The sequence below is a fragment of the Anarhichas minor genome, unplaced genomic scaffold (genome assembly GCF_050575085.1).
Source record: "Anarhichas minor isolate MPS153535 unplaced genomic scaffold, ASM5057508v1 ptg000054l, whole genome shotgun sequence".
Classification (NCBI taxonomy): Eukaryota; Metazoa; Chordata; class Actinopteri; order Perciformes; family Anarhichadidae; genus Anarhichas; species Anarhichas minor.
This window is the reverse complement of record NW_027466500.1, coordinates 3,013,863-3,085,474: the sequence shown is the minus strand read 5'-3', so window position 1 is coordinate 3,085,474 and position 71,612 is coordinate 3,013,863. Positions and strand designations below refer to the sequence as shown.

The following is a 71,612-nucleotide window of genomic DNA, read 5'->3' as shown; positions in this document are numbered from 1 at the left end:
GAGGAACGAGAGAGAGTATAGAGAGAGGGAGCAGTTGTAAATAGAGGTATTCAACAACAGGAAATGAGGATATTTCTATGGCCTTCGATGGAAATGAAGTGTATGTTTGTGTTTTTTTTGCAGCTCCACTGCTCCTCCTCAATGGGTTTGGGCGAGCCTGGAAGCAGCCAGACTCCTTCCCACATGGTTTCTGTCCTTAACCACAGCAGGCTTTTTTTAAGGGGGTAAACGTTGGTAAACAACGCCTCGGCACGGCGGTTCAGACAGACCCACGTGTTATGATGAAATTATACATTGGTGTCAGTTCTCGCAGGCACTTAAGGGAACAAGCTGTACTCTAAAAGCAATAGGAGAGAGGATTGTAACGTGTTTACTTTGTCCTTATCTTTTCACAGAGATTCACAGCAGGACATTGTGTTGCATGATGGCATCAATTGATTGCATATTTTTCCTGAAGCAAATCATTTGTTCCGTCTTTAAAGAAAAATAATTTCTAGTTTGCGAGAGGAATCTTTTGAGCTTTCATGCCAGTTTTACAGTTTCACACGAATACAAGCTCCATCAGGCGCACTCTGTCTTTCTTATCCTTGTGTTGTTTTGCCCCTGCTTGTTTAACACTGTCAGCATTAACCTTCAGCCTGGATATATTTGCTGTCTTTGCATTTGGGAAAAACTTTGTGAATAATGTGAGATGCTATGATTCATGGCACAGTTTGAAAACAGCTCTGTTTACACACCTATACATTCACACAAACAAGAGTGCTTAGCTCTGTAATTTTCAGTGAATCAATCATCCAGCCATCACTAAATGGATCACGCAACTTTAGAGCATACTTCCATTCTGCTTTTTGGGTAAACATAAAAATAAAAGTAGCCCATCATCTTCAAATTTGGCCAATGTGACGCCAGCTGCTACACTGAAAGAGTCCTTGTAGTTGTGGAATTTATTTATTGCTCCACAAATATGGACCGCTGCTTCAGGAAGTGACTTCTCTGCTGTGATATTCCAACTCAGAAATTCACACAAAAATGAGAATCTAAGACACAGATAGAGCCAGTTGAAATACAAGGATAGAATACAACACATATAAAAGGAAATAATGTGTAATGTATTACATATATATGCATAATGAGAAGTAGAAAATATATGAGGTGTAAACAGTTTGTAAAACAATATCCTAAGTACAAGTATATAAAGGTAAAGTGACATTTAGTGGGCCTATAACAGCTCAAATTTGAAATATACAATACAAATAATAATAAAAGTTATTTGTTTTCACACTGCAGCTTTGGTGTCCCCCGTCATCAGTGGGGGAGATTATTCAGTAAAGAGATTATTCATCACCAAATATGGCTCAGAAGTAGTCAAAGAGTTGGCAGACGGTTACACATCGCATGGGTAGCAGTCAGATGACATTTTAGCGTCACCCCCCCCCCCCCCAGTTCACCACATCAAACTACTAGTCGAAATTTCTCTCCGCCTCCTCTAGTGACGAGTAGCTGGTGGCTTCAAGGGTAATCGGGAATTCTGCAATTATGAGATCCCGACGTTTGAATCACCTAAAAAAAAGGATTACTGCATAGGTAGTTTATGTATGGATTTAATGTCAGTACCAGGGAACTCAAGTGATGTTGCTTGTTGCGTTTTGGATGATAATATTATTTAGTTGGTTACTGGTTTTACTTTAGATAACTCTAAGGAAATGTAATGGTTGTCTGCTAAATTAAACTGATTATTCAGTACAATTTGTTTTTAAACATATCTTAATTTTGTTAAACCATCCGTCTTTTAATTTAATGGTAATTTGTTCAAACAAATTTTCCGTGTTAGATTCTGCGGCTGGAATATGACTTTTACGAGGAACACAGGAACGCAACGCCATTTGAGAGGCGCTCGAGCGGTGTGAGGACACAGACGGCATCAGAACAACAAGCCTCCACAGCCTGTGATGGTATAAGGTAGGACACCTCCGCGTGCTCAATTAAAGACTGTGTTAAATAACTAAATGGTACCGACTTGCTAAATGAATTCGGTCCCGTGGCTCGTTTAGACGTATTGTTCCCGAGAGACTAAAACGAAGACAATGGTCCCGGTGCTTTGGTTCAGGATCGAAGTCATCATGCGTCCTTTGTTGACTGCCGCTGGGAATTGAATTTAGCGCCAACTTCGAGCGTGGCGCGTCCGAAAAAAAACCTTTAAAGAAAGAATACTAGAAGTGCTGTTTTTCAAACTGTATTTTCACTGGCAAACGTGTTTAAAATGACCTCATTTTATTCCTCATATTTGTCCTCATTTTGATTAATAGTCTGTCCTCAGAAAACATCAAATACAATCTTCCGATTGTCAGCTATAACGTGTCACACAGAGCACTCAGTGGAAACCATTCAAATTGTGAATTGTAAAATTGTAAAAAGTAACATTGGAGTCTAAGCGTAAAAAAAAGGTAGCGCTTTCTGCCTCCAGAAAGCGTCAATCTCAATACATCATGGTGATGACTCATGTGTGACACAAAGCACGTGTGTGACTGCCGTCTTTATTGAAATCTGAAGTGGTAGCGCGTGTGAAGGATACTGAGGGGAAAGTTTAGAAGAGTCCGCTGAGCTTTATGAGCATGTCGGTGGTTTTGACAGCAGCAGCATTCTGCTGCAGTGTGGGTACAAAATAACCACAGAATCAATGTAAAATGTGTGAATGTAGGTCACTCATACACGTCACTGTGATAGTATTTTAGTTGCTCTGTGGAACTCAATAGTGAGTTTTTTAGGTTTGCTATTTTAATAATTTTGGGGAATAGTTTAGTCCTCTTAAATGTATTACCTAAGTATTATAACTCAACACAATTTGTCTTTGCGACTCCGTTGACCCTGAAGCGAGAGGAAGAGCACACCATAATGGTGGCTTTGTTTTACTCAGAACAGCTGATGGGACAGCAGCACCGACCCACAGCTGGGTGCGGCATCTGTTTTTATAGGAGTGGGAGTTAAGTTTTCCCATTTTGTTTCTTGAAAATGTCCAACAAAGCAAGAAACAAATGCCATTTATTGTTGCCCATGCTGGCAGTATAACGTCTATGGCGTTTATCACTTGTGGGCTGGTGACAACTCTGCGTGATGAGGCTCAACTGACTCATCAGTAAATCCTGCTCCACCCGAGTCTTACTCATTTAAACCCAGCAGCAATCACTGTGGTTCAGTCATGGAGTGGAGTAACTGTAGCACCCCGTTACCACAGAAATCCGTTTCAAAACACCGTAAAGGCACACACGTACACGTACACACAGGAAGCAGTGTTATAAAAATATAAATATTTTATTAGTACAAATCTAACTGTGTGAAGCAACCAGTGACAGCTGGTTTAGCGGGCAGGAGGAGTTCACAGACCGTGCACTAAGATCGGCCTCAAACAATTTAAAGCAAAAGAAACAAAACAACAGACCAAGGCAGCGTCCCACTAACTAGAAAAGAAATGAAAACGAAAACATAAGTAATCACAAACAGCTGCCACTAAACAGAAAACAAACCCAAAAAGATTGTAATTCAACCCACCGAATGTTCAGCAACCCAGCTGAAGCTGCTCAGGAAGCTCTAAAAAACACACATACAACATTACATCTTTCTTAATTATACCCAATTTCCCCAGCATACGACATACATAAAGAAAAACCTTTCCACTCTAAATATATTTACCCGAGTCAGCCATCCCCCAAACACACGCTGTGCCCTCCGTAATGGATGCCCCTCTCTCTCTCTCTCTCTCTCTCTCTCTCTCTCTCTCTCTCTCTCTCTCTCTCTCTCTCTCTCTCTCTCTCTCTCTCTTTGTCTCTCTGTCTGTCTGTCTGTCTCTCTGAGTGGCGGGAAATTATTTGGGTCATAAAGGGGCGGGTCTGTGTGAAGACAATGAATTTGGAGACCTTTTATGATCCCTCCTCATTTTTGTTTTGTTTGCAGAGTCTTCCCCCCCCAGGGTTGTTATGCAGCTATCGTTAGTGTCTCACGAAAGTCTCTTTTCCTGCCTCAGAGTCATTGTTTCCTGCTTTTATTTGTATTGCCCCAGTTACACAAAGCATGACAATCGCTCAGGTTCACTCCCCTGACCGGATCTGTTTTGGTTTGAAGATGTGGATCATAAAATACACTCTGCACTGAGCAGCAAGCAGAACACAAACAACCCTGTTTCCATTGGGATGTTTGTGCTTCCTCAGAAAGACGAGATGTTTAGAGCGGTGTGCTCTGTTCAAAATGGACAATACAGAAGAAAATAATTCGTTATTTCATTCTCGATGAGACGTAATTGTTAAAACTGCTTAAAACTAGTTAAAACTAATTGTTTTGATTATTTAAAGCAATAACACGTACATAAAGGTTTAAAACGGGTGAAATATCAAAACAGTGTCGTCATAATCTGGTAGAGACCCGATTTGAGAACAGCGACGTGTGCCAAGCTGAGTAGTATGTGGTGATTGGATTTGTGACACCAGGTCCAGTCGGTGTTGGTAGAGGTTTGTTAATTTGATTTGTCAATCATTAGGGTCCCCACAGTGTAACCGAGGCCGGCTGCGTGACTCAAATGCCTCTCTTGTGTGTGGAACATTGCCTCACAGTGACACTGACGATGCATTTAAAACCCGTGTTTGTAGGTGTAGATGTGCGATTGCTGCTGTTGATTGAAGAAATGAATTTACACTGCAAACTACAGTACGGACTCAAGGTACAAGTTGTTCTGGGACAATAAATGGTTAAATCCTTTGCTGAACTATAGATTGATTTCTTCACCAGAGGCTTCTACACTGGGATTACCACAACAGAGAGCCATAAATGATATTTTCCCGTCGCTCATTTTTCACTCTTGATCCAAAACAGACATCCGGGGAGTTTCTCAAGCTTATCTCAACGATGTGATGTCTTCTTTTTCTTCTTTTGGGGCTGCACGGTGGTGTAGTGGCTAGCACTGTCACCTCACAGCAAGAGGGACCCGGGTTCGATCCCCGATCCCGGGTGGTCCTTCTGTGTGGAGTTTGCATGTTCTCCCCGTTGCAGCGTGGGTTCCCTCCGGGTTCTCCGGCTTCCTCCCACAGTCCAAAGACATGCAGCTTAGGTTATTTGGAGACTCGAAATTGCCTGTAGGTGTGAATGTGGGCATGAATGTTTGTCTGTCTCTGTATGTTCCCTGCGATGAACTGGCGACCTGTCCAGGGTGTACCCTGCCTTCGCCCAATGTCAGCTGGGATCGGCTCCAGCGCCCCGTGACCCTGAACAGGATAAGCGGTTTGGATAATGGATGGATGGATTTTCCCGTCGCTCATTTTTCACTCTTGATCCAAAACAGACATCCGGGGAGTTTCTCAAGCTTATCTCAACGATGTGATGTCTTCTTTTTAGGAGATTTTTAATATTGGGTCTGTTGTTAGACTCGCGTTGTTCTGAATATTTAACTTGTTGTCTTCAGACTGCCAGAGGACAGAGTCGGTAGCACTGTCCTTGAAAGAAGAGCAGGAGGAAACGCAGTGTGAAATGGGAATCAAGGCTGTAAAAGGCAATGTGCTGCAACGCAGTGATGGGTTCTTGGATGTTTTCAGGCTGTTGAGCAAGCTGCATTTTATGTACAAGTATGTGTGTTTGTTTGTGTGTGTGTGTGTGTGTGTGTGGGTTGGTCATTCTAGGAACGGTGTGAATTTGGAAACTCTTGTCAGTGTGGTTGAAATGAATCTTATTAATTTCCCCGTGAGAAATAAACATGATGAGAAACTCTCAAATGTCTTTTATTGAACAGACACTTACAATAAATCAGCTGAGTGGTCAGAGCTCTTTCCCCCACGGGTGGTTTGGAGGTCTAACAATGAGTCAAGATTTTAACAGAGTATATATGCTTCTCACAAACAGAACTGCTTCTTCTAGCTGCACATTATCTCTCGTCCCCCCCCCAGCAGGCGTATTCCCTTTTCGGTTGAAGCTAAGATGTCACCGCTCTCTCGTGTCTGGCGAGCGGGAGGCCGAACCGTCCACAAACAGTCCTAAATCAGCTTTTGGCAGGGGGGGGGGGGGGTCCGTAAGGTCGGATCTGGGTGGGTATGCTGTGCAGTGTAGTGATTCAGCCTGCATGTGACATTATGCATGTGGTGAATGTTGTGAGGCAAAATCCGTTGGATATAATGCTGTCGTACCGCTACCATATGGTACTAAAGACCACTGCTGTTTCTGCTTCAGGGAGAAAGGCGTAGGTGAAGATAACAGCGAGTCGGCCAGAGGCTACCTTTGTTTACTCTCGAGTTCTGCTTTTTAACGTCTGCATGCGCACAATATTCAGAGTTAAGCGATGCAAGTTACATCTAAAAGAACATACTGATACATTACAACAGTCGGGTACTGATGTTAGTGGCATGTCAATCATCAGTGAACCATTTTACGAGTGAGTTGTGCATAAGAAGCTATAGTTGAGTCAGGCTAATTCTGATCCAGGACCTGATGGCTTGTTACCACTGGGACCCGTTACCCAAAGACTAAATACTTCCCATGCACGGAAGTAATCATTCTCCTGTTTGTTGTTGTTTGCATTGTAGCAGTGTGTCCTTCCTCTGTTTATTCTAGGCCTTCTAATTAGATTGCTAGACTGTAAACCAGCAGATCTTTACATGCTGAACACCACGGTTGAGTAACTTGGTGGTATTTAATCTATACTGCATTCTATTTAGCCAGATGACATCCTATATAATTTGGATTTAACCCTTCCCCCCCGAGGTCCTTTCCCAGCGCTTATAGACGGGGAACACTCGCACAACGTCTCCTCTACCCAGCATTACACTGGAATGCCATTGTAGGATGCAACCAGGGTGAATGGCATTTATTTTTACATGAATGGTGAAAATTAGCAAAAGGCATGGCAACCTCATGCCAACGGATGCCGTTGTTAGTATGGAGAAGGTGTCACAATCAGGCTTTTGCCTTATGTGTTCTGCGTGTGTTTTTCGGTAGCTCCTCACTCTTCAACTCAGTCACTCCCTCAGCACCAGTCCAAACTCCCTTCACCTGTCCCTTATCTGTAATCAAGCACTCCCTCATCAGCACCACTCTCCTCACCTGTTCTAGTCACTATTTAAACCCCTGTCTTTCACTCACTCACTGCCAGGTCATTGTTTTTCCCCTATCTACCCGCCCGTGTTGTTCCCGGTTTCCCAGTCTGCCTGTTCCGTCTTGTCCTTGGATTCCCTGTTTGTTTTTTGGTTTGTGCATTAAACCTTTTTTCCACTTCACCTGACTGTCTGCTCCTGAGTCCTCATTATGTCCCGTGACAGAAGGTCCTTAATTCTTGCTTCGCCTCATCATATGACCACCATCAAACTATTCTTTGTGTCAGCCTGGGAATAAAGGCGACCCAGTTAGAGAGGTATGCTGGTGAGACGAGAAAAATGCACTCTTGTCCTTTTCTGTTAAGATATAGGTCACACCTGAAACTGCTAAATTCTGTTTTACTTACATTTTTTATTTTCCTGTTTTGTCGCACTTGGTTATGTCCACTTCCATGTGCACTCCAATCACTGAAGTCTGCTGGATTTATAACACAAAACAAAAAGAGAGCATCATTGCGAAACAGAATATGGCGGTTTTCCATATTCGTATGAAGCCAAAATCCCTAGAAATGCGTTACCATACATGGGTTACCAGACGCTTCTCTTCACCTGATGGCAATGGGCTCCACTGGGAGGGCGTGATGTGCAGGAGGTCCACAGTGTGCAGATTCCCTGCTTATGGAGAGATCAAACATCTGATGTCCAAGTCGTTAGAAGCGGCCCAAATAATCGTCCTGTATAAGAGAAACTGGAGATGTTCTTGTTCCTGTACGAGAGAGCCCCTTCCATATTCTGGAGGTTTTTGGTGTCACGAAAAAGAAAATGAAAATCATTCATTTTTAACACAGAATGGAAAGCCAACCTGATGATAATAAAATGTGTTTTAATACTGATACTTGGAGTATTGTGTCATGTCTCCAGGGATTACAGTGCAATAACCATCAGCAGATGCTTGTGGAAATCTTGATGTCTTGTAAGAAGAAGACTCATGCCGGACATATAAATGTAGCAAATTTAAACACTAAGTGACCAGGTTTTTAAGTTGCATCATTAAAATTTTGCACACCATTGTGTGACCATGGCGATCGGACTAGTCTGGACTGGCCCTCTTTGGCAAGATTTGGAACCATATTTTTTTTCCTTGACATCAGAGGAGGAAACGATAAATAACTGTCTACCCGTTAAATCTTTTTCCATTGGAGAGCTGATTGTTGGAGTTGGACGTCGTTGAGAGGCCAGCTCGGTAAAGTGTCAGCCTGATGCCAAACTGGAGTTTTGTCCCACTCTACAGACTGCAAAGTGACTGTGTGTGTGGTGGGCAACCTTTCAACGCCCGGCAACTCATGCCAGCTGGCTCGTCTTGATACGTTAGGTTGAGCAAGGCATACTTTACTTTACAGAAATCTGGGACATGGCTGAGCCAGTGTGTTAAAACTGAGACTCGTATGTCTGTAATACCATTGGCTTTCATCAAGTGTGGACGATGCTGTAGGATTTGACTCTGTCATGACAATGAGAGGGAAATGGAAAAGAGACAAAGTGTGAAATACAAATTTAGCTATTTGTTTCTCAAATGGCATTTTAAAATGGACTTAGGCATTGTCGAGGCTTAAGTGCTAAACTGACGGAGTCTCAAGTCAAGTTTTTCCTTCTTCTGGTAATAAAACCACCAAATGAATGCCTAATACTTGATTACTGAGACCAATATTGACTTTTGAAGAAAGAAAAAAATCTGATATCCCACTATTAACTTTTTAAGGACAGGACACTGTTTATTAATGAACTTAAACATATCTTTATTATTTTTGTGTTGTAACCTCGTGTTGCCAATTTGCAAAAATATATAAACCATGCTATCAGTGGCAAGCTGATGGTATGGTTTATATCCTACTATCAGCTTGCTATAGTAGGATATAATACTATAGTTAAATAGTAACTATAGTATTATATCACCGATAGTTAACCTAACCAAGGTTAGGCTAACTGGAACCCAACCGAGGCTAACTGGAACCCAACCGAGGCTAACTGGAACCCAACCAAGGCTAACTGGGAACCTAACCGAGGCTAACTAGAACCTAACCTCGCACAGTGTGTGCCTGATCTCCTGATACATTTCCATGTAATCAAGCTTACAAGTTTAACAAATACAGTGTATCTGATGGGCTTTTGTCCCCTCTAACAGGCTACAGACCTTTCTCTCAGACTTTCTCAGAGTCGGACTCCTTAATCAGTGTAATGTAGATGCATGATAATGGACTACAGTGTGTGTGTGGCTCCCATTATGTACAGTAAAGCAGTTTCTGTCCTAACTCATGACCTGCCAGATCAAACATGGGACTCATCATGTGACGTCTGTCAGCAACGAGAAGCTAGTCGGTGCACTTTGGGAGACAACCGTCTGTTAAACTGTTTGATGTATGTACCTAATGTATGAAGGAGGCAGGGTTTCTCTTGCCAACATCCATTGCTCAACAGTGATTGGCTATTGAAATGATGCAATTCTTTTGTGCAAATCAGACCGCTTTGCTGATGTTTTTTAACATGCTGTGTCGCAATGTATTCTCAGTCCTCTGAACCGATGCCCATCTGCATCAATGGTATTATATTTTTCCTTTTTAGAGGTATTAAAAAGGTTTTTAACGTTTAATTAGTTTTTAGGGTACAGATGCCCTGAGCCGATCAATTGGTGCATTTCATTGAGAGCTGTTGCGTTTAAAGTGCTCATGATTCATGTATTTACTAAAAACAACTTAACTTTGCCTTGCATTGTTTAGCTTGATTTGATGCCAAATAGCTCTGTGTTTGTTTGAAGAGGAAGTGTCTTGAAGAAAAGTTGTTCTGTTTGGAGAAGGTGTCACAAAGCTATATGAGCACATGACTTCCATCAGGTCCAGGGGAGAAGATGCTGGGACAGGGGGGGATGGTGTCGGATACGTTGAGGGTGGAGACGAGAGCAGGAAAAGAAAAGAGGAGTGATGGGAGGTAATAAAAGTGAATTGGAGAAAATAGGAATACGAAAATACGAGTTGCACAATACAAGCCAGGGGAGCAACAGCAGATAAAATGAGGCAAGACATTTATTGAGAGAATAGATTGAGCAATAGACAGTAGAACAGTTTGGATTGTAAAAGGCAACACCCTCGAGAACATTGTGCAACAACATAATAAAAAATTAAAAAATCCTTCACGTTTTTGCACGATTGTTCTCAGGATTATTACACTATTTACTTGAATGCTATGAATCTAGAAGTTGACGTCTAAATGCCGAAGAGCGTAAAAGCGTGTTGGAAGGGTTGAGGAGAACGGGAGTTTGAGGTGAGGAGAAGAGGGAGGGATGGACACTGAGATGCAAAGAGGGGCGGGTCCAATGGGCTGCTGACAGTGGGGTGTCAACCTACTAAACCTCTGCATGGTATAATATGAGGCCGTCGCTTTAGTTGTGCATCTGGTCAGAGGAGAGGAGTCTTGTTCCTGGTTTAACTCTGCTGTAAGTATGTTGTAATGGGAAAATATGTCATAGTCTCATGTGAAGGTTTAAAGAATGTAAGTCCTAAAAGAGCAGACACCAAACTGTAGTTTCAGTAGATGACTTTAATTAGTTTAGTATCCAGGTGTCTTGTTATCTGTTATCATTGTGCACTGTTTCTTTCTTCTTCGTGAGACAGAGACACAGAGAGGCCTTGGGTAACAGAGATCCTCTGTTTGAAATACTTTTACTTCCTTTGCAGACGCGTTATCTGAAGTTGTAAAGGCGTAAACCTTTGCATGCAGATATGATGTGTGAGGGTAAAGAATGTCTATTCTGTCTCTGCAATGGTCATTTTAACGATGTCACAGTGGCTTCAAAGGAAGCATCTGCTGTGAGTTTGAACTGTTTATTGTAAGGCAAACTGTGAACAAAGGGATTTGTAAACAGGAGATAAAGCATCTTCCTGACTGTCTTAAATGAAGTATACTAAGGCTCGAAGGATGACCTGCCTTTTATTGTGTTCTTTGTGTATTCTTGTTAGCTAAGCAGATAACAGGAAGCTGTCTGAGCATAAATGTCCATGCATTGTGACTGTTGGGCAGACCACTCTTCCAGATCACTGCAATGTGTCTGTGAGACTGTTCTCTTTGCTTGCAAGCAAATAAATTGACTTTACAAACCTTGATCGTTCATCAAAACTCTGTTTTACTTCATATTGATTGAAAACCTTCACTTTCTTCTCCCGACTAGTCATAAGAAATATTCCACAACAATGTTTATTAAAGGTTTTCTTTAAAGGGTTAATGGGGCAGAAAATGGTGACGTTTCTGCATTTATTTAGTCCTTTGTAGCACATACTGTATATGAGGAATGCTGTGTGAGGGGAAGCATGTCTCTGACCGATGGGATGTCTTGTGAGTTTCACAAATATTATGCAACTTTACCATCAAGCGGCAAAGATCTTTTTGAATTTTGTTTTCTTGAGACCACTCGTTCTTGTGGTTTTTCTTCCACTGGTGCTGTCGTGCTGCCTAAACCTGACAACTGAATTGTTTTATTGTATTTTGTTTACTGTTGAAATAACATTTCGCAACCCATTATTTAATTGCTGTGTTGGCCACAGATTGTCTGGCTCATTAATAAGCTAAATATAGAAAGGGGGGACTTATGGCTGCTGCTGATAAAAAATGTAGGTGCTGCCAGACTCTGAATGTTTACCGCGTTGGAAACATGAGTGTGTTACCTGTGTCTTTCAGACCTGGTGCCACCCTGATCAAACCCTGACCGAGCACGAGCCTCTAACTGTCTAACAACAAACATGACGGTCATCAACGCACCGCGGGACAAGTAAGAGAAACTCTTTTAAAGGGAACCAAACTGTTAAGAGTCTATCAGAGACTTATTAATGTCAATATATGCTGCTGTTTTAGTTTCAGTATGTGCAACATTTCTTTTGGATGAGACCCAGTAAATAAATAACTTGTTGATGTTGCATGACTTCACTGATGTACCTTCGTGTGAACTTCCTTTTGCCTCTTTCCCAGATACAATGCAGTATGGATCATTTTCTTCATCCTGGGCTTGGGAACCCTCTTACCCTGGAATTTCTTCATGACGGCGACGATGGTAAGTTAGGAAACATTTTAGGGCATTTTTATTCTTCTGGATGTGACGATACTTGCACCCAAACGCAGTTAATCCTCAGAACAACAGACGGATGGTTGTGAAAGGAAGAGGCCGGTTGGTGGCCTTGTGGTTGGTCATTGGTCAATTAAAAGGTTGGGCTCCACTTAGAAAACAAACGTTTTTTTTTGTTTACCTAACAACTTAACTTCTTAAAATGTGTAATTTCAGGTCATCGTCCTGGAGGGGTTAACCCGCCCTTTGGGGGATTGTTTACTTGAAGCTCAAATAGCTTATACTTGTTTGTTTTGATGAATGAAAAGTTTGAATGCCACTTTGATAAATAAGAAGCCCTTTACCATTCAGTTGTTTTAGAGAGGCGTTGATTCAAGGATTGCATTTTCTTACGTTTTCTTAGTGTTCCTAAACGCCTCTCAGTATTGACCTTTTGGGAATCTGTAATTAATAGATGGCTTTATCTTCCTGCAATGTTTCAGAAAATAAAGGTTCTAGATTATGATGCCACTTACATTCCTGCAAATTACAGTCCTATGACTCAAACTTGTGACTCCATACCGAATTAATTATCATTCACTGTTGTTGAGTCGCAGGAGCTGATAACCATCGTAATAACTGTGCGTCCCTCCATCCTCTTCTTCAGTACTTCACAAGCAGGTTGAAGGACCCGTCAGCGGACGTCTCCTCCCATCAGGCGACCAACGAGACCTCGAAGGACGGAGATACTCGCAACGTGCTGGAGTCAAAGTTCAACAACGTGATGACGCTTTGCGCCATGGTGCCGCTGCTCATCTTCACCTGCCTCAACTCCTTCCTTCACCAGAGGTATCCACCCCGCTCCGTGTAGATCTTTGGTGATTTCCTGTATCTAGTATGTACACTTCACCGCTCACAGGAAGCAGCTAGTTAAACCCCTCGAGGACAACACATGAAATTTGGTAACACGAGACATTCAGAGGACGAACCTTTTTGGTTTCCCGCTCTCTCTGCCTCCTGCTTATCGGTACCCCTTGGTCGCCACATGCCACCATACATGTAGGTTACTTATGTGAATGCATGTCCATATGCCTGCACTGTGTTTTCTTTCATTAAAGTGGGATTGAGCGAGATCTTGGGTGGACCCTGACCACGGCTGACCATGCCCCTACACAAACACACCCAGGAATGCTATTTATGTTCTCTACTACCCCCCCGACCCCCTTTTCTTCTTCACCTCTTTTTGTTCTTTTCCTCCTGCTGTCCCTCACTTTCTCACTATACTTTATTCCTGCAGACCTTTTTCTCTTTTTTCTCCCTCTTTTTTTCCTGGGCTGCTCATTCTGACATTAGAGCCCAACTCACTCAATTGTTCACTTTCTTAAACTCTTTTTTGAATTTGTTTTATTGGTTTATTTGATAAGGGACAGTGCACATTAGTAAAAACATTGCTGTAAATGCGCCAGAGTTAGCCAAGAGGCTATTTTTCATCTGTAGTCATAAGGCAGATGTCAGAAATGTCAAAACATTTGTCAGAAATGTCATCAGAAAATGTTTGTTTTTACTTATGTTCATAAACAACTCGTCCATATTATATTCTCTCTCTTTTCTTTTTTTTTAACACTTTTCTATTGTGTGTTGACAAATAAGTAGCTGCATATTTGTTGGATTTACCCAACTTTTTTAAATATATATATATTTTTTATTCATTCTTAAAGTGTCCAAAATGGATCTGGCTAATGTTCTTGATTAGTAGTCGTGTTCAAATGTATTTTCTCCGTGTTGCTTTCACTCTCAGGATTCCTCAGAAGCTTCGGATCATCGGTAGCCTCGCGGTCATCCTGGTGGTTTTCCTGTTGACGGCGGTGTTCGTCAAGGTGGACATGGCCCCGCTGACCTTCTTCACCATCACCATGATCAAAATTATCTGCATCAACTGTGAGTTTCTAAATGCACAACTGATGATCATTACATCATCTGTAGTCGCTGCAGGGAAAGTCCAAAAGAAAGCTGAAACCTTGATCACAATGATCAACCAATCACAGACCAAAATGAAGTTAACTGGACATTATATCACAGACGAAGCATTTGTTGCAGGGCTGTTGTATTTGACGTTGTTACTCAATGATTGCCTTTTATCTCATTTCCACAATGAGCTCGTCTTCTTTGATCAACATCATCTGCATTCAGTGTGTTGGGAAAATCCCTTTCCTTTGGGTACACGCACACACACACGCACACACACATTATCTCATACCACACTGAGCTTCAGAACACAGTCTGTAATCTCTCTGCTGTTTGTTTATTTACAATGACCCACTGAGCAGCAGGGATAAGCTCACCCCCCTCCGTATCCCCGTTGGGCCGGTCCTGACCCGCAGGTCTTCATGAGGAACAGCCCATCTTGTTTGACTTAGAGTGGAGGACATTCTGACCTGTAAGCTTTGATATAGACGTCTGTACATTCTTCTTAGTGGAAACATCTCTGCAGCTAATTAAGCTCCAAAGTCGCTGTATGAATGGTTGTTAACGATCGGTGTGATGCGAGTCCCCTTATTGGCTTCAACTCTGTGTGAAGTGAGAGAAAGACAATAGTTATATAACAGTTCTGTAAAACAATTAATTTGCTCGATGTTGTTTTGGGAAACAATCTCCTCGTTTGTGACTTTTGTTCTGTTGCTGTGGGTCAGTGTGTTTCTTCCTGTGTCCCAGCGGCTCTTTAACGTTTACTGATTGAACTTCCTGGTCTTGTTCCCAGCGTTCGGGGCGATTCTTCAGGGCAGTCTGTTCGGCCTGGCAGGAATACTGCCCGCCTCCTACACCACCCCCATCATGAGTGGACAGGGGCTGGCCGGCACCTTCGCCGCTTTCTCCATGATCTGCGCACTGGCCAGTATGTCTCACACACACAAAGTACACTTCTTCTTCTGTCATTAGAAGTGAGGATACACAAGAGGTGGACAAAACGACGAAAACACTTTGCTGTACATTAACTTTTTAGGAGATACCGCTGATGCAAGACGAGTTTAATGTTTTGTTGCACAATCCCCGTCTACTGCAATGCCATTTCTAGAAATATGTCTTTCCATGTCTTGCACATCTTCTAACTTCTAATAAAATAGTGACAGAAAGTAAAACTTGCTAGTTACTAAGTTTACTTCTGCTTTTAGGTGAAAGTTTGAGACACACATCCACACCCAAATATTGTTACATATTGTTACATAATGTGTTAAATGATTTGGTAAAAGCCAGATGTTAAGAGATTAACAAACGTTGATGGCTGCTCTTTGTATTTGATCTCCTAGACAGAAAACACAATTAGATGCTTGGAAGTTCTTCTGCCACTCAGGATTGTTTCTGTCAGATGTGCTTGTTCAGTTTCTCACCAAAAGAAATCCAACCACAGCAGACTGCATTGAGGAATGTCTCCTCAGTCCATGCGGCTGTGCTGACGTTAGCTGCTGAGGGTGAATTATGGGAACTGAGAATGGTTTACCTATTTCATTATTGGCTTCAGTATTATGTTGCCATTGGGATTTGACAACATACAGATATTTCTTGAGGTTTTAAAGCACATTTTTGGTGCCTGAGTTACTTGTGGGTTAGTCTAATACATTTGAATTGAAATTTGAATTGAGGAATACTAACACTATGAGAAACATTTGCTCTAGATCAATACCGATATGAAGCAAACCGCTGATGATTGTTGTGTGTGTTGCGTTTGTGTGTAGCTGGATCGGCCCTGCAGGACAGCGCTTTTGGTTACTTCATCACAGCCTGTGTGGTCATTCTTCTGGCCATAATGTCTTACATTGTGCTGCCCAGGATGGTAAGACCTCATCTTCTCTACATGAAACATGGTTTTACAGTGTTCAATACCTCATGATTAAAAGAACTACAAATCATTTGTTTTAAACCACTTTCAAATGTTTTTGTGCCCATTTCTGCTCTCATTAACTTTGTACCTTTTTGGAAAAAATACCTCCTTAGCTTAAGATAAGTGCTGCATGCGTTTAGATTCAGTGCTGTCTGTAGTTGCATCTTTTTTTAAAATGTTAAACCAGTCCACACTCCACTCCTTGTGGAGGTGATGGCTAACACATCTGCCAGTGAGGATTAGCAGCAGCTCAGAGACCACAATGTGGTCCCTGTATCCTTTTCTCTCTGCTCTACTCTGGCTCGGTGGACTCGCCTCATTATGGTTGTTTGTTTTTCTTAACAGGAGTTTTTCCAGTTTTACATGGAGAGTAATAGATCCTCACCCTCTGCTGATGAGGGGAACAATATGGACTTACTCAAAAAAGGTACGTAATCCAAAAGTTAACAATTATGGACGTGTTCTTTGAATGACGTCCTCAACATGAACACAGGCTAACGTAATAACACCATGTTTATGTTATGGCCATCAGTTTTGTATTTTCTGTCTCTCAGTTTGATGTGATGGATAACGCTCTGATATTAATTAGGGGTGTCACGGATCACAAACCTCACGGTTCGGTTCGGATCACTGTTCAGGGGTCACGGTTCGGATCATTTTTCGGATCAACAAAGAAAAGGGGAGGAGACAAATATAACTTTGCTTTCCATTTATTAATTAAAGAACTTCAAGAACACTTAAAGCAAAGAACTTGAAGATGTCCAATTTGAAACAAAATGAAATAAATAAATAAAAATAATACATTCAAGAATTCTGTTAAGTTTAAGTGCAACATGAGGTATGTTGATATCCTCGTCCTTTGATCAATATTGTAAGAAAGAAACAGCCAGTGAGCTAGCTTCCACTGTTCACACTGAACTGAACTGCCCGGCAACAACTTGGGTCTATGTTTACTTCCTGTCAGGTTATGTCATTCAAATACACTGAAATAATATTTACCATTACTGTGACATTATTTTCAAAAAGATGAGAATATCTCCATTGTCTGGGGAGAGGGTAGACCTTTCTGTGGTGACTGGGATATTATTGGGCCTGTCTAGCTTCCACTCTGATAGTTCTGTCAGCACCTGCCCCAGGTGTGTGTGTCTGTGTGACTCTCACAGAGGGGGCGTGTCTGCAGCACCGGACTATGAATCACTCCGCCGTGGTGAAAGCGGTCTCTACAGTCTTTTCCTTTTCATAGAGGTCTGGAACAAGCTTCATGCTGAAGTGGGTGCGTGAGTGGATTTCGTAGCGTGGCTCAAGCATTTTAACCAGATTTAGAAATCCTTTGTTTTCTACAACGGAGTGTCCCCCTTCGCTGACAGACCGGATGGTGTCTCTTCATATGTGTGGACATGCCGATGTATTGCCGTTATCGTGTCTTTCTCTTTAAATAACGGCTACATACCGTAACGGTTTCGTCCACCACCCTCATCCGTCATTATAGGTTACAGGGAAGACAAAATGCTCCCAAACTTGCGACTTAAATGACGCCGCGGCTTCTGACGTTCCTCCGCTCGCCATGACTTTCGCCGTTAAATGCTTTTAACCTGCTCCGTTCACGTGAACACACTACTGCTTTATATCTGTTCACTGACACTCTGCATTGATATTCGGGGACTTGTTACTTGAAAAGGAACAGCAGCAGTAAAACTGTATTACACACTATGATGATTAAAGAGTAAAAAAAAAAAGAAAAAAAATACTCGATTGATCCGCGGTTCACGAGTGATCCGAACCGTGAGGGGTGATCCGAACCGTGAGGGGTGATCCGAACTGTGAGGGGTGATCCGAACCGTGAGGGATGATCCGAACGGATCACGGATCAATCCGTGATCCGTGACACCACTAATATTAATCATGAGTCACTTTCTTTCTGATCGATTTGTAGCCTTAGTGTCTCCTTTACACCCAAAGGTCTCTTTACTACACACTGACCAGGAAGCCAAACCCGCTGAAAGTGTTTCACTTTTGTGTTTTGGCGACAGCTCGACCAGTCTGTTCTGTTAATTACTAGTGTGTGCGAACGTAATGGGAACCCGGTGTTACAGAACAATTAAAGTCTTGTGCGTACACCGACTCAAATGTGGGAACGACGGCGTTTACTCCCATGTGTCGCTTGACCAATGTAACGATAGAGAGGTGTTTGTTTGTGTTGTTTCTCAGAAAGCCCAGCAGAGAAGCGTCTGGTGGTCAGTCTGGTGGAGAACGAGGCCAAGCCCACCGTGTCTGTGATAAACATCTTCAAACAGGTGACATGACTTTTTCACATTGTGACGTATAAAGGCAAATTAATGAATGCCAAAAAAGTAGATATGTCTGCTGTGACACATTCTTAGCATTCAAAACATCACCTCTGGCTGTTTGATTGGGCAGTAATAACTAGCTGCCATTCAGCATCACCAGTTAGATCTAGCTTCATTCTGGTGACCTCTTCATGCATTTCATCCACCCTCTTCCTGTTCGACAGAGATCAACATAGTTACCTAAATATTGATTATGATCGTCTTGTGCTCTTCAGATCTGGGTGATGGCTCTGTCGGTGTGCTTCATCTTCACCGTCACCATTGGAACGTTCCCGGCCGTAACAGTGGAGGTCAAGTCGACGGTAGTAGATGGGGGCACCTGGGGTGAGTCTCCATTTCTAACATCTATACAAAGCTACACTGCTGCCGTAGCGAGAGACATTTGAGAGGGATGACTAAATCAGCCTTCACTGCTGCTGTCTATGCAGATATATGTAGTTTATATTGAAAGTGCAGTGGACAAGCCTTTATTTATGAACATGAGCGCAGCCTGTGAAAATATAGAAATTAGTTTTAGTATCTTTAAATTGGTTTCTCCTTTAAAGGATTACTCCACAGAGGATCTGTCTTTTGTGAAATCTCTCTTCCCTGTTGGCTCGCAGTGCAGCTCGTTGTCCTTCATTGTGCACAGAAAGCTGTTATCAGTTTGGAGTCACAGCGAAAAAAAATAAATAACAAAACACCAAAGAAGTTTAAAACGTTTGTGAGAATGATTTGATACTTTCTGTGCTTTCTAAGCCCACCGAGGTTGAGGGTTTTCTGTCAAGCAAAGACCTCTGCAGTATCTTTGTTGTTAGTAACGGCTTGTTTGTCTTGCTCCCTTTTCAGAAAACTACTTCATCCCTGTGTCGTGTTTCCTCCTCTTCAACGTGATGGACTGGGCTGGCAGGAGTCTGACGGCCGTCTGCATGTGGGTCAGTAACACTAAAACACACGTAACACACGTTTTACCGACGAGGCTCCACCTTTCCCACCTTCTCTGGAGGTTTGGGCTTCCTCTTCCCTTTCTCTGGCTTCAGAGCTCCATCAGTGGATCTATCCAGGCGACTGTCTGGTAGTCTCAGGCGGACCTACAGCTTCCTTTTATGTATGCTGCCACTAAAAACTGCTAATACTGTAAAATACTACTGAAGCATATTTCAAAATGTACCAGTTTGTAGTAATGACAGTGACTAATACGTGAACTTTGTTACCTCAAGCAGCCCCATCAACAAATCAATTGAGAAATGTCTCTCTAGTTTATACACGTTTGCCTTATAGAGTCCATTTATAATGACCACATCACAATATTTAGTGTGATCTGCTGTTGTCTGTCAGGCGAATGGCGCTACGGAGAACAGACGCACTTAAATAGAAGCTTTTGGCTGCGTACAATGTTTACACGTGAATAAATCGCTGAGTCGTGAGTGGAAGAACATCAGTCACTAAGGGTTTGGGGGGGAAATAAAGGAGACAAGTTTTGTTCCTGAGATCGCCGGTTTGTTTCATGTTTTATGTTTTATGCTGCTACAAGCCTTAATAGATTGTTTAGGCTCATAATAACGCCTGTTGTCATGTGTTTTATTCACCAGTTGGTTTGAATGTTTTTTTTTTTCCCCTCTTTTGTCCGTCAAATGTTCGCTTCTTTCCAAGCAAAGATCTCTTAAAACTTTGTCCAAGAAAAACATAGATCTACAAACGAGTCTTATTCCCTGAGATCCAGAGGAAGTGATCAAATTGAATCAATTCATTCTGTACAAAGTGAGTACAGTTGGTTAACCCAGTCTGACCTGCACTGGAATGCAGCTTATTAGAGCAAGTTTATTTACCATCATTAGACGACACTGATCCAGGACCCGGAACCGCTTCTTCTGAGATGCTTTGTGACTCACGGTCCTTTAAACTGTTGTCTTTATACAGCTTTGTCCGTGTTTCTCCAACTTAAGCACCAGAGCACCCATAGTAATCTGCACATACACACATGCGTATATGTAAATCAGGATAAGGAAGCACCCAGAAGTATGTTAAAGTGTTGTTAAGTCTGTCCCTTTCTCCCTCCCTCCAGCCGGGTAAAGACAGCAGATGGCTTCCTGTCATGGTGGGCCTGCGGGTCATCTTCATCCCTCTCTTCATGCTGTGTAACGTCCAGCCTCGTTACTACCTCCCCGTGGTGTTTAGCCACGACGCCCTGTACATCATCTTCATGATCGTCTTCTCCTTCTCCAACGGATACCTGGCCAGTCTCTGCATGTGCTTTGGACCCAAGTAAGAAACGCACACATCCAGACGGTACACTTAGAATGACCAGAGTCAGGTTTGATAGATTCTTTCAGAGTATTGGTTGAGAAGATTGAGACCGAATAATTGGTGGATTAAGAGGAAGATATTTCATTTTTATTATATAATTTCAGCTTATAAGGATATAAAACCACAAACTGTTGTTTTTATATTCGTTTGTGTATAATTAAATGAAGATGACAGAGCTTTAGGGGTGCTGACCAATGCACAGCCAGTAGTTTAGCAGTTTTCCATGCATTCAGCTATGCTAAGCTAACCCACTTTGGGCTGTAGCACCTTACTTGCCGTACAGACATGAGTGATCACGTTTCAAATCCCCAAAGGAGACGTTTGTCTTGCAACAAGATAAAACACAGAACAGGATGAATTGACACCGTGTGTCGAACACCATTGTGTTTTCCTTCCTAATGAGTTTTGTCCCTCTCTTGTCTCTGTACAGGAAGGTGCCACCGCATGAGGCGGAGACGGCGGGGGCCATCATGGCCTTCTTCTTGTCCCTCGGCTTGGCGCTGGGCGCTGGAGTCTCCTTTGCTTTCCGGGCCATGATCTAAAACCTCCAGCAGACCCTTCAGTAGACGTAGATTAGACCACGACGCCGTCAAACACTCGACCTGTCAACTATCTCCGACCGAGTGGAGACGGCACAGCAGACCAGAAGACTAGAGGACCTCAGCCCTCTCACGTGTACAGTAGAGACTCGACTCATCCAGCCATCTCAGCAACAATATAAGCTAAAACATGTTGCTGAATATTTAGCGTTCTTCCAAACTCAGCAGCCATTGATCAAAACGGCTCGTTTCTCTGAGATGATTTGAAGAGTTCAGAGTGCAACTAGCCAAGCGAATCAAAACCAAAACTCATCGTGGAGACGACGGCAGAGATTCTCCGAGGTGTTTTAAATTTCCCCAGATATCACAAGTCTTGAGCCCAGACAGAGTTAATGAAGACGGACTGTACACGTAGTATCCTAGAGCCTCCTTCATAAAATATTCTAATGCAAAAAATTATTTAAAAAATGATAAAACGATGTTTTTATGTGAAGTAAAGTTAAACATCTTACACTTTCTTTGAAACGGTCACATTCAGTTATGATGGTGTGTAAATAAAGTTTTTTTTTATAAATGAGGCTCTTAGATTCTGGTGTTCGGCTCGTCTACATAAACCTGTGAGTTTATGTATTAATTATGTTTAACTGATCCGCAACGTGTTTTTTTTTTTTATTTATTTATTTTTTTTATTTTGTTTTTTTTTAATGACTTCACTCTGGACTGTTGCAGCTTTTTAACTCTGATCAAGCCAAATACAAGAAGACAACATGGGAAATGATGAACTTTGAAGGGAGCCCACAACCCATCAAACTGTGTGTGTGCGCGTGTGTGTGTGTGTGCAAACCACTTTGTGTTTTGTAAACTCACTCATAACGGATCAGTAAATTCTCAAAGAATGTAAGGACGGACTGAAACCTAAAGACGAGGTTTTAATCAATAATCTGCTCCACTATCGGCTGAATGTTCATCTCTTAGAGCACACGTGTCAAACTCAAGGCCCGCGGGCCGAATCCGGCCCGCCACGTCATTTTATGTGGCCCGCGAATCCACCAGCAAAAAAAAAAAAAGTTAGACTTGAAAATAAAAATATCCCCATGGTCGAAATTATGAGATCTGTCGTGTCGGTGTCGGTGATGAAGGATACAATTCACGTCGGCATTTTGACACCAAACACGGAGCTAAATTTAGCCTCCAAGAAAAACATAAAATTGTCCAAGAATTAAAAGGCAGAATATATTTACAAAAGCTACAGCCCAGTGCATGCTAAAGGTATGTGAGCAGGTGAGCTCCGATCAGATACAGACTTTTACAAATGTCAGTTTGTGAAGAAACACCATCGCAGACCGAGTTCAGGAACTAGCAGCAATCTAACAACACAGCTAGCTAAGAGACGAGATACATCATCTATCAATGTTTGTAAGAGGCTCAAGGCAGACCTGATCTCAGTGAGGAGCTCTTGGATGTAGCTGCCATGCACGGGACGACAGCAGGGCGGGACATTAGTGATGCAGAGAGGTGACAAAAATAGCTTTGAACAAAGTTAATGTAATAACTTGTGTTTGATGATATTTGTCTTTGTTATTTTCTTTAAAAGTTTGATCTTTGATAGAGTAATGTGGGTTTCTTAACCCTAAATTAAAATGATTTATATTATAACAGAAATGTGCTTAAATATCATTTTACATTTATATAACTCCATGTACAATATTTTTACACTTGAATAAACAATAATCAAAAGCAGAGACAGTTATTTAACAATATGTTAGGAGTAGTTACAGTTATACAGTCTTACAGTTACAACCGGCCCTTTGAGGGAAACCATCATGCTGATGTGGCCCGGAGTGAAAATGAGTTTGACACCCCTGTCTTAGAGGGGGGTGTCTGTAGTTTAGAGGACGTTTAGAGGAACACAGTAGTTTAGAGGAACACAGAAGTCACATTTTCTGTCCACATGTTGAAGTTGTACTGTCACTGTGTCTTCCTGTTACATTTTGCTACAATGTATTATTGATCGCAGCAAAAAGAATATGCCGTCATCAGTATCGTGAAATGTGCCACGTGTAAATGAGATTAGGAGACTTTTTAATCTCATTCTTGGGTTTTTCTCGAGCCTGTGACATTTCTCATTTAAACCCATTTTCATGTAAGATAAGTTTTGTATCAGAAGTAGAGTTTAGTATGTTTTTCAAACTTTACCACTTGGCTCTAGCCGAGATAGTGTTCCGAATGCGGCGGAGATAAAGGGCTTTGGTGCCGGTCTGCTATATTTTTGTGGCCTTTTTTTGATGCTTTTTGTTCGAAGTTTGCTTTAGATGTACACTAGTCATAAAGCCAGCTGTGTACGTCCCAAATGTTTGTTTATAAGCACAACGTTGGTCTGTTCTTCCGTACTTTGTGTTTTGGTTGGTATGGGAGTTATGGACCATTAAAATGTTACATATTTTGCAGCTTAAAAAACAGTTCTGTGATAAAATAAAACTATTTTTAAGAATGTGGCTCCTCCTGTTGGTCATTTATGGAAATAAACTGCTCGACATCGCAGCAGCTGATGAGGTCAGAAAGAGCTGGAGATGAAGTTATTTCTGAACATCTGGACACCAGCGGCTCTTTCTGTAATTCATGAATGTGCGGTTTAAACTGTCTGTGTTCCCCAGCTGTGAGTGAATAATGAAGTTAACTGTCCATGAAAACGCCTCAGTGTTCGGCACAAAGATGCAGCTCATCTTGGCAACTTCTCCATGACCTTTATGAAACAAGGCCACTGATTGAGCCACTCTGCTCAGAGAGCATTAGTGCTACTTTACAGTAACGCTGTTCTAAATATTAGACTTAGATTTCCCATGACAGTTTTCTCCTGCAGGGTTTGGTATTGTGAAGAGCTGGTTTAGAGACATGACAAGAGGCATAGATCTTGAGAATTGTGTTAGAGAAAAACTGTACAGCTAAAAGGTTAAAATTGCTTTTTTGGCCGTTTGTTTAACACGATTCTTTTCCCCAGAAACAATCCCCTAAAATAAAGAGAGAAAAAAGGAGCCACGAGAGTTGAGTTGATGATTTATTCAAAAATAAATTACCGGAGATATCTTTAAAAGGCAGAAAATACATTGTCTCCGACCCACTCGTCACAATCAAAAGATTTTCCTATCAGAATCCAAATATTCACACCACGTGTTTCTATTAACATGCATCCTCATGAAACGGATGTAAACTAACGTAAACCCTACAGCAGCAACTTATTCTTAAACAAACCAGACTGTTAAGTTGAGCAAGAAAACAGCAAATTGTCGACTGATTCACTATAAAATGTATACAAAGTTTATTTAAATATTGAATCCAACAACATGCCCGATTTGCGTATGTGATCACAGAAGAAGAGACTGTACAGTGTGAGAAATAATGTGGATGGAATCAACAAAAAGAGAAAGAGCTCAGAGAGAAATAGCTCAACAGTTTTGGGAGATACGCCGTTTCACTTTGTTGCAGAGTTAAACAGGAAGATGAGGCTGGAGCCAGTTAGCTTAGCATAACAATTGGAAAAAGGGCAAACAGCACTTTGGTTCGTGTATGACTTTAACAAACAAGATATTCTGTGTTTATTGAGCTTTTAAGCTGCTGCTTTAGGCTGTTCCCCCTGCTGGCTGTATATTCAGCCTACAGAGATGATATAAATTTAACTGACTCAAGAAAGCAAATGAGCGTATTTTCCAAAATGTTTAACCAACCCATTAAAAGATGTAATAGGAGTTTGAGCTCCAACTAAATAAGGCTCCTAAAATCAAGAATCAAAGTCTTAAACCTGTGAGGGAAACCTTCTAGTGCAGCTTTAAAAAGAAAAACAAAAAAGGCAGTGGAAGAGGAAATGGTTCAACATGAAAGTCCTCCCTGGCTACTTAACTACAGACACCGTGGCTGTAAAAGCCGATAGCTAGTTTAATGCTACGACACAGTAGCTCTTAACACCATGCAGAGGGCCAAACACTGAAGGCCAGATAAAACATTAGTCCTAATTTAAAAAAACACTTCAAAGCTCGAGGCTTCCTACAGTTCTCTTCACCATTACAATCACAACATATTAAAGGGAAAGACGTGCGGACGTCTAGAAGCAACCTGAGCCCAGCGTGGGATGATGGTACCGGGTTAACCTTCCACACTTATTGAGAGGAACTGAATGAATGGAGTCAGGCAGCTGAGCTCGTAGCATGTCAGAAGAAGAAGAAACGTTCTACACGGTTCAGATTTGTAGAAGACGGACTGGAAAATAAAAAGTGAAATGCCTCTCCAGCTGGTCCAGGACAGGATTTTCAATTTACTTTCAATTCATAAATCAATAGAATCCATTTCCTGATTATACTGAAATATAACAGACTCAACAATCACCTCACCATTAGTCGATAGTCACTTGTGCTTGTAGGAAACGTTCATTAACAGGCTGAAGAGAAAGTAAACCGAGCTCTGAATTGTAAGACAAGACGATTAAATGCACAGAAAAGCGTTTCAGTTTGCATCCATTGTTGATAACATCTGCCCACAGCGGTATCAGTTTTCCCTGAATTGCAGCTCAATCCTGAAGCGAGTGCAGTCCGCTACCAGCATATGTGTGTGTGAGTGTGCACGCGTGTGTGTGTGTGTGACAGCCTACAATAAAAGACACATCTATCACAGCATGGCACACTGGAGAAGAGGACAGTCCTTCAGGTCCGGTTTTGGCGACGTTACCGGCTTCTTCCGTCCTCTCGTGAACGTGCAGTTCCTGCTCTGAGGCACTGGGGGGCGATGAAGAGCAGGGCAGGTCCACAGCAGATGAAGATGGGGGCAGCCATGGGGTGACGATGGACGTTTGGGAGGGTGTGTGTGTGTGGGGGGGGGGGGGGGTTAAAAGAGGGTCAGCTTTGGTGTTGAACTAGTTCCACAGTTCTAGGATTGAACACATTGGGCGAGTGGGCAGGAGGGTGATGAAGATGAGGAGGAAGAGCGTCAGTGAGTCTTTATAACTTGGTGTGCTGCGAGCCCGGTTCTGTCAAGCTGGCTCTGATGGAGTTAACCACCGTCTGTCTGACGGTGTCTTCCATATAATGTTCACTTAGTGGCTTCAAAAGCTGCAGGAGGAGAGACAGAAAGAGGAATTTGTGTGAGAAAAAAAATCAAGTTAATTAGTCTAAAAGACAAAAGTATCCATAAAGGGGACAAAGAAACTGAAAGAAAGCAGGTTAGGGAAGAAAAACATTTAAAGTAAAATAAAGAAACCCAAGATTCACAACTGAACAAAACCTCTTCAACTGAAATAAACAAATCAATCATCCAAGATTATTAACAACCGTTTGGGCCGGCGTCACGTCTTTGAGATCCTGAGATGGGTCTGGCCCGTCAGTGTCCACGCGTTAAAGTATAAGAATCCAGCACCATTGGACTGAAAAGTAACTATCAAGAAGCCAGCAAACTGCACACGTTTTGATATGAAAAAGGAAGATCGACAGTCTGCAACACCGGCCGGCAGCTACTTCATCTTCTTGTAGTTGTTGTTGAGAGCAGACGGAGCTCCGAGGCCCAGCGGCGCTCCTGATGGGAATGAAGGGAGGAGAGAGACGGGCCAAGCCAGGCGCCTCCTGACAGGCTCCAAAAGTTTGGAAAACACCTAAGAGGACAGCAGGGAGGAACGGGAGAGTTAAAACGAGGAACTGACAGGAAGAGGAAGGGGGAAAGAAAAAAAGATCGATCCAGATTCAGGAGAAATAAAGAAGGTTAGAAAAGAAAAGATGAGAAGATGAGAAAACTGGGTAGATGTTGAACCTTACAAACGAAACAAAAGAAAAACAGGGAGACCGGCCGCAGGAGGTGGAGAAAGGAAAAGGAAAGGAAATGATGTTGAGAACAGAAGATCAGAGAACCAACAGCTCTCACCTTTCTCACTGTCTTCTGTGAAGCAGAGAGGGAGGAGGAGACACAGAAGCAGAGGAAGGAAGGAGAAGTCAGAGGAGACACGAGGGCTGCGTTCGTGTTGAATCGCAAACATTCATGAAACTAGATTAAATAGATAAGAAACACAGAAACACCCCGACTCTATATCTGAGTCTGCAGGACAACAACCGATGGAGCAAATAACAGAGGCTGCTGATGGAGTTTCAGTGTGGACGGAGCGCTGGAAGGTGATTTAAGAGTTTGTGAGACGGATGTGAAGACAATCATAAACATGCAGCGGACAGAAGGAATTTAAAACTGATGGAAGGATGCTAGTTTCCCTTTTTAAAACACAGAAACTAAACTACAGCAGAAACCACCGGCAGGAACACTAAATAAAACACTTTATATTTGTATTCATTTGGAGAAAAGAAAATGCGATTAAAATGTCAATCACTTAAAAACGTAATGTGAATCTTGTCTTAAGCTTTGACAACAATGTTCAAAAGTAAAACAAACAACAATATATTAGCTGCTAAATGGCCGATAACCAGGAAGTATACGTTTTGAATGGGACATCTTCATCAGTGCTCTCTGGTGGACAAACTCTGTAATGTAGGTCTGTAACAAACAAGTCCACCACCAAGAGGATTGCCAACTATTTTATTATAACTGATTAATAATTTGAATTACCCATCAAGCACAAATGAAGATTTGCTTCCAGCTTCTGAAATGTGATGATTTGTTGCTCAGTGACAACCTGAAGACATCACTGTGGGCTTTGACATTAGATACTCTTAGACTTTAACTTAGTTTGAGACCTAATGTCATGGACATTTTGTCTGTTATACAAACTTATATATCTTTGGCATTTCTGAAGTGCAATATGTAGTTACAGAAGGTTATTTCTGCTTTGATATCTGACACATTTCCTATTTACAGACCTTTTCTGTTGAAAAACATTGATGTTAAAGTGTATCAGTTGTAGCTTAAAGTACCGGATATAACTCAAAATACCTATATGCCAACTTACCATTCAAACCAAATTCCACCTATTTCCTGCCACACAATAACTGTTCTTGGTGGACACACACACACACACACACACACACAGGACCCACCTGTTCCCAGATTGTCTCGGCCACCAGATCTATCAGCGTCCCCACCTCCCGAAACTCTCCAGAGTACTTCACATAGGCCCAGGCGCAGAGCGACAGCAGCGCCACGCCCATGACCAGGTTAGCCAGCGACGCCAAGGTGCTCAGGCCGATGAAGCCCGTCAGCCCGGACACCACGTAGGTGACAAACATGACGGCGAAAAGCGTGGCGGGCGTGCGCGCCGTGTAGAAGATGTTCTTGCCGTCGTTGTGCTTCGAGAAGTTGGCGTAGGCCTCGCCCAGCTCGGACTCCAGCTGGTTCTGGTAGCGCTGGCAGAACTCGTCTCCGCCCATTTTCTTCACGGAGCAGAAGTGACGCACCGAGTGCTCGAGGAACTCCTCGTGGCAGCGCTCCAGGTCGGCCGGGGCGATGTACGGCTTGTCCCCGCCGCAGACCTGAGAACGACGGAGGAAGAGATGAATACGACTCCAGCTGCACGTGCATTAGGGCCCATTTTGGAAGATTTTTATTAGAGCTTAAATAATTAAAATGACTCCGTTAGTGTGCCGCAAGCTGCTTGTAAACATAACACCTCCCCCCTCCGATGATAACTCATGACGACTGAAAGATAAACACGCGCTCACCAGCTCCATGTTCTTGCCGTACATGTCTTTGGCTCCTGCCACAGCTGTCAAGTTGTTGGCTTCTGCTGTCGCCTGACAAACAGGAGAAGACGATGAGGTTCAAGATAAAAAACAAAAAGTGTGAGCCGTACTTGATAGGATCCCTCAGACGGTGACTAACCTGCAGCATGGACTTCGGGTGAGGCAGTTCCTCCCCTTGGTAGATCTTTATGTAAGCCTGCAGTAATGGAAAATAATACAGTTTATCACACCAGTGTTTCCTGAACAATGAAGATGACACAGGAAGTCAACAGCCTGGGGGACATATCGTACACGTGTTGTGTGTCCGTGCAGTGACTAAACTTGGATTGTTTTTTCTTTTTATCTACGGGACATTGTTGACATGTACGGTGGCAAAACACCCGAAACAATTTTGTGCCGTTTATGCACCCTCAAGCTTTTGTTTGTCTTTTTTTGTTGGTTTTAATTAGTGTGGACTTTAATAAAATCTTGCAGGACCTTGAAGTACTCCAGGAGGTCTCTGCAGGTGACTTTGTTGCCTCCGATTTCCTTTTCCACCAGGCGGTCTGGGGCCAGGAGGAGAGGCACCAGTCTGGCCAGCGCCCTCTTAAAATCACTATCGATGTCTGAAACACACACACACCTCGATTGTCCTCTGAAAAGTGACATTTCAGTCCAGCATGCTTCAGCCATCACTCGTCTTTGTTATTAGTTCATGTTCTTGTTTTTCTCACCTCTCAGCCTGCCGTCAAAGTACCGGTTTGTGGCCACCTTGAGGCCCGGATGTGGCAGCAGGAAGCAGTCGATGTTTGAGAAGCAGGAGTGGATGTGCTTCCTCACATTCTGCAGCTCCTCGTGCTGGTGCTGTTTCACCTGAGTCAGCAGACAACAATTGACTCACAGTGAAAGTGTGTGCTTTTTCTTCTCTCGTCATTGACTGATGTGTGGAGCGTGTAAACACACGTGAAAAAGAGGTGTGGTGCGTCTGACAGGAGCAGCGAGTGTGTGACCGGCTGCATACACGTCTTCAACAATGTGTAGAAAGCTCAGGGTAGAAAAATAGTCCAGTATCCACAAAAAAACAAATCTGCATTTTCAAATTGTTAAAAAAATAAAATAAATAAAGATTCTCACTTCTAGTCTTTTGTTCAGGAAGTTGTTGCCTCCTTCCAGTCCGTAGTTGTGCTCATAAGGATAACACCAGTCCCGAATCAGAAACATCAGCGACTGAAACACAGTTTTAACTCGTTTCAATTCTACAGATATGTTAATAATCTCCTAATATTATTATTATAAAACTGCATGATTTGCTGTGCAGCTACTTATTTAATATAATATCACTCTATGGACATGATGCATGTTCTATATAGCATTCAGACGACATGCATGTTCACAGTCAGTACCTGGAAAGGTTTTAGGTAGATCTCTTCCATTGCCAGGCGGCCATATTCTGTGAAGAGCTGAATGTGAGAGGAAAAACAAAGTTGATGATCCGGTAACAGGAGTCACTGTAACTTTGGTGCCATTTTCCCCAGATGAGGAGACGACGTGACACCAACCTGCAGATGCTGCAGGTCGTCCTCCTGGATGTTCTGGGTGAGGTTGTACACCTGAAAAACAAAAAGAAGAAACACAACATGGGACGACATTGTAAGTGAAAGAAGAAGCAACAGCATATTTACACCAGACAACACAAGCTTTTTAAGTCCCACCTGTACAGAGCTGGTCATTGTGCTGAGGGCGAACACCGTAGCACAGTCCTTTATGGTGGACTGGCTGTCAAAAGCTCCCTGAGTGTCCACGAGGAGCACAGCGACCTGTTGACAAGAGATGCAAGAGATGTAAAATACTGCAGCCTGTCGGCCAAGTAGGGTCTTTATGTTTAATGTTTACAGTGTTAAAACACAGAAATCTGATCTGCAGCAGGTTCCTTATGAGCTTCATGTGAGGATGAAGCTCATAAGGACTTATTGTACTGTTTGTTTGATCACCGTCTACCTTGCTGCCATCAGGCTTGTCGACCACAAAGACTTCGCTCCAGATCTGAATTCCCGTGGTTTCCCTCTCGCAGCCCCCTCTCCAGGTGAACCCTGTGAGGGGCTCATCATCACCTCCAATCCACGACGCACTCGGTTGTTGCTGAAGGTAAGAAGGAGGAGACGAGGATAGAGGAGACGAGGATAGGACAAGGCAAGAGGAAAGAGGAATAAAAGAAGAGATGAGAAAATGGGTTGGGACAGGAAAAAAAGGGTTGAGAGAGAGAGAGAGAGAGAGAGAACTCTTCCGTTCTTTCTTGATAGCCGACTTAAACCACCACAGGACACTGTAGCATCACAAGTCATACCATCGTCCTCGTGTTTTTACAGTGTACAGAGTAACAGGCGTCAACAAATCACTCGGAGACACTGATTGAGTCACACAGAAACAAGAATATGCTGCAGCACAAGGCTTTATGTAATGTTTATCTTGTCAGTCTTTTGTTTTACGGATCATTAAAAAGGCCCTCATTCAAAAGAAGTTGTGTTAAAGCAGCACGTTGTGACCTTGTTTTTGTTTCCAGCCGACATGTGAGGAAATCCACGGACCACAAATAGGAGGTGCGCCAACATGTCTCACCGGACAAGCAAATACCTGATTTGCAAGGCAAAGAATGAGAGAACACTGATTCTTGGTGTGTACGACACAATGTCTGTGCTGAAGGCCTCGTCACTACAGAGCAGCAATGCAGCTCGTCACTTGACGAGAACGTGTAGCTGCAGTCCAATAACAACAGATGAACACACACGACTGTGACAGCTGATGTTTGCAACATTAACCTCTGGATGGAACTGAATATCAAGAGTCCGAAGAAACAATATCAGTATTCAGGGGAAAATGTGAGCATGTGCAGATCCGGTCAGACTTGCATGAATGAAAACATTCATAACAGCTGTGAGAGAAACATTCCTCCCTCTTTACGGGTGTGTGTGTTAAAGTGTGTGTGTGTGTGTGTGTGCGTGTCTCAGAGAGAGTATGTGCAAGTGAGTGTAAGGTGATCCTGGCTGCTTCTGAAAGACTAGTTGTTGTTAAGACACACAGTTGTTAGAGCTCAAGAGAGAGTGAGTGTGTGTGTGAGTGTGTGTGAGTGTGTGTGTGTGTGTGTGTGTGTGTGTGTGTGTGTAATGTACCACTTGGTGTTATTCATATTTACAGATATTATATAAAAGGCCAGTAACCACACAGGGAAATTAGGTGTATTGGACCGAAACGCTTATATTATTATTACATTAAAAAGGTTCCCAAACTCTTATTCTGAAACCTAAATATGGTGACGTTCACCTTCCCAGAAGGTGGAGACCAGTTAAACCACCGCGCCGCGTTGACGCTGCACATGTTAGTCACCTGGTTGAGTCACTTTCTCAGGATGAGACCGAACAAGACGCACTTGTCTGTATGGTTGTAACCTCGTCTGCTCTACTTATTCATCCAGCCCACCTGTTTTCACAATCTCTACTGCCTGTGAATGTTACACAATATTAAAGTGCAGGAGGAGTTATGTTTACTGAGCTCATGTAAACACGCCATCAGCAGGAGATGATTGATTGATTGATCTCACCTGACTGTGCATGTAGCGCAGCATGAAGTCCAGCAGGAAGGACTTGCCCTTGCGGAAGGCCCCGGCCACCGACACCACCACCACGTTCAGGTCCTTCACGTGGTCCTGCAGCAGGATCCGCTCCAGCGCCGCGGCGTCCAGCTCGAAGCTGTGCTCGTCCTCGTTGGCCACGACGATCTGGATGGGCCTGGCCTTCTCCTCTTCTTCCTCCTTCTTCTTCTTCTCCTCCTCCTCCTCCTCCATCACAGCAGCCTGAAGACATGAGTTTGCAATCAATCAGTGGCTTTCTCTGGCATCAGGAAAGCATTTAGGTCGTTATAATGATGATGAGGCAGGTTGCACGGAGGAAACGGGGAACTGAAAATAACAACGCTGAGATCAGCAATTAAAGCGTCTGCGGGGGGGAAATAAGGTGAAGACTTTCAGGAGCCTGATGTACAAGACACAGAGATTTCTCATAGATAAATCTTAGCTTAATGTTGGAAATACAGCAACACTTTACCTCTCCTTCCAGAAACTCGTCTGGTGAGGGGGTGAGGTTGGCTTTTTTGCCCGAGTTTGAGGCGGTGGTCCTGGGGAGCAGTTCATCCTCCAGGTCCTCGGGCCGGGCTAAAGGAGGCCTCTGCTTGTGCCGATGAATGGGGACATCTTCCATACCACTCAAGCCTTTAGATAACCGGACAAAGTAGAGAGAAAAAGATTAAATTACACCGTTTAGATAACGTCATGCTGCGTGTTGATGTACAAGACAACGGGCGTAAAGTGGGGAGCAAGATGTGGAGGCGGGGTTTATGCGTTTAAGATCAAACACCACCGGGTTTCATCGTCATAAGTTTGGAGAAGTTTAAGAGAAGGAGAAATGTCCTCCATGCGGTCATATTGTAGATCTTTCCAGCTAAATACTGTCATCCACTCTGGTCGGCCCATCTAGGTCAAGCTCAAAAATAGCCTGAAAATCAAAGGGCCAGCCAAAAAAAACAAAAAAAAGACAGAAGAAAAATAAGTTAATTAAGGAGACAGCATTTTCACATTCTTCATCTCAGCCGGTTTCTATGAAAGTACTTTCTTTTTAAGTATCCAGTATGTTGCCTCTAGAACTGTAAGATACCGTCCTTCCTGTCACAGTAACAACCGCAGTAAAAGTCTGCTGAACCACAAACTGACGCACGCAGACGGGTAGCTCGTCTTGGTAGCGTTACATTGTAGTTCTCAGACCTCTATGAAGCATTATTCACAAATGAAGCTGCTTGAACAAACATTTACAATACGACTGTTGATCCAGTGTCCTGCTTTTCTGTGCAGAAGTAATTACACCCCCCACCCCAGGTGTAGAATTAATCCCAGGTACAGGATTAAGATGACTCCCTGCAGCACAAACTGAAAGTGGCATTCCATCGGCCATAAGCATGCCACTGAACAGGACAACTAGCATTAATCATTGCTCATTCAAATATTTCAAATGACTGGCCAGTCAACCGCACCACAGTGACTCTCACCACATTCAAATCAGCAGGACCCATCCCTTGATGGACACGCTGGACCTGCATGCAAGTCACTGACGTCCTCATTCAATTACTCATCTGAAGAAAGAGTGCAGGGACAAAAGACACACCCTGGACACTCCACCTGTTTCCAACAGTGAGAACTATTACTGCATAGAATAAAACGTTGCTACGTCATCTATGTCAAGCAAGTAGAACCAAATTATTTCACTCTACCGGTGTAGACATCCAAACCAAATGTCGCCATCGTTCACTACAGAGAGCACCGACAGCGGTGCAATGTGTGGCTGACAGAGGAAGAGGGCATGAAGCTGTACCAACCAGTTTATCACAAACGTGTCCCCACGTGTCCCCAGGTAGTGAGCTACATCAGCAGCAAACACACAAGCTAGAGACCACACCTTTCTTTCCACAAGTACATCAGCAGGTAATCTCCAACAAGCGCCGTCTATCTGCTGGTCTAAAGCTACTTTAGACTGGGCCACTTTAAAGAAAGCAGGAGGGCCGCTGTGAGTCCCTCAAATAGGACAACTGGAAATGGGGCATCCACGAGATCAACTCTGTAGTCGCTGCAAATCCACCAAAAGAAAAGCAGCCGTGCCCTGCTGGTCCGTATGCACGGAGCAGTAATCTAGCCATACAGTAATCTGCTCTCCGCACACAAATTAGCCTAGCGGACTTCATCAGTCCGAGGCCGTGCAGGACCACATCCGAGTCCAGAGCAGCTCTCAGCAGGATGAAGTGGCTCAAAGGGGACCCACACAAAGACACCATTCTGCTGGGACCGCGAGGAGAACACAATAAGCATGCAAGGAAGCACAACAGCCGGTGAAAACGTATTATCTTTGCCGATATGCGCCTTCACCACTACACTGATAAAGTGGCACCGTCCTTCAGCCTCAGCTCGCAGCAAACGAGGGCAGAACTAAAATTAGCTACTTCACCTCTTATCATGGAGCCACTGAGCAGATGTTAACTGGCCTACATAATATTTTCTCTGCACAGCGTTGCACACACAAAGTTGTGAGGGGATAAGATGAGTTTGTATAGCGCACAAAGCATGAAGCATCACACACAGACACACAAGTGTGGGGTCTATCTTTAACTATGCATGGCAGGAACAGAGTGCAGGCCGGTCCTACATCGCAGCACTGCGTCTCTCTTCCCCTGGACTATATCTGAGGCAGACTCTGATAAGTCCACGGACCACTTGACTTAAACGGGAGCCTTCATAGGAATGAAGACCCCCGACAAACCCTTGGGAGTGAAGTTGAAGCATGCGAGGAAAATATCACCACTGCTGCGAGTTAGACGGCGACAAATACGCCGCAAGCGAGATGTTAAATATTTGCTGATGCCGTCTTTTTTTTAAACCACATTTTGGATCGTAGGAGAGAACACTGACAGTTTAAGTGTTGAGAAATTCATGCTGGAGTCGTTTCTCTACTGTTGCAAGACTATTATTAATTATTAATACCAGTGCTTCTCAAGCAGGGTTTCAACACCCGCATGTCACATCCAGGCTATATGTATTCTTAATTATTTGGAGAAAATGAATCTTTTGAGTGACCACTGGCTATATAGGTTTATTATATGTCAAGACAAAGACACTGCAGAGTTTGAGTTAACGAAAGCAGACGAATCATCCACTGTAGATGCAGTTACACTGACTTTCATGCACAGCCGCACCAATAGACAACCTGCCACGGCCTCTCTGGACAAGAGTCAAGGAGGGCAAATGTTCAGCAGCAGCAAGCAGACCGATCAGTAGTCCGTGAGGACAAAGTGCAGACTAAGAGCAGCCGCAGTCAGTGAATGCTGTTGCCACAGAGTCAGCTGGTCCGTATGAAAGTAGACATAAAGGTTATCGTGATAAAAAGTATCTCAGTGAGGAACCTTGGGGAGACTGACAAACCGTTTAAGAGTCTGTACAAGGGTGAGAGAAAGGTTACAATAACAGTGAGTGTGCTGAGAATTAGCTATGAACACCTCCAAAAAAAGTTTGAAATGATGTGAATTTTTCTGACATTTTTGCTCATTTAAACAACTCACTGATGATTGATCGATAATCAAAATTGCTGATATTTAAGTTGCCAACTTTAGTCAATCAACTACTCAATATAAACAAGGTGCTGGCAGTAGCCCTATTTTCCCCCCCAATACCGCTTTAAATCTAATTTAAGGACGGCACCGTTTGTCAGTCAGGGATGGGAACATGAATCGTCGCTGATTTACCAAATTAACCGTACATTTAGTGGAAAAGAAACCTTGATCGAGATATTTAAAAAAATAAATAGTTAACACATTTAATTAAAAAAGCAAATTCAATGCAAGAAATATCAGCATCAGATGTGACATGTGTTAATTTTAGCATCAGTCAACAATGTGTTAATGACTATGGTTTACATAAATAATAATAATACATGTTCAGAGGACAACATTAGCCGTTTAACGTTGATAAGTCTGCTGGAGAACTGAACAGACTAATAATAGAGCATTTAAATATATCCCAGAGTCATTAGTGCCATGAAGAAGATTAACGTGTTGTGTTTAAGTTGGACTGAACAGAAAACTGGTGCAGCACAGAGCGAGCTGCTCCAAAACTTCACAAACACGTGCACTTGAAGCCAATACAGGTGTGACTAGTGCAGCTCCTCGTTCACGAGCCGCCAGGTGAAAGTGACGGTCCGGACAAATGAGCCGACAGGTGTCGCGGGTGAATTTGGTACCCGAGCCAGAATCGGTTTCACTCGAGTTAACGAGGGAAAAAACATGTTATGACAAAGCGAAAACACACGCCGGCAACACGTTTCTGCTTCAACGTTAATTTTAAACGCAGTTTAGACTGTGTTGACACTATGTTTGCAGACTAACGTTGGAGGAGACACATTCTGACACGGGGTACCACATTTTTCACGACACCAAATGAAAACAGAGGCTGTAACGGAAAAGCGAGTTCAGAAAAGACAAAGACGATCGAAGCAAAAGTGCATTGTTTTAATCCCCCCTCGCTCCTCAGCTCCTCACTCCTTAATCGCTTCACTGTCACACATCCACTCGACAAGATCAACAACGGTTTACCTTCGTCAATGCCTCGGCTTTTGCAGTTGGGCTCGAAGTGATTTCTGCTCCTCAACCCGCTCACCTCCGCCATCTTGGACTAAATGAAACCTAACGTGGCTGACGTCAAAGGAGCTTTATTTTTCTTCTCACGCTGTCTGCCGCCCCGAGGCTGCTGCAGCTGAGTGTAGTCCGTCCTCCGCACTAGTATGCAAGCTATTCAGTTAATTTCACACAAGCGAAACTCAAAAGATATTTTAAAGTATCAGAAGAACATATTATTTTAAATACACAGCCATTACACACCCTTCATTTCTTTGACACTAGTCTGCTGCAAATTATAGGCTTTGTAAAGTTAGTCTATTTCATAGTTACACACTGTTGTTGTTTCAGGTATATGAAAACACGTGTTGCATTAATCAATCAATATTCCACCCCTCTTTGCAGTTTTTATTCTTGTTTACAATTGACAGAAATCTGACTTATAGATATGTTATGTTGTTATTCATCGTTGCCTATACTTTTTTTTTACATAGGCCTATTATGTCATTATCTTTATTCACGTATGTCTACAGTTAAATGTTTATTTGACCGTCATCATTGTTGTCTTTGTTCAGCTGTATGTTTATTTCTTGCTTCTCGTCAAAAGATATTAAATGCCTTCAATAAGTGTGGAACAAAGAGAATATGTATGTATGTTTGTTGTTTAATAGTGTTACTTCAAATCTTAAAAAAACGAATTCATAGTTTACAAGTTAAAGTTTTTAAAAAAAATAGCCGTACAATAATCAAAGTTTAACACTCAAAAACTCAGCTAATGTGTCATCATCAGGGCTGTGTGTGTGTGTCGCTTCATACAGTTTGATTGATAACACCCCAAGCAACTGACTGTCATTTGATTTATCTGGTGAGTTCATCTATCTTAGGTGGTTTTGGTGTTATTTAATAATCACCTCCCTTTCTATTTGTCACTATAGAAGATGACTGACTCATTCACAGACAGGGTGTAACTACTTCTTATTTTCCTGTTGTACTGGGTAGTATGACCAATCTGTTTGTTTCTTTTGTCATCCACTAATAACATACTCTTTAACATTACTGTTTCCATCCTAAGAATGTGAGATAGGAATCTTGGAGGAAATTGGATCCATTTCCTCAACATGTCTCTGGACTGCCAACAGCAGACCACACTCACATTTTATACAGACATTCATGGTCTCCTGAGGATGACGTTGACTTTTCCAGTACCTTCAGGTTGAGGTCGACCTTTGTGATTTTGAGATATCTCAACAACTATTGGATGTATTACTATGAACTCTAACTATTATCAGGTCCACATTTCAGGTTAATTTTGCTTTCGCATGCAGACTGCCCAAGATAACACTTATCTCCTGTGTTGAGCCAGATATCTGGATGCAGATATGTTGTTCGCTGGCGAACTTTATGGTGTTTTAACTCTCAGCGACGATGTCTGCCAAAACAAAATGTCATAAAAGCTCTTCACCTCAGTGGGTAAACTCACTTCATGTGTTTACGCAGCTGTTCATGTCCAGCATTATGTTCTGACATTGTGAAAAAGACTATCTGCTGTCAGAGATGCGTAAATAGTGGGCAGCTTTTTACTTCAAGCCCTGTAATTCAATGCCAGATTACAGTTGGCTGCTGAGGCGTGGTGCTCAGTTTGCTGCTGTGGAAGATATGACGTTAAAACCAATAAATATGCTTTAATAGACTATTTAGAATGAAGTATGTGGATGTAGATTTGAATATGAACAAAAGTCTCCAGCCATGTTAATGGCTCTGTGAACTCTAACTCCTCTGACCTGGACACACTAAAGTAACCTTAAGTAACCCTGCACATCATCAGCCAATCGGGCTTTAGTTGGCTGGCTGTGATTGGGTGTCTGTCGAGTGCTGGATCAACTCTCCCTCTCTCTCTGTGGGACAACCCCACATATCCTGGAGCTCCTGCTCCATTTCGGGATTAGATGTGACATTTAGGAGTCACTGAAGGACTCTCTTGTCTCTCCTGTCATTGATAAAAGTCGTATAGATAAAAGTTATTGTCAAGGAATATCCCTGATTGTAAACGTGTGTCTTTTGCAGGCAGTTGTGAACAGTATTTGAAGGTTTTACTGGGAAACTAAGGGTCAAACAGTCCAAATTGAGAGGACAACAACACCCTCAAAGCTCACCAAACATCTTTCTAATACAGATCAAACCTGGGCCTGCTCTTTATTTGAACTTCAGGTTGTCCCCGTCTTCCACGCGCTACAATGGACGAGGTCACCAGTCAAACATACGAAAAGGTCAAGACACACACAGAGAAGGACGAGGGTCATGGTCGTAAGAGCGACAGTTGGAAAATAATTAGTTGTTAGAAAGAGTGAGAGAGAGAGAGACCAGCCCTGTTAATCTGTGTCAGTGCTCTTCTATTCTTAGCCGGTCGGTCCCGTCGGCCAGCAGAAATACGAGAGACACACGTGATGACACAAGTCCTGATAAATTTAGAGAGTAACAGAAACCCCCCCAGAGCAGCACTGAACTCCAGATGTGTGGACCGCACAGTGTGTGTTTGCATGGTATAGAGGAGCTACTCTACCTGGGACACTTTCTGAGGGATTATACCTAAATTTGAATTTAAAATTAAAAACATCTATATTTATTTGAGCTCAGGAGATGGTGGAGACTGAGTAGAGGGCTCCCTCTAGTGCTGCCACGTAAAACTGCTCGGACCCCACTTATCCCAAGCGGCAAATAACTTTTACAGCACAAGTTACAGCCTGCTGATTATGATTTAATATCATAACAAATTATGACACAAAACAGAATCATTTAAAAACAAACAGAAAACATTGTTGAATAATAACAGCAGGTTCCTTATATTGTTCGTTAGTTTTTATGGCATGTTACAAAATATGATACCAGCAGAAAAGAAAAATCTCAATCACAAAGTACAGTACGAGTGGGTAATTCAGTTTTGTGACAATATGTTTGGGAATGTGTGGCCTCTAGTACCAGGGTGTTGATTTTTGTTTAACACAATACAACATGGCATAATTAGAGTTCCAGAATGAGGCCGTTCTATGAATGTCACAATGCTCCTTAGACGCAGAAAACAATTCACTTTTGTCAGTTGACGTTCACGAGCCGAGTAAGCAGCAGCTGCAGAAAAAAAGATTCAAAAGCCAACAATGGAGAAATACTTCCAACCAAGTAAGTAATTTTACACATCCATTGTGGATCAGTAAGGATGATTGTTGTCTAGAATATTTAAGGATGCCAGCTCGCAAATTTGTTAAATATAGCTACATTTTAAACGTTTTCTTTATATGTTTTACTGCCAGACTATGAGTCTTTTTGTAGGTTATTTGTTTCCATCCATCCATCCATTTTCCACCGCTTAACCGGGGTCGGGTCGCGGTGGCAGCAGGCCAAGCAGGCCGACCCAGACCTCCCTCTCACCGGCAACATGTTCCAGCTCATTCTGGGGGATCCCGAGGCGTTCCCAGGCCAGCTGGGAGGTTATTTGTTTGATGCAACTTTATTTGTTTTACTTATATATATTTTATGTATCTTACAAATAGCATCTCTGATTTTGTCACGGTCCAATACTGCCCGCGCATGTCCTAAATTTAATGGTACTGTAACGTTACTGTACTTGAGTATTTCAACTCAATGACACTTTATAGTTCTTCTCCAATACTTCAGTGGCAAATATTGAACTTTGCAGATTCAGATTGTACACAAAAAAGCTTCATTGAAGTATAGCCAACATTGTATACAACAGAAGACTTTTTCTTGTAACGTTATATTTCTTACATTATCTCACTTTTACATTAAAACATTAAAATGGAGCTGGGAAACACTTTTGGGAGAATGTAGGAGCTATAAGGAACGTTAACAAAATCAGGAAATGTTCAATGTTAACAGCTAATTGCTGATTTGTCAACTTTCCTGTATGTCCTGTCTTTCAGCATGGATGCGAACAGTCACTCGCCTGAATGCTTTAAAAAGTGATATTGATGATGATAATTACACTGCATGTAATCTGACAAAAGTCCTTGGGGAAAAGCGACACCTTTACTATCCAGCCTGCAACAGCTCTGAGCTGGACTGCATCTCTGGACCCTCCAAATCTACACCAGGACCTGGAGGTCTCCACATGTGTGAGCCAGTCAGCATGGGTACTGACTTCCCTCCCACAAATGAAGACTCTTCTCCCCTGGTGAAGGCTTCGCGTCGTCTGAGTAGTGACATTGAGGCGTCTTCTTGCACTGAGGTCACAGAAAGCAGCCAGATATTGAGGATTCTGCATCAGGTCACTTTCAGCTCCAACTACGGTGACCCCTGTGTATCAAGGCTACGAGACTGTTGGTCGCAGAGACCTCTACGCTCCCCTATCGGACATATCTGGATTCGTGGATGAGGGCTTCCCACTTTGCACCCAGATTGATTGTGATAAATGGGAGCAGGATGTCTCCCTGGGTGTCGCATCCTCCATCAACTACTATGAAGCCATTTCAGTAAAATATAATGATTTGGTCTAATGGACATTGTTACAAATTCCTTCTCCCGAAATGTTTTATAATCTGTCTGGCTTTTATAACAGAATAAAATGGACCGATTTCATTCAGCATTGTTTGACAGGGTTTTTCCTTAAGACCTTCAGAGTTTCACTACTGGACTAATTCATTTTGCACATGTTTCCACATGTTTATTATGTATATGTATAAGATAGTGTATGGCATTAGGATGTACATTTTATACATTGTTTTAGAATTTAAGCCATCAATTTCCAGAAGCCAACACAGTTTTTGATATGATTGAACTACAACACAGAACTACAACACAGAGGCAACATCTCGTGTTACATTATTCAATATAAGTCAACATCCTTCTTTTACTATAAGATGCTTTTATGACTCTAAACTGAAACTAAAAATGGGAGTTACTTGGTAATATGCATCATGAGAAAGAATACATCCAGGACATTGTAGATAAAGGCTAGAAATGTTAAAGATTTCTGGTTTCTACTGCTACCACACGGTGGCAGTGTAGGCCCAATAGAGGGTAAAGATCGTTATTATTTTGATCTGGAACACTTATATTGATATTTATCCATTTAGACTTTTAGACTGAGGCAAAAAACTAAATCAGCATTTGATCATCACAAACAAAGAAGGAATCGGAGCTCTCATGTCCAGACAAGATGTAAATGAACTCATTCATGACTTCATCTCCAGCAGTGTGGACTATTGAAACGGCCTCCTGTGAAAAAATACCAACTTCAGCTCAGTCAGAACATTTTAACAAGACGTTTCTCCTGTTCTTAAAGCTTTGCACAGGCTTCCAGATCGTTAAAGAAAACATTTTAGTGGTGATGCTGGGTTATAAATAACTTAACAACCTGGGCCATGAACACATCTCTGATCTGTTTGATGAACAGAGACCCAGAAGGTCTTGGGATTCTTTAGGAAGCAGAACCAAACAGGTTGAAGCTGCTTTTAGCTACGATGCTGCAAACCTTTACAATCTAAATCAAAAACTGCACTACCTCCGTGTCATCGGCTGATTTATTTCTCTACTGTATTTTTTTATTTTATCAAATTTGGAGCAACTTACAACGTTTTGCTGCACTGTAACATATATCATTTTTTGTTCATTTCTATTTTATTTTCAGTTTTATTTTGTGTTTTAGATTTCTGTGTTTTACTGCATGTGAAGCACTTTGAATTGCCTCTGTGTGTGAGAGGGTGCATTAAATTAAGTTGCCTTGCCTTAAAATACAGGAATCAACTTCAATGAGTCATTTTACAATATGCAAGATCATTTTGATAAATAGTTAATAGCATTTGTGTTTTCATCCTCATACTCTTGAATGATTACAGCAGAGCTTGTGGAAATATTCTCGCTATTCGTTTCTCAAAATAATGACTTTCAATTTGGTTTGATGCATTTGATGTAAAGATATGAAGAATTACTATGAACATTAGCATTATTACTGTGTTTCTTTATTTATATTCTCAGATTTTTACAGACAATAAGTGACATGACATTACATTCAACACACACTCAGACCATCACACAGATCGCCTCGTGTTATTGGAGGAAAGTCTTCCAGGGTTGAAGTTCACCTGATCTATGTACATGTGAGTTGGGGGTTCCCTTTTCCAAGCGCATTGTGAGAACTTTGGCAAATAATCGATTTGACATCTTTTGTTTCTCTATTAGATCATTTAAAGTCACAACTGTTTGCTGTCCTGGCTCCACAATGGTGGAACCAACTCCTCATTAACATCAGAAGAAACTCTACACATCTTCTGTCGTCGACTGAAAACTCATCTGTTCAGACTGTATCCAGGCCCTTAACATAAAACAACAAAAACACTTTGTTTATATCCTGTTGTCGCTTTGGAAACAATCATCAGCTAAATAAATGTAATAAGGAAGGGAGACAACACGTATCCTGAAAAACTAACTGAGATTTCCCATTTTATTTCCACCTCCAGGACGGGTGTTTATTATTGCTGTTAAAAAGCTTCACATAATGATTTTACTTTCTAATTGTAAAAGCCTATTTGTGCATTTTTCACTCATTAAGCTCCTGTTATTCCTCTGCAGCCTTTCAACACCTAGCTGTGTTTCCTCCACTCTGCAACATGTGTATTGTCCTTTCTCTCTCCGACTCCTCATACAGTTTGGTTGCTGAATCAACAGCATTGTTGCCAGGTTGTCATGGTGTCTGATTGTCGAGTATCATGTCACGCGCCCCGTCACAGCCAGACGTCCCTCCGAGCCTGCAGCCGATCCCACGTTTACCTTGGCAACCACAAGAGGTTGGCAGAGACGGGGGGGGCAGGAGAAGTTGGTGGTGTTGTGTCACCATAAGTCTCCCATGTGAAGCCTCCAAACACTAACACTAAAAGTTAAAAGTTTCTTAGTTTCTTTACAAGTTTGATAAAACACGTCATGTCATGTTTTATCATCAAAGTTTCTTCATATCTTCTCATGCTCATCGAACACAGTATGCACATCAATTTAAAAAGCAACTGTTAAATCTGTTCTCATGGCATGCTTTGAAGCTAGTTTTGATAGTGAGTCGATGATGGCAACACTATTAATGAGACAAGGCAACCACCATCGTACACAGTAGTTAATAAAGCTTAATGTAATGTATTTTTGATCTTAATTTCCCTTCCCAAATCAGGTGCCTTCTTATTTTACACTACTCATTGGTGGAAGAAGTTTTGAGATCTAAGTAAAAGTAGCAGTATCCCACTGAAAATACTTTGTTACAAGTGAAGTCCTGCATTCAAGTAAATGTTCAAAATGTACAAGTATCAAATACCATGAGGGATGTCCCTTTTTCAAGTGCTATAATTATGTATTTCTTATGTATTGCATTAAAGTGTTTATGTTAAGGTGGGGAGCATTACTATTTTATATACTTCTGAGTAGTTAAATCTATACTGCAACATTTTACAAGATGATTATTATTGTTTTGTATGTAAATTCTTAATCTGTAGTAAACAACTAGTCAATAAATATGTTAAATTATTGTAGTGGAGAAAAACGTCCAATAATTCCCTTGTAAATGTAGTGGAGTAGAAGTATAAAATAGCAGAAAATTGAAACACATCAAAGTACCTCAAAACTGTACTTAATACATGTAAGTAAACATACATGTACCTTTTGATACTAACCTCCTTTTATCAAAGTGAAGCAGCCTCTTAGTGTTTGAGCTTTCAAACTCCTCACACTGCTTACTATCAAAGTTGTTATTTTGGATTAGAGCTCAAGAAGGCTACAGCATTTGGATAAGAGGTGACCAATGGTAAACCAGGATCCCGGTGTCTCCAGGGCTCCGAGCCCTCAGGGGCAAGAGTCTGAAAGGGAAAGCCAGGGAGGAGACTCCGAGGCCAGCCAAGCTAACACGCCAGCAGGGGGTCTCATCACTCTCTCCACACTTCTGCTGTCAGGGCCTTTGTTTCAGCAGCATTACTCACTCTCAAGGCCCGGCCTCCCAGGTAACTACACTGCTGAGCTGGTGCTGCTGGTGGGAGGGACAGTACACATGCAGCCTCAGCACAGTCTGCACAAAATGTGGATCAACCAAGCGACAGCCAGAGAAGAAGAAAAAAAGCATTAACCGCTTGAGGAAGCTGAGCTGAGGAAGACTGCAAGTTCTTTACCAAAATTAGACTTGAATACCACATGCTATCAGTTAATGAAGAGTTAAATCAGTCACAAAAACTGTTATTTAACACTAATATATGCGAGTACATATTGTACATAAACCACCTACTGTATGCATATGAAGTAACTTATTACCCACAGCTCGTCGTCTTTTAACTACAAGGTTGGCGGTCCGATCCCCGGCTCCTCCTGCCTGCATGTTGAAGTGTCCCTGAGCGAGACACTGAACCTCACGTCTCAGTGTCCTCATGAACATCCCTCATGGAGCTGTGAGTAAGTGCATTTAGAGCCACCTGTATGCGTAAACACACTCGGCCAATAAAGCTCATTCCGATAATGTTATTTTCCGTCATCTTGTATTTCATAGTGACGGCTTGATGGAACAGGAACCCAAAAACAATCTAAAAACAACACCAGTTACTTCAGTTTGTAATGCTGTGTTGATTAGCAGCAAACATTACTGTATGTCAAAAGCTGTATTAATTGGTCAGTGTCAACTTGTTACTCCTGCTAATGAGAAAGAGTTTTCTTTATTTTACCTTTATAATACTCCTGCAGTTTGGAGAGTTTGGCTTGAAGCCCTATGCTGTCCTAGTACTAATATAAACAAGGAAATGGCCGGTGCAATGTTGCAATAACTTTGATTTTACTGTAATAAAAGCATCAAATCAAGAGACACGTGAAATTCAAAACTACGAGTATCAACAAAAATAAGACTTAACCAAAACAATGAGATATTTCATTATACCGGCAGTGCATGAACAGAAAAAGCACAATAATGACTCAGAATAGTGTGAAATAAAATAAAATATATATATTTAAGGAGCTTTAAGCATCAACAGAAAATACAACAGGTAATCCAGCATTTGAATAATTCAGAGAAAAAACATTTTTTCTTTGAGTAGAAGAGTTTGTGTCTCTGGTATAATAACAGGGTGCAGGTTGTTCACCATCACAACGTAACTCTTGTGTATCTGAATCCTTCTCAGACCGGAGATGGATTTTAACGATGTCGTGTCTTCTGCTTTCCTTCACAGCTTTCCATTTACTTCCACTGACGATTCAAATGTCCTGCCCCCCCCTGGTGCCGTGGCATGTAGCAAAAAAACAACAACTCAATAAACAAAGAGGTAACATGTTGAACATTCTTGCAGGAATCACGCTGTGTTTTTTAAATGTTCTCGTTTTTGTTCTAAATGTTTTGGCATTTACTCAGTAATTATCTATGCTTTAATTCTCAAGCCCTGGTGATTGTTTACCACATTTTGCTGTTTCAAGACTCTTATCAATCATTTCCAAACAATTTTCTCTTTTCCTCAGGAACAGAAACTTTTGTTCTGCCCTCAGAAGAAGAGTTTGTTGATTTTTCCAATTAAAATGTTTAGGTGTTATTCTTGTGACTAAGGTTGGGGTTCAACAAAATATGTTTAATCCCTTACTGGATTTTTTTGTTTTCAGCTTTCAGCATTTGAAAGAAAGATGAAAAATAACAAAAACGCAAAGATGAGATTGAGATTTGTACGTTTTGTTGATTGAGGAGGCGGAAATGTTGAGTGGCAGCACAATTGTTTAGACTTTATCTCTATTCTATGTATTATTCATATATTGAGTCTCTATTTTATGTCTTGCTCTTAAGTATAAACACATTTTGTTCACATAGACAAAGTACGAGTTGTTTTAGTTTATATAGCTTCTTGCTCATGGCTGTTGTCACACCTGTGGCACTTTTCTCATTACAGGTATTCGTTCCACGGTGGTCGGCCACTGCTTGAGACCAGAAACCCCCCAAAAAACCTTATCATGGTTTAGTCCTGGTCTAATCTGTTCCCTGAGAATGCTGGCAGAAAGAGGCCCATTTAAGATTGGCAAATTATTCTAAATCAAAGGGCTAAAAAGTTCAAGTAAAGTCCAGCGTCACTGGTGTTAAAGTCAAGAAGTGTTTTGTAATGTTGTCCCGCAAGTCAGCAGTATTCACGAGTCCCCTGAGATGCATTGTTGTGCACAGATTGTTCTGGTTTCATACCTGCATTATGTGGCATACATTATTTTGGAGAGAGAGAGAGAGAGAGAGAGAGAGAGAGAGAGAGAGAGAGAGAGAGAGAGAGAGAGAGAGAGAGAGAGAGAGAGAGAGAGAGAGAGAGAGCTGCAGCTCCACCACCTCTCCCTCTCTCCGGGTGCAGCTTTGTGTGCCATCAAAGGGCCCTGAGCAAAGAGACATGAGCCTTAATTGTTGTGCTTTATCAGGGGGATAAAGGCGGGATGGGCATCAATTTAGGACGCCTTTATTAGACTACAAAGTGTGACAGACTGACGGAGAGATAATTGGCAGAGAGGGGAAAGGAGGACGGGATGAAAGAGGGGAAGGATGGAGAGACGAGGAAGAGGAGGGATGTGGATGGAGGCGTATTTGATCAGGCAGTTATGGAGCAGAGAGGAGCAGAAGACTCAGAGGACGGTGAAATGAAACTGAACCAGATGAACCAGCTCCTCCGATTGAAGCTGCCCAGATTGTTTTGCAGAAAAGACGTATTATCACTGTTGTGGAAAAAAAAGTTCAGTGCTCAGTTTAACAAATCGCTGCATCCTTTATAGTGCATCACATAATTCTAAAAGTATAATTCACTCCATTGATGTATTCGGTCGTCTTGTGAGTGATGTGGAGTTTTTTTCTGAGCAGCATAAAGTTTTGATATTCAATTTGTTAAATGCTCCATTAACAAGTAAAATGTTTGCCATGAAGCTCGGATGTTTACCGAAGAAGCATCGCAATTAAATGTCTCTCCTCGACGTTTTGAAGGATCTCCTGAATTTAAATGTTTGCAGAGCTAAGAGTCGGATGCTTGTTGGGGTGTTATATGTGTGTTTTAAGGCTTTGTGTAGTGTCAGGATGCACTGGCTGCTCCGCTTTCCTGCGCGCCACAGCTTGTTAATGTGGCAGGATAATGTTGGCCTCCTTCGATTACATCTGAACTAATGTGTTTGTCTGATTATACTGTGGCAGTACGAGGACTGTAAAACAAAAGCTGAGCATCATTTCCAATCTGTCCTCTGCACAACACGCTAACGACATCATTTGGTTTTGATGCATGTTAAAAAAGTGCTGAAAGAAAACGCTCAAAAGCAACTTCATTCTCTTCTATTCCGTCCCACCTCTAAGAGGCATTAGATCAGTTGTCGGGTTCACACTCTCTTATGTTACACTGTCACTCCCACAAATCACACACACACACACACACACACACACACACACACGCACACACACACACACTCCAATCATTCCGGGGTTCACACACTGACGGTGCGGCCCCGAGCCCCCGCCCCTCTCCTTTCCTCTCCACCCCTGACATGAATATATGAGTGTTTTTATGTGCGCAGTGAAAAGGCGCCGCTGAGTTAAGTGGCCTTGTTGTATTCTGCTCGGGCCCTAACGGCTTCCAGTGGGGGGTGTGGATGAGAGTGGTGGTGGTGGTGGGGGTGGATGAAGGAGAGGCCTGCAGCACCATGCCTAATCAGCCTTTCTCGCCAGGGTCAAGACTTTCTGTCTGGGTCCGCGGTGCTCCCTGCCACCGAGGGCTCGCCCATTCAAGCGCACAATGTCCCTGTCAGTCCCGACAACACTTCCTGCCTCTGCTGGCTCCAGCCCTCGCAGGGATACACAATATTTCACAGCTCCAAACAATGGCCTGTCTGCCTGCACCCACCATATGGTTACTATGGGCCACAATATTGACACACATCACTAATTATTCAAAGAGCCGAGAGGGAGCGGGAGCTGAGGAAGGAGTCTGCCGGTTGGGTTTTTCTCTGTGATGTGAGACCAAGAGGACGGGGACTAGTCCAGGTAGATTTAGCTTCATTCATTCGTCACTTTGTTCAGCACTTTTTAAACCCCACGTACATGGCATCCTTTCTTTCAGCACAAACTCAGCTATAAGTCTGATTTCTCATTTTGTCAACTTAGCAAAGTATGAAGCTGCCAGGAACCCAACAATACATAGAAAATGACACAGGCGCATATATAGAAACTTTACAAGTCAATTTAAATTCAGTTCTGGCTTGTAAAAAAATATTGCAAAAATATATACACACAAGCACAAATCGAGCTATAATACAGTATATTTACAAGTTAAGTGATTATTGTGTCTTTTTTATTGAAAGACTTTAAAAATCCTTGTAAATCCCTGAAAATATAAAACATATAACATAATTGTCTCTACATGATGTATCAATAAAGTTATGATACTGTAAATAAAACATTCTCATTGTTTTCACCAATGAAAGGAACGCAGAGGGTGATAAACTGATATCATATCTCATGAAAAAGTACATTGTTTATGAAAGGTTTCTTGTTTCAGAACTGCCACACTGCTTATCTGGCTGCTTTTGAGTAGCACGTAGTCCGTGAAGTTTGGGATGTTTTTGTTTTGAAGCGAGACAGAGGATGTGATCCATATTGACGGTGCTTTGTGTGGACGGGAGGACATCTGGGCTTCAGTCTAGAGGCCTCCAGCACACCTCTGTCCAACATATGCCTGTTCTTACTCCCACCGGAGCCTCTTAATGGAGCAGGAAATAATATAAATGATGTGATCTCTGACCGCAGATGAGAAGAAAAGAAAAGCAGACAGAAAAAGTTAGCAGAACGTTTAAACAATCTGCGGTTGTTTCGACTCCTGCCGGGTTAAACAAACACTTTTAGGGCTTAGCAACTCAAACAGCCACACTTTAAACAGACAAGCCTGGAGACATTGAGACAACAAACCACAGTTTGTGCCTCTCATGCTTTACCGTTGCAGTTGAGACACACATTTGGTTTTCTTAAAAAGAAAAATGCTAGTGACACATATCCACTCAGATTTGTTTGGTAGTACATAACATGCAATAGTACAACCAACACAAATAATGCAACCGTCTTTAAGTGATGTAATGATACATAAGGACTTGTTCTGACCTTCTCACACTGCTGTCTGCTGAGTCCTGTTATGTTACAGAATACAATAGACAAGACACAATTGTTTGCTTTTTCCTGGAAAGTCAGTTTATTATAATTACCTGTTGTCTGCTCTAGTGTGAAATTGTTCTCTGATTGTTTAATTGAGCTTCAGTGTGTTATTATGATCTACCTAATGTTGACTTTAATCTGTGAAACACACTGCACTAAATACTTTCTTTTCTTCATCACAGCCTTGCAGGAGGGGAACTTGTTTTTTGAAATGGCTTAACCACTTATTCTTGTATTCAAATCTTAGAAATAGTTTCAGATCAACTTTTACAAACTTTGCATTTACACATTTTAGGAAACTGCAGTGTAAAAAGTCAATACATTCTTATAATGTGTTATGATTAGAGGCATAAAGCCCACTATCAACAAACTGCACCTGATGTCTTTCAAACAACAGGACCCAACAATGTGCATTTAAGATTGTTTCCCTTCTGTACTGGCGAGGCAGTGTTGCCTTCCTTAAATCCAAAGCTGTCGGGATGGTTGTCTATATATTTATTCATTATCAGAATTATTAAATGCACTTGCAAGCGCGGTATGTTTACAGCTGCTGTACAGCATTTGATCACGTCATGATACTGTGTACTGTGCTGAGCTTCAACGCAACGGCTGTATAGCTTTGTTATAAGCCGGGCTTTGCCAGGGAGAGATGTGGAGCTGGTCCCTGCGATAACTCCGAGCTGCCTGAATAGGAATAATACATGAGGAAAGTGACTGATTCCTTCAAGATTTATTTTGGACTTAATGCCTTTTTCCCGCACCAACACATGTTGTGTTTGTGTAACATTACCGTCTGTAACGCTGCGTGCGCCAACGTCAAACTGTAATGCTTCCGCAGCACATGTGTGTAGATTTGTCCTGCTCTGACTCAGGCTCTCTTTTTTTAAGATAAATGTGCTCAGTCCATATATATCTTACAGGCATTAATAGGCAAGTCGTGTATAGTTGGCATATGCTGACAGCCAATGAAATTGCAGCATTATTAACGCTGTCCAAGGTGCTCAAAATCCACTTTCATATCGCTGGTTTCAGCTTCGAGTCTCACTTGGGGCTAAGCCACACATCAATGATAAAGAGCAGGGGCGTTTCTAGGATTAAAAGAAAGGGGGGGCTTAGCCCCAAGGGGAGCGGCATGTTTGTTGGCAATTTTTTTTGGGGCCCATTTGGGGCCGCGGATATCCATTGTTTCGGACAGTTCATAGATTGGTTCAATCAGAAAGAGTGTGATTTTGCTCTGTAGTTTTGCTTGCATTCAGTATATGATAACACAAGAGACACAATTTCAGGGTCATAGTGAAATTTGACAACACCAATATGAACTTTTCTCAAATAAAGAGAAATAATTTTCCTGCTTGTAAAGGAAAGACGGATAAACTAGCTTTCATATCAGTGTCACTCCCAAATCCTAATTCTTAAAGGGACCGCACACAATGGACGGAGAATGGACCGGACAGTGTCAACTTTACATCGTTAAGTATCATGATAGGCTATTGGATTGTAATTCGAAGGGGGAGAAAACATACAAACCAGAACGCACGCACATATGTAGCATGTTAGAGTTATAAATAACTTGTCCATGTGAGAAACAATAGTTTAATTTAATGACATCACCAAAAAAATCTTTTTTTTTTAAAAATCCAATAATGCCAAATTATTTGGGGGGGCTGAAGAACATTTTACACACCAGGAACTGTGACAGTCGCCTCTGTTGATGGACGACCCGCTCCTTCTGGCAGCAGGCACATGAGCTCCTGGGGAACAGCCACAGGTCTCTTTACAGTTAGAGCGGCGGCTGCAAGGAGAGAAGGATCACAAAACATAATCAATGGTTTATAACGGATATGAGCACAGTGAATATGACAGATACGTTATGTGTCATATGTTATGATAATGTTGGATGTATTTACCATCTACTTGTGAACCCTTCAGATGAGTTGGTGCAGCCAGTGCAGCAGATTCGATTCCCGGCCAATGCAAAAATCTTTAGTTCCACAGTACTATATGCACGGTCACTGACACACTTAGGAACCAAATGAACGAGGTCTCCCGTGCTCCCTCTGCTGCGATGTGAGACTCGTGGACTGGACTTTGATTCAGAAAGCTGGTTTGGCGGTAACTGGAGTAAGTTCACCCTGATATGAGGGAAACTCTGCTTTTTCAGTTTCAGAAAGAGAGGTAACTTAAACTCTGGGTCCGTTATGCAAAATCTTCTTGAAAAGTGATTACGTTTCATCCTGAGGGAGGAGTACATGTTTGTACTAAATGTCACGACAATCCGTCCAATAGTTGTTGAGACATTTGATTCAAAAGCACAAATATCAACCTATTGGTGCTGCGAAAGGAAAAGTCAGGGGATCACGAAAGACTTGAGGACACATCCTCTGGGGAACCGTGCATGTTTTTACAAAATGTGTACTATTCTATATCTGATATCTATTCTATAGTTTATTTATTTATACTCATTTATATTTCGTATTTTTTCCAATCTGCAATAGCTATGCTAGTCCAGCAGAGGGCGTTTGTTGGCGAGGAGCATGGTCAACATTATGCAGAGGTGTTTCACTGAATTTGATTCTCTTGTGAGTGTTTGTTGCATATTTATAATTTTGTGCTAGCCAACATAGCTGACATCGCTAACATAGTTAAAATAGCTAACATCTCTTACAGCTAACATAGCTAAGCCATTCACAGAGAGTAAGAAGTTCTCCTGGTGAGACTCCATTCGATAAGATATTTACGAAAAAACAATTGGAGTATGACTTTAGTTGAATAAGCTAAAGCATAATAAAAAGGGAATTAAAGAAGATGCTAGTCATTTTGTTGTGTGCTATGCTAGCACCATGGCTTTACATGTGCAGCATATAAAATAATTGAATGTATAGTAATCGTACACTGCCATCTATCATCCGTTTGGATATTTGAGTGATATTATTTACAGATCAGGTAATATTTTGATTTGAAAGCGAATGATCAAATATTGATTCTTATGAAGGTATTTTTTTTGTTTGTACCAGATGATTTGTGAGAGGAACAGACAATACATTTTTGCCAATTAAAATTATCTTTCTAAGAACAATAATTGACAGCAACTATTTCCCACACTGTCCCATAAAAATGATTCCAACCGTTCCAAAGAAATTCCAGAAATTCTAAAAGTTATCTTTGTACATTGTACAATCACAATTAACTCCGTAATTTAATATCACTGTGAAAATATATCCTTCAAACAACTGTATTCATTCAAGTTTCTTGCCAACAGCGACATTGTATAAGATTACACTTGATCTTCGTTATAAGCAGGGCTGTGCTCGGCAGCGATGGAGCTGCTCACTGCGATAACTCTGAGCAGCGGGAATGATACATGAGAAAATGACTGATTAATTAGTACAAATGTTTTTAAGGTCGTTCCTTCAAGATTTATTTTGGACTTTCAGTTGTGACAAATTCTGAACTTTTTTCTCTTTTTCCCGCACCGACACATGTTGTTGTGTTTGTGTAACATTACTGTCTGTGTGTGCCAACGTCAAACTGTCACGCTGCGGCCTTCTGTTCACCTGTTGCCATGATGAATCGTGGATTTTTTTTTCTTCGAGTGAACAACTCAGATTTGTTTGAACAAACTGCTCTGCTGTTGTGGAACTAAATACTACATTTCCCATCAGGCCCCGCCCCCTTTTTTTCTAAGAGAAGAGCATTGGTGGTTCAGTGGTAGAATCCTCGCCCGCGGGAGGCCTGGGTTCGATTCCCGGCCAATGCAAAGATCTTTACTCCCCCAGCACTGTTATACAGACACTATTATACACACTCAAACACGCTGGCAAACCCAGGTGGTCTCTCGCAATGCGCTGCTGCGGTGTGGAACTCGAGTCCTGGGCTCTGTTTAAGAAAGCAGGTTTGTGAAAACCGGAGTTAGTTCACCCTGACATGAGGGAAACTCTGTTATTCAGTTTCAGAAGGAGAGGTAACTTAAACTCTGGGTCTGATACCATAGTTGGTCGGTGTATAGACCAACAGAAGTTCGACAAGTTATCCTTTTACTTTGTTATTGTCATCTATAGTTTTTTTGTTGTTGCATAAATAGACACAATTCAAATGATTAGGAAATTAAAGATTGTATTTTTATTGATAAATTAATTGTAATATAAGCTGCTTAGAGCTAGTGTTAGGAAGTTGAACAGGTCATAATTCCATGGGGGGGTCCGAACATATCACGGATCGACAACGGTCTGTTACACCACTATAGACACAAGCATCAGCAGGAATACACTCGTCTTCTAGTATCTTCCTTACTCCCCATTTCTCACTACCCCTAACCCTCGTAGAAGCCCCAGTATGTCCCAGCCATGCTGCCCCCTGAGTGGTGGGAATGTACTCCTGTGCAGCAGGCCATGACAGGCCCATGTTGGGACAGGCCTCAGCGCTTCACTCCACAGAGCAATTGATTGACAGCCCTCACTGAGGGAGGTGGGATTCCTCATCTGTCTGTCGAAATGCGGCTGGAGATGAAGATGCGATGTAAGGGGTATAGCGGGGACTGATGATATCTTAGGAGTCAGTGTTTCCTCGTCTCCTCTCCTCTCCTCCCAGGTCCTTAGCAGCTAGGTAAAGTTAGCTTGTTGGCTGAGGGTGAAGGTTGCCCCAGGTCCAGATGTTCCTGAGGTTTCCTATTCCTCTCCCAGCTCACTGTGATGTGCTGTGCCACATCTGTCCGGGCAGAGGTGTGCCATATTGCTTCCCATCTGCCACATGGTACACCCATGCGCACACACACACACACACACACATAGAAACAGAGGCACACACATGCAGCGTGCCCAGAAACTGCCCATTTTAACCGGGGCCATAAATAGCGTAATTCATGGGTGTGAAACAGCGGGTTTTTAAGAGCGCTCAGAGAAACGGAGCGGAGCTGGAACCTTTGGCAGCTGACGGACAGATTTTCTGTTCCTGGTAGCCACATGAAACTCTGTGAACTGCACACTGAACACACTGAGACAGGGAGGCGATGAAGACCTGCTGGTACAAGAAAATGAGAGTCAAACCATCTTTGTCTCTTTCTTTCCCATTGAATTTCTCTGTCCTTGTGCGTCTCACCATCTGTCTCCTCTTGCTCTGTAGCTGAGTCGCTCTCTCTCTCTGTCTCTCCTCTGTCCTCTTTTTGAGCCAGGGGGGCAGTATCGAAATGAATGTCACCCCTGTCCCAATGTTACTTGGGGGAAATTGACTCCTTAGCCTCAGTGCTGTTGGCGGCCATATGCTGATGTTTTCATATTCCAGAGAAATGAGGAGAGGGAGTCGTAAAGACTGCTAAAGTCAGAATTACAACCCTGGCTACCACTGGTGAGGAGAGGGAGAGGCCCCTTCTGTCACACCTCGAGCGCTGTTAAAGCCCCAATCCCTCAGTCCTAGAAAGTGCCATGGGCTTCTGAAGTACCACATTAACACTGGCTTTTCACCGAAAGTTAGACATGTTTTTACGTTGCTCCATTGGCAGGTGATTCAGTCTAATTCATGGCTTGTGAGGCAGCATGTTTAGCTTCTCGTGCTTATTAAACATTCACAGCCGGGTGGAGGACGAGGCTTCAGTTCAGCTGCTCTGCTGATTGTGGCTTTAGGAGACATCACTGTCTTCCTCAGCGCGGACCGTAGAGCTGTAGGCAGCGTTTCCAGCTTATCTATATTTCATGCTTTTATCTGCTCTCAGCGTTTAATTAGGCAGTTAGCGGCTCGTTAAATTCTATTGAGAGCAAACTTTTACCTCGTTGCAAAGTTGTGCTGATGTTGAGCTTTTCCAGGCGATGGAGGATTTTGATTACCTTGCATCCACAGTGTCATAAGTTATTATTGAGTTATGCCATCTTTGTTGTTTTATCACCTTGTTTTTTTTCGGGGAGAATATTCTCTTCTGACATTTTTTGCTTCTTATTGAGACAGATGGAGGAATAAATATTTATTAAACTGTCGTCTCTCGTACAGCAAGCATTAATTTAGCAATCATCAAATCATATAACAGATTGTTTGGCCACTTGGGGGCAGCAGAAATATGCTGTGAACACAACACTGACATATTATCATCTTTTAAGTTCATGGCAAAATTGTGAGCAAACAGTTGTCTGTACGTACAATATTCATTCTCCTTCTAGTTCTGCTTTTTGTCTTCTCCACCAACTCTTTTGGGAAAAATCTGGCTCATCAGCAGCTAAGTGCTCCACCATGTTCACCAACCAGGGCTCAGCAACAAGGCTTCCCCGTAAAATGTCACGTCGGGCGAGTAAATCGAGTAATTCACTTGCCCGATTGAGCAAGTGGTAAAAATGAATTGGACACACTGTTTATTTCCGGAGCTGATGATGTAGTAGCTAAAGAGTGAGCAGCCTTCTTATATATTGTATTGTTGTTTTACCGCTGTTCAACACTTTGGTCAACTTTTGTTGTTTTTAAATGTGCTCTACAAATGAACTAAACTTGAAACTTGAGCCATGTCGCTACCTTCTCATCTCTGGAGGGAGTTGCACAGTACGGATGGGGCACTCCAACGTGTCCGATGTATTGTGCAGTTTGCTGCAAATTTGAAAACAAGGCATATAAAAACATGTATATGAATTTCTTGTAGTTCTTCAAGGTCAGATTCAAACAAATGGCCAAGTAGCTCTCAGTTGAATGTGCCATAAGTTTGAAGTCAAAATTACCTGGACTTCAACTCTTGTCCTGGGAGCAGGTAGTTATTCTGGGTTTGGTGTCCTTTCTTTGCTTTGTTGTTATGGGCCACTGTTAGCAGATGGACTTCCAAACCAAACTGCCAACCTGCTGCTCATAACGAAATGACAAAAATGACATGTGTTGACCTCTGGTATAGCAGAGAGAGAGAGAGAGAGACATGCTTTGCCTCGTTCCACGGTTCGGCCTGCAACAACTTTCCAGCGTGAGGCCTGTCAGTGGACCTACGGGTCCCATGTGAGCCAATCAGGGCTGTTATGTAAGTGTAGGGTGTTTGAAAATGGCCGTGGCCGGCCAGTCGTATATGGCTTGTTGCTGATAATCGGCGGCGTGGCGTGGTGCGGCGTGCGGCTGACAGATGCCTGCTCCAGCTGGTACAGGGGGGGTTTATCGCCCGGTTGGAACGCGGGTCCTCACACCCCTCCACTGTGCTGGCCACCGTCGCCGTGTTTAATGAGTCACGAATTGCCTGTTTGTCTTCTGCTCCCTGCTGTTTCTGCACTCCCGCTTCCAGAACAATCCCTGAAACACATGCTGCTGCGCTCCGCAGAGCAGCCAGACAGGCAGGCTCAGCCAAACTGTTGTAAAGAACAAAGTTGTCATTTTTTATTTCTTCCTTTTTTTTGTCATTTTTTTTTTTTCTTCTTCTTGGGTGTTCATCTAAGAGAGGGATGGCGTGTTCTGTAATAAAGCTGCCTTTTCAGATGCTGTGCCTGACCTCGCCAATATGGCTACCCTGAGAAACCAGTGCCCATTTGAAGCCCCTGACAAATATATAAATGGCTCTATAATTGGGCTGCTTTGTTGTGCGAGGTGCTGGCTCGTCTGAAAGTGCCGTTCAACACTTTGTGGTAAATGGAGTTACATTATGACAACACATGGCAGTTACTAAAGGAGTAGAAACTGGCACACTGATAAGACATAAGCAGGTGGTGTTGACACAGAAATGGTTCGTTTTAAGTCACTAGAAAACCACAATTTGATTTTTCTGCGACAGCTAAGCAGATCACAAATTCATCTCCAGGCCAGCGACAGAGCTGTGTGACTCTGCAAGAGAGGAAGGATCTGCAGTCCAAGTAAACACACGGAGGCGCTTGGATGACCATCAAATGGACCAGAGCGTGCACACACACACACACACACACACACACACATAGACACAGACACACAAACACAGTCACAGAAGGGGTGTTTGTAGCCTGTGTTAGGGGATGTTCTGCAAGCTGCCCAGAGCTTTGCCTTAATCTCACCTGTTTAATCTGCAAGGCTGGGTGACAGCTTCTGTAACAGGAACAGGTGGCTCCAACAACTGCTGCTGGACAAAGTTAGAAAGGCCGTTCTGGAAACATTGATTAAAGCCCTGATCTGATTTTTTTCAGCATATTAATTGGAAATTTATACTTTTATAATTTTGAGGAGAAATACTTTGATGCAAAATAATAAACTTTTCGCGCTTCTGAGTTCTTTAATAGGAAGTTTGTCTCCGTTTCAATATGTTTAAGAACTGGGCTTTGAGTTAGCTGTTTGCCCCAGCCACACTATCCATTTGTTGAACTGTGTCATATGCAAAACCTATACATTCAATTATGCATTTGTCCACCTCCATAAAATAAACACACACACACACACACTGTTACTCAGATCGTCTGACGATCAGAAGAAGCCAGAACTATCCGTGGAATCTTGGCAGCGTCCGGATTCGGCCCAGTGCCGTGAAATCCTCATTTGGCGGGGCTGCTCTTTGTGGCCGGCTCTGGGTCCTCGAAGTGGCATTCTTCTCATTGTACAGGTCACCGAGACAGAGGCGGCCGGCCTGAAAAGATCCTCGGTGGGGGGAAACAATGGCTTAAGGCAGCCCATAAATGTCTTCTGTTCGGCTTCGGCCCATTGACTCTTTGCCTCCCCGCCAAGCAGGGCCCTGTCAGACCAGCCCCTCTCTCTAACAGCTTAATTAGCAGAAAGAACAACAATGTCAGAGCCTGTTTCGACTGAAATAAAAGCAAGAAAAGATCCAAAAGCTGCTCTCTCCGCCTCTCATTGTCCCTGTGATAACAGAGCTCTGACTTTTCTGTTCAACTTAGTACAAATAAAACAACATTCCTACACTGTTCCATGAGGAGCATGACGACCGATGATGGACCAGCAAAGGAGGGGGGAGTTCTCGGCTCTGATCATGTGATTTAAAAAGGATGTTTCTGATTTACTTTGACACAGTGTGTTAGCATTGAGTGTCAATATGAAAACAGTGTGTTTTTTTCCGTGAGTTTGCAACTCTTTGAGAGGCGGAGAGATCACCTCCACGTTCCAGACGGGTGAATCCTTCATCTGAGGGCTTTGCTCCGAACTCAATATGATTTTCATCTTTCATGACAATGGTGAGGGCGATGATGATAATGCAGTTTACATTGTGATGCTAATGCCAGTTCCTGGCGTCACGGGGAGAATGTGGGAGGAGACGCTGCACTTGTGTCCACCACGCTGGCTTTGAACCTTCGACGTCTGACTGACTGATGGATCGCGTCTGACTGAAACACTGCGTCCTTCACTTTGTCCTCCTACTTGCATGTTTCTGTCAATCAGTTGGTTTGATTTTGTTTGCGTGCCTTTCAGTCTCTCTCCTCCCTAGTGTGTTTCCATAGAATTATCTATGTCTTGTCTTTGCATGTCTGTACTTTGGCTTTTCTGGTCTTGTTCAGATGCCGTATACGAAACATAGCCCTCTAGCAACTCTTCATACCTCTACATTTTTCCATCGGTCTTACCCATTAATCTCCCTGTCCGTTCGTGCCCCATCTTTCCATATCTCCCCGCTGTCCTTTGTTTCTTTTCTTTTATCGGCGGCTCACATCAAACACTGGCACCAGATTGATTCTCATGTGAACAAGGCTGCAGTGGGGGGCCAGGGACCTCATCCCCGGGCTTTGAAGCCCCTTCACATCCTGTGGACCCCCCCCCCCCCCCCCACAACCGGACACACACACCCTCTTCCCACTCCCACCCCAGTCCACTGTGGAAAATTTCAAAACACATCGTCTTTTACTTTGCCATTTTAGAGGCTGACAAACACAATTTCAAATACTTGCCTATCATCCGCTGGCACATGCACACATCTACATTATTGGCATGTGCAATTATCTGACATCTGAGTCCACAGCCATGCCAGCAGCTTTGTGAGGCAGGTAGCAGCTACAATTTAAATCTGAGTCACACAATATAACAGGGTTCAACCAGATTTTGAAACTGCTTCAATATGATCAGTCAACTCTTTTCCCATCACATGTACCTGGTGCGCAGAACATGTTCTTCTTGTCACAATGCACGCACGCACATGTCTTATATAATAACTAGTTTAATGTAAGGCTCACGTCTTCATTCCTCAGTGGAGGAAAGGCAGCAGTGGATCCCTTCAAGTGCTTCTCTTGACGTGTTCACCTGCTGTGGAGGTGTAAGTAACATATATCAAACTTAATACACAATTCTATATAGGAATACTACGAATACTTGCATGAATTAACTCTCATTTATGTTTAATTTTAGCATCCATGGATTCTCTGGACCTAGTGAGCCCTTACCTGTTCAAGCACAACAGGAGGAACTTTCTGGTCAAGGACGAATTGCGACCAACAGACCTTGATGCTCTGCAGCATTTTGAGACCCGTCCCACTGACATCTTCCTCGTCACGTACCCCAAGTCAGGTCAGTTGTCTTCTATAACTTTCTGCTAAATTCGACACTTTTATAGCTTTTTTTTATCACACAACTGATTACAAGCATATATCAGGCATTAGTGAATGAAGTGAATGAAAACGCCGAATAGCGGTAAAATAAAATATATACATTTATACCTAACAAATTATTTAAATATAGCAAATAAACTTTGATGAATATGTTAAAATTCTACGAAAATGTATGTATTCCATTGTTTCAATGACACATTTTTTTTTTTTACTCAATGTTATTGTCTTTTTATGAGCTAGTAACTGTAATTCACAACATATAATCAATGATATGCAGTGGTACAGTAGTTCCTTTTTCAGCCCTAAGTAAAGTCTGCTGGTCTCTGTCAGGCTAGGACAGCTTGTATCAAACTTTAGAGGCAATGCTCAGGGCAAAAAAATTCCAAAGAGCATTCACTGCTGCTTGTAAAACTTATTGCTGTGAGAGTGAATGAATGAAAGAATCCTATGAATGTAAATTATGGCGGCTCAACTGGCACTACCGATCTTTTTAGAAACTCCTCTGTTCTGTCATCTAAAACTTGACTGCTGAACAGTCAGAAGACAGATTTAAGTGAGTCATTCAAACAAACATGTTTTTCAACTCTTTTTCCGGTTTTGGATAAAACGTGCAGCAATACTTTGGTTTCAAAGATGAAGAAAGTTAATGTCAGATTATGCACACCCAAACTGTGTCCCAATTACATACTAAGAGTGAATTATAAACGTGTTTATCTGCAGGAGGACCTTCCAAACCTTTTGTAATGAATTGTTATAAAATAAAAGTGATTAGATGAGTTTGTTTCCACTGGTTTATCGTCGGTTTCTAGAGCCTTCAAGCATTTTCAAACGAATGGCAAGCATGTTTTCTCAAGTCAACCTTCGCTAAGCTCCGCCCCTCAAGCGCAGACTGGCCAATCATAGCATGGAAACTGTTCTGCTCGATAGACACTCATGCAGTCGTGTATGATTTTTTAAAACTTTGTGTTAAAGTGTAGTTTACGTAAAAACCTGTGGAGCTAACATTAGCAGAATACGTCAGCACATCATTAATGTTAACTAGCACAGTAATAATCTACTGAAGGTTTACTGTATACTTTTTAATGATTGTTACTGCGAATACTGAGGTGGTGGTTCGCTTTAACACTGTGATCTGTAGGCTTTAGCTTCTATCTTTATCTGAGTCAGTTTCACATCCTGGATATATCCCTCAAACACATATTGCAGAACTTCTGTTGGCTTCTCTGAAATTTATTTTTTTGTTCTGCAACAACCTGTCATGAGGGTTACAATGTTCAGTTTGAAACTATTTTGTAGGGCTGCTGATTTAACTTGTAGTTCAGGGTGCTGTTGCGTTATTCTGATAGGTGTTTCTATTATTTATTATTTCCACCACATTTATATCAATGATGGACTGAATAACAGAAACAGGCTGGTCTGGTCTGGTATGTTTTTTTTCCTCTGTTGTATTTAAAACATCCTATATTTTATTTGACTCTGCAGGCACAGCATGGATGCAGCAGATCCTGGTCCAGATCATAGATGCTGCACACCCTGAATTGGCAGAGGATGCTACCAACAGGACAAGAGTTCCTTGGCTGGAGGAGAGAACTGTGGACAACCCTTCCAGAGAAAGGCCTGATCCTCGAATCTTTGGCTCGCATCTCCCCCCCGACATGTTACCTCAGGGAGTGAAAGCCAAACAAATCAAGGTAATTTACAATATTCAATTCAATTCAAGCATTGATTTAAGCATCCGTCTGTAGCCAAATTCACAAAATACATATATGTTTTTTTGCTCTAGGTTGTGTATGTTTGGAGGAACCCCAAGGATATCCTGGTGTCGCTCTATCACTTTGCCCACAGTTGGGTGTTGCTGGAAACACCTCAGAGCTTTGAGGATTTCTTTCAGCAGTTCCTGGATGGTGATGGTAGGTTCAGTATTATGGGGTTACTTAAGTATATCAGAGTAAGAATACAGAACAGAAAACAGAATAATTTCACAATAGTTTCACAACTCTGTTTTTGCATCTAATCGTTTGATTTTATTCTAAGATACAACAAGGAGTTGACATTTGAAATGAGGTATTTTACTTTTCAAATAAAACATCTGTTTGTGTATCTCACTTTATTTTTGTATGGTTGGTAGTATTTAGGTTTTAGAAAACAAACATTAACCTCACAAATCTTCTCTCCAACAGTTTACATGGGCTCTTGGTTTGATCACATCCAAGATTATCACAAAGCACGAGAACAACTGAACATCTATTTTGTGCAATATGAGAACATGTTGAAGGTTAGGAATCTTCTTTTTACTATTGTATTTTTTTATAGAACATTTAACCTTCATAAAAATATATAAATTAGTTGAGTACTGTAGCAATGATGAACTAATGTCCATGAAAGTAGCAGCCATGAGGTAACACCACTGAGAATCAGTGATGTTCAAAGACTTTCAAAGAGATTCCTGCAGATTTTGGATTTATGGGCCTTTCTGTTTTGGACACAATGTTAAATAATATTCACATATTGTATACACATCTTTGATTGGCAGGACCTCAGAGGGGAAGTTGTGAAGCTTTGTGCTTTCCTAGGAAGAGATCTGACAGATGAAGCCATTGATCATATTGTGGAGATGTCCACCTTCAAAAGCATGAAGACCAACCCCAAAGCAAACTACAAGGACTTGGTTGAAACCAACCGCTACAAGACGGAAACCATGCGCAAAGGTTTGTTTCCACGACTTTAGAGAAGAAAATTACTTTTAATGGTGACAAATGACTAAGCAGCAGACCAGTACAGACGGGTACATCTCAGATTTTTTTTTCCTTCGTGTCCGAACAGGTATAGCAGGTGAATGGAAGAATGTCTTCACAGTGGCCCAGAATGAACATTTTGACAACGTGTTCAAGGAGAAGATGAACAACTTGCCGCTGACCTGCCTCTGGAAGATTAAAGAATAGCTCCTCTTAAAATCAGCCCTGCCCTCAAGTGGAGAGAGTGTCCCTCAACGTGTCTGCACGCTCACAAAAATCGTGTTTCACTCCCAAAGTGATTCTTTCTACACACTTGAACCTTTCTGTGCAGGGACTGATGGAAACTGGCCTCCATCACAGTCTGAAATTCTTCATTTTACAAACTGTGATTAGTTAAAAGGGTTAAACTTAAAGAAACCGTCCCTATGAAATGTTGTCATGCAAAGATATGCTTTCCTGAAATTTGAGTAAACTTACCCTTTAACACAAAGCCGAAATAAACGATCAATTAACCATACAAGCAGGGCAATAGATCACTTTAGTAGTGTGTGAGCAGGGCCATAATCCTGTGTTTCTCCTACTATCTAAAGCATGTAAAGCTTGTACTAGGTCAATGTTTTAACCATTTATTTTCTCTAACTGCAGCATCTTTGTTTATCTCTATTTTCTTGTCACTAAAGAGTTTTGAGTTCAAAGAACTTGAATATAAGAATTATACACGCATGGTCATTGTGTTGACTTTACACCTCTCGTCTAGCCAGGGCTTTGATGAGACGTCAATAAATCCACCAGAAACAAGTGATGTTGTGACTCTTTTTTCCAATTGGACGGTCAAGCATGAAGTTCAGGCCTGGGACAGCCTTGTGCCTCACTGCGCCAGTATTGTCAATTTCCTGACTGCATGAAGACATACAACCCACATAACTTCTTTTTTTAACAGCAAGGCTCTTTGAGAGCGTCCGTGGCTGAACCATATTTAACCTTTCTGTGTCAGACCACCCGCTAGTGGCTGGGCCTCTGGCGGCCCATTCACCACCCCACTGGCACCGACAAGCCAGCCGAATATGATATAGAGCTGGACCGCAGACGAACAGCACAATTTATTCTCCACAAAACGCAAATATCTTTAGAAGATGTGTTGTGCACTGCCTCACAATGGCTCTGTAGGCAACAATGCCACAGCAGCAGCGTAAATTACCTTCAGTTTGAGGTGGTGGGTTTTATGTAGAGGACGTCCACACCCTGCTCTAGTTCCCATGATTTAAAAAAAAAAGAAGCACTTTTTCCCAGGTTATATCACACACAGGGGGTATAGCCGGGTGATTAGGGACCAGCAGAAACTATTGAAAAAGATTAAGTTCACACGAACCTTCAAATGACATTTAAAAATGTTTGGTAAAGTAAACTTGAATATATAACTGATAACAATGAACAAAGTTTGGTTAATTCATTAGATTTGGATCATTTAAATGTGTTTGGAACAACTAAAGATTATATTCAAAAGAAATGAATCTGCAGATTTTATTCTCAATCGTTTTGTCTTTAAAACATTGAGAAAAAAATGCCTCTCATCATTATCTAAAGCCCAGGTTGACATCTTTAACTTTCTTGTCATCCCAAATCATCACAATTGATGAGCTTTGATAGGCATGAAAAATTACTTCACTGATTTATCAAAATAATTGCCGATTAATTTTCTGTCAATCGACTAATCGATTAATTTATATTCATTTTAGATGGATGACACATTTCGATCATAGACAAATTGAATTGAGCTATAGTCTAAGGAAATATAGCTACCTCTGCTAGTTTTAATGCTTAAATAGTGGAGTAATCGACTAAGAATGGGCAGCACTATATATTAGCTAGTGAAAAAGTAAGAAAGTTACTTTACTAATAACTCATCAGCAAAATAAATAAGTTACACAACTCGTTCTTTACTTCTGTTGGTCAGCACAAATTCTAAAATACAGTTGAACAACTCCAAAACGTCGACATCCACACCTCTGCACCGGTCTGTTTATATCCTTCACAATAAGAAAAATATAACCTGACTATCCTTTAAATGTTTGCACAGAGAAAAGACCTGTGTAATCCATGATTCACGCCTCTTGTTATGAAAGTGGTCTAATTTTCCAGTTGGATTTTAATTCATCGGTCAGTCTCTCCAGCTCCTTCTTCATCACCGTGTTGCCTTGTCATGACCTTTGCAGATTGACACTCAGCAGTCCCAGATGACCAGAGGACTGCGGGACAATCCCAGTAGGTTAATAATTACTCCCAGTGCACAGTGAAGGAAGCCTGACCCCAGGCACGGCACAGCAAGGCATGAGCAGCCCACGGCCCCGGTGATAAATGAACGACGGCTACCGTGGCTTTTCTCGCTTGTGTGTTTTGAAAGGAGAGTGGGCAACATACCTTCAAAGTGTTCCCATTTTTGCACAATTGTAGGAGTACAAAGACATTGTGGGAATGAGTGGGTATGTCTGAATGAAGGTTTGAAAGCAAAGGCGCATTGGGAAGGAATTTAAAGCAAACTGTACTTCTCTGCGCATTAACAGTTCTACAAATTATTGTTGATATCAGTGTCCCTCTGATATGTCTATAAAGATGACATATTTGCATTATAACAACTGATTAATGACGCTTGTAAAAAAGGGGTCTTTTTTCAGGAACTGACCCGGATAAAGACTTTCATTTCCTTTGGTGATTTGTGTGTGTGCATGTGTGTTTGACAGAGAGAATACCGCATGGAGATGGCAGAGCTGCGTGGAGATGAAAGTACGACAGAGAGAAGAGAGAAAGTCCAGCAGAGAGAAAATGACAGAGCGATGCAGAAGCAGCGAGGCGGAGGCCGTGGCTTTTCTCAAAGATGAACATTAATAATATGACGGGCCACAATAGAAGCACTGAGATCAGAGAGATCACCTCCATTGTCCTGCCATCTCCTACTGACAGCGACCGCTCTGGTGAGGGAAGAATAAGAAGAATAGAGGAGCATAACCTGGCCGCTCACCATGCCCCTCTTTTTAAGATACAGAATGGCCTGTGGTCCTCGGCTATGCCTGTTAAGAGTGTGTTGTATTAAAGCGTGATGTGCAGAGATGTAGAGGTAAAGGTTTCAGCTCAAAGTCAGTGCAGACTTATGGTGTGAGTTACTGTGATCTCCGTCTGCTAAATTTGAAACATATTGTTCAATCACTGCGGCAGTTTCAGAGAGTAGTGCTTTCATTTATTTAACACTCAGAAAAAAGGTACCTGCAGGAAAAAATGCAACATTGACGGTGACAAACAAACAAATGAGCTTCTAAAACAGCTGCAAAATGAAATAGAATATATTAAGCATTTGGGAAATCCACACAAATATAGTATATTTATGGAGTTCAGGGAATAACTTCCCGATTCTGAGTTTGATTTCATTTAACATCTACGATAAAACCTTGAAGTTTCAAATGCATGACCAGCTTGAAATACAAGGTTTTCACCTGTCATTTTTAAAATCAGAAACCCAAACTGCAATCAGTTGTAGACATGTGTAAAGTGTCTGCAGTTCATATATGCTGGAACACATCCTTAATGATGTGCTCTGACTGTCTGTCAGTGTTTTTTAAATCTCTGCCAGTAGATAGAGTTTAAAGATACTGAGTAATAAATTAAACTGCTAATGGTTTGGTTTTGGGATAGCTGGTATCTATGTATCACTTTGGACTTTACTTCTGTTTCAAACCTGTTCATTACCATTCTCTACCTGTCCATCAGATTCCCAACCTGCTCCAGTCACCTGACTCCCATTGTCTGCATTCGAGTCCTTGGCAACACCAACTACGACTATGTGAGAATATCTTTATCATTTTTATCATAATTTTAAATCAAGTTGTTTATAAGATGTTTTAAAAAAGTGTCTGCATCTTGAAACAAGAGATTACATAGTTGGTTATTGCACTACAATTATGAAAAGTAGATTTAAAAAACAATAAGTTTATATACATTGAGTATATTACAACTATCACATTGCATTTTGTAAGAAAATAAAACTTTGATTTAAGTGTTAAAGATCTTCTTCTTATCTTACATCATGTTTCAGAAGCTGATATGAACGAAACAGAATCTGTAAAATCTGCTAAATAAAATATAGACAATAATAGATAGCTGTCAGATAAATGTAGTGCTATATTTACACAAAACACAATATTTCCTTCAGAAATGTGTTGGAGTATACGAGTATAATATGACAATACTCAAGTAAAGTACAAGTACCTAAAGAACTTCCCACTACAGCCACAGAGATGATTGTAATCAGCAGACAGTAGAATTAGCTGTTATAAAGTGTCATCACAACAAAAACATACATGTAAGCACATCATAAAACACGTGGAACCATTAGTTCAATGAAAAAAGGGAACACTTTAGCTCTGATGCCTTTCATAACATGTTTAATTTGTAGGATGTCCGAGGAGATCTGTACACTACTGAAGCCTCAGCGAGGCCCTGAGGTGCTGCAGAGTATCACTGGGGAAAAGTGGACCAGTGTCAATAGAGCAGAGGTTCAGTGGTCATTAATCATAGGACTGGACAGCATCAGACACAGGTGGACAGGTCTGGGCCACTGGACTACATCACGTCCTTGACCTTATCTGTGCCTTCATCGTCTTTGTTTCTGTGATTTTAGACTTTATTTGTTGCTTTACACCCGTGATTGTAGCATTTTCTTGGTCATTTACTTGCATCTTCATGGATAAAACATGTTGTGTGGAGATATTCTGATTGTTTGATTAACTGCTAAAAGAAGAGATGTATTTATTTTGTTGACAGGACGCTGTACTACAGAGGACAGTTTCCCAATTTAGCTTTTCTGATGTTATTGGCCACTAAAATCAGTGTGAGCCCTAAAGCAAAGTTGTTCTAAGATTGGGTCGTGACCTCCAGGTGGGTCACAGGAAGATTAATATGGATTATTTTAGAGGGGTTGCTATCTGAAGCTGCAACACAACACAGTTTTTATGTGTTAAAGAGGCCCATGTCAGAAAAAAAAGTTAGAAAGTTTAATAAGCAAATAAACCAATATAGACCAAAGAGTTTGGAGCTAAGATAATGATGGGAACATCCCGTCCCATTACTATTCTGTCATCTTTCTTCCAATCTGCGTTTCCTCTCCCGATGCTTTCATCTTCATCTTCCTATCTTTCACGAGTGTTTATTCAAAGCGCGATGGACCTAAAGGCTCGCGCACTCAAAGCTCAGCCTTCCATCTGAGCGTAGCCACTTTGGAAAACAAAGAAGATGAATTTGTACAAATCTGAAAGCAAACAGCTGAGATTGTCAGCACCGCGGGAACACGAAAGGGGCCAAGTGAATGATGATGTCGCTTAGCTCGCTGACAGATCACTTAGCGAGCTTCAGAAGGCTGCTCTCGGATTCTCCTCTCCTCTCCAGGGACGGAGCTTTCGTCCAGAGCCATTTTTCAGCCAATTTATTTCTTGATGTGGTCTAACCTGGGGCATCTCCCGCTGGGGAGGCTTTATGTGGTGATTAATGACGGGTATTTAGCCCAGGTACCTGGGGGAGCTGGAGCCCATCTGCACAACACTGACAGGTACAACACTGCACTCCAGGCCCAGACAGGACAGGTAAGGCCTGCAGCAGACTGGAGAGTGGCAGACAGGTGTGATGAGTGTCACCGTGCCACCTCCAACCACTGTGACATTGTATTACTCTTGCCACGTGCTTTGCTGCCTTGTTTAACCAGCTAGAATATAAACGTTGCAGAATTACACAAATTCAAGAACTGTTTTCATTTCTTTCTCCCTCCGTCTCCCTTTAGTGTGTGTGTTTCAGATAGTACTTCCAGAGCATCACAGGAAAGAGCGAGAGGACCCGCTGGCTGAGGCCAGATGATTTAGACATCTATTATACGCTTGAACGCCTTGTCTTCTTCACTCCATCATAGACCATCCCTCAGCAGAACCGGCCCAGATGCCAGAAGGACCCTAATGAGATTAGTCTGCGGACAGGTTGGTGGCCAGTAGCTGTCACAACTGCTCTGTCTGTGTGTGGAGAGATTAATGTGTGTGTGTGTGTGTGTGTGTGTGTGTGTGTGTGTGTGTGTGTGTGTGTGTTTGCATGAAGGCATACTTGTGTGAGCTCACATTCGTGCACGGAGGTGATACACAAGTCTGTGTGAGGGAGTGCACGCAGGCTGCCACGTTGATGGTGATTAATGAGCGAGGTAATCCATAGTCTCGTTCTGTCAGTGATAGACACATCAGCGGACCCCCAGAGCCTGATGAACAGACTGTGCAGCTCCATCAGTCAGAGCACGCACACGCACACACACGTGCAGGTAACACAAATATGAAGTGCACACTCCACGTCAGTGCTCGTGACAGACTCCTGGTTGTTCTCCAGTTTATTATTGGATCAGAAAAATCATATTATGCCCAGATAATTGATGATTTATCTAGTTCTACTTTTCTTCTGAAGCATTAATTGTCTTTAACCCATTTTCACAGCTTTGTGGACATACACCTCAACACTAACAGCTAAGACCGTGGTAATACAATGCTAACGTTAGGCTGTCCATGAAGCCAGCAGTCTGTGCACAATGCTTGAAACCCTGTGGCCTCAGACTCCTTTGAAGCCCGCTGAGATCAAAAAGCAATGCTCCATGGAGCCCAGACTAGGTGAGGAGTATGGCCAGAACAAGAGACGAATGGTTGGAAGCAAGGAGGGAGGGACGGAGGACAATGCCTGCAGGACAGGGCCGCTGACTTCCGAAGATAAAATCATATTTCGAGGGCAGGCGTCCAAAACTCCCCGTCTGCCTCCATCTGCCCTCCTGCCTTCCCTCCTTTCTTCTCTGAATATGGACAATGACTGTTTGCGTTTACAGAACCATAAATCAGAGGTGCCCATTGCCACAGAGCAGCTGGCACGTTTGCCAATAATTATAATTATTAATCATGCCGATTTCACGGTCTTCAGCGGGACCGCAGGAGACTGCACGGGACAGGGTGCGGCTGGCGCCTCCGGGACTGCAAAGCAGGCTGGGAAGGGAAGGGTGGCCTGCAGGAGAGTGGGGGAGGAGGAGGAGGAGAGCGGTTAGAGATAGGGCTGGAATAGAAGCAGCCAGGATGAAGAAACAGTAGAGCAGGAACACAAATAAAGATAAACTGAGACAGTTGAGTTATGAGTTATTTACTCGTTAAACACAAACTATTTCACAAGAGCATCAGTTGAAGTTCAAGTCATGATGACAGGAGCAAAAGAAAGAAGTCAGGTGACATCGTTATAGAGTGACAGAGTCTTTGTAAGGGGGGTGGATGGCTCAGCGAAACACTGAACATGGGTTTTGTTAACAACTTCACACAGTTACAAATAACGTATTTTAATTTGGAGGAATTGTTTTAGAAACGATTTTTTGTGCCATCTTCTCCTCCCACGGCTCTCATTTCCATCTTAGTCTCGTGCAGGAATATGAAGCTTCAGGTGATCGCTCCGAACATCAAGCCTCTGGAGGACTTGTGTTTAACTACTCGCATTCATTCCAGCAGCTGTTGCCAGTTCCCTCCTCCTACTCAGGCCCTCTGCTAACCAGCTGCCTTCCAGCGCCTGGTAAAGCATTGTGAGGAACTGCCAGCTTGTGTCATCTGCCGTTCACTTCTACAATACTGTAAATACGCGGGCGACTGTATAATTAGTCGGTTAATTAGTGGAATATGTTGTTTTCCTTGTTATAGTGTGTGCGCGTCTTGGGAAGCTTGCCACGTTTGTGTTCCTAAACTTGTGCAAGAATATGTTAATTTGCTTTTGTCTGTGTGTCTATAGTCATACTTTATGTATTCATCAGTGTTCTTACATGTACAGCTCATGTCGCACGCTGGACAGATGGGCGCTGCATGGGTGTGATCAACGGAGAACCCTGAACCCTGAACCCTGTTGTCCTGATCTCCAGCACAAACCCAACAAATACCATGAGACCTGCAGGGTCTGGCTTTGGTCTGAGGTCAACACATGTCTGTGCTGGCACAAACACACACTGAACAGATGTGTTAAGCAAATCTTGGAACAAATAGCAGCTCAAAGAAATGCCTCGTTTTCTGTTTAAAAGTGGCGTCACTGCTATTGGGGTGGGTATTAAATCCCTTCAGGCAAACTGAAGTTTTAATTCTCCTCCCTTTAGAGTAAGGAAATATAAATAGCGACATAAAGCAGCTCTTGTGCATAATTAT

General features: G+C 42.2%; 3 protein-coding genes across 4 annotated transcripts; 2 read left to right on the top strand and 1 right to left on the bottom strand.

Moving 5' to 3' along the window:
• Nucleotides 1-11,787: 11,787 nt before the first annotated feature.
• LOC142931818 (equilibrative nucleoside transporter 1-like) lies at nucleotides 11,788-23,695 on the top strand. The gene is made up of 12 exons (XM_076075934.1): nucleotides 11,788-11,880; nucleotides 12,078-12,159; nucleotides 12,818-12,999; nucleotides 13,949-14,088; nucleotides 14,909-15,043; nucleotides 15,882-15,979; nucleotides 16,373-16,454; nucleotides 18,236-18,321; nucleotides 18,591-18,699; nucleotides 19,204-19,289; nucleotides 20,420-20,619; nucleotides 21,092-23,695. The coding sequence occupies exons 1-12, from the start codon at nucleotides 11,852-11,854 to the stop codon at nucleotides 21,201-21,203; spliced, it is 1,341 nt and encodes a 446-aa protein (XP_075932049.1). The 5' UTR covers nucleotides 11,788-11,851; the 3' UTR covers nucleotides 21,204-23,695.
• Nucleotides 23,696-24,242: 547 nt separating this feature from the next.
• LOC142931771 (atlastin-2-like) lies at nucleotides 24,243-37,110 on the bottom strand. 2 transcript variants are annotated; one of them, XM_076075854.1, is made up of 14 exons: nucleotides 37,016-37,110; nucleotides 32,935-33,098; nucleotides 32,433-32,684; nucleotides 30,836-30,976; nucleotides 30,550-30,654; nucleotides 30,397-30,447; nucleotides 30,241-30,297; nucleotides 29,972-30,064; nucleotides 29,572-29,710; nucleotides 29,336-29,463; nucleotides 28,998-29,054; nucleotides 28,838-28,909; nucleotides 28,217-28,648; nucleotides 24,243-26,832 (listed from the first exon to the last, which is right to left on the bottom strand). In XM_076075854.1, the coding sequence occupies exons 1-14, from the start codon at nucleotides 37,086-37,088 to the stop codon at nucleotides 26,695-26,697; spliced, it is 1,902 nt and encodes a 633-aa protein (XP_075931969.1). In that variant the 5' UTR covers nucleotides 37,089-37,110; the 3' UTR covers nucleotides 24,243-26,694. The 2 variants fall into 2 exon arrangements, with proteins under 2 accessions (XP_075931969.1, XP_075931968.1); XM_076075853.1 differs by having other exon boundaries at nucleotides 24,243-26,296.
• A 23,344-nt stretch (nucleotides 37,111-60,454) lies between these two features.
• Nucleotides 60,455-63,591, top strand: LOC142931826 (amine sulfotransferase-like). Its single transcript, XM_076075944.1, has 6 exons — nucleotides 60,455-60,608; nucleotides 62,132-62,340; nucleotides 62,433-62,559; nucleotides 62,830-62,924; nucleotides 63,183-63,357; nucleotides 63,473-63,591. The coding sequence occupies exons 1-6, from the start codon at nucleotides 60,455-60,457 to the stop codon at nucleotides 63,589-63,591; spliced, it is 879 nt and encodes a 292-aa protein (XP_075932059.1).
• Nucleotides 63,592-71,612: the final 8,021 nt, after the last annotated feature.

Excerpts from the sequence above, each read along its gene's own strand:
- LOC142931818 (XM_076075934.1), top strand. The coding sequence starts at position 11,852 with ATGACGGTCATCAACGCACCGCGGGACAA. Across the intron at positions 16,455-18,235 it reads TATGGACTTACTCAAAAAAG|AAAGCCCAGCAGAGAAGCGT; the intron begins GTACGTAATCCA and ends GTTGTTTCTCAG. Across the intron at positions 20,620-21,091 it reads TGCATGTGCTTTGGACCCAA|GAAGGTGCCACCGCATGAGG; the intron begins GTAAGAAACGCA and ends GTCTCTGTACAG.
- LOC142931771 (XM_076075854.1), bottom strand. The coding sequence starts at position 37,088 with ATGGCGGAGGTGAGCGGGTTGAGGAGCAGAAATCACTTCGAGCCCAAC. Across the intron at positions 30,298-30,396 it reads ACGACCTGCAGCATCTGCAG|CTCTTCACAGAATATGGCCG; the intron begins GTTGGTGTCACG and ends TCTCACATTCAG. Across the intron at positions 28,649-28,837 it reads ACGGCAAGAACATGGAGCTG|GTCTGCGGCGGGGACAAGCC; the intron begins GTGAGCGCGTGT and ends CGTCGTTCTCAG.
- LOC142931826 (XM_076075944.1), top strand. The coding sequence starts at position 60,455 with ATGGATTCTCTGGACCTAGTGAGCCCTTACCTGTTCAAGCACAACAGG. Across the intron at positions 60,609-62,131 it reads CGTCACGTACCCCAAGTCAG|GCACAGCATGGATGCAGCAG; the intron begins GTCAGTTGTCTT and ends TTGACTCTGCAG. Across the intron at positions 62,560-62,829 it reads GCAGTTCCTGGATGGTGATG|TTTACATGGGCTCTTGGTTT; the intron begins GTAGGTTCAGTA and ends TCTCTCCAACAG.